The sequence below is a fragment of the Aythya fuligula genome, chromosome 1 (genome assembly GCF_009819795.1).
Source record: "Aythya fuligula isolate bAytFul2 chromosome 1, bAytFul2.pri, whole genome shotgun sequence".
In the NCBI taxonomy this organism is placed as follows: Eukaryota; Metazoa; Chordata; class Aves; order Anseriformes; family Anatidae; genus Aythya; species Aythya fuligula.
This window is the reverse complement of record NC_045559.1, coordinates 48,716,799-48,788,887: the sequence shown is the minus strand read 5'-3', so window position 1 is coordinate 48,788,887 and position 72,089 is coordinate 48,716,799. Positions and strand designations below refer to the sequence as shown.

The following is a 72,089-nucleotide window of genomic DNA, read 5'->3' as shown; positions in this document are numbered from 1 at the left end:
TATAGTTCCTAATTTTTCATGTCTCATACTTTTTTATATTCTTTCGCTTCCAATTGCATTTCACTTTTCTACTGAAACAAATATGCTTATGGCTAAAATTGGCCTTTTTTGGTTGCAAAATCATGGGAGTATTTAAGGACAATCTCTTAAATTCTTTTTAAGTATAGGTATTCCTATTTTTCTTCTAATTTTTTCCTTCCATACAAATTTGTTAATCCTTTTCCTCTTCAGGGACGTTTAGCTCTTCTGAAGTACTGGCTAGAAACATGCTTTTGACCATATTAAATGGTCAACTTTGGCAACCACCAGATTCCAATCCAGTGATTAACTTGTCTTTATTCATCATAAGGAAGTTCAAAATGGATTTACCTCATGTTGTATGCAATACTTTGTGTCTTAGAAATTGTACAGTGTTGAGAAGCTCTACTAATGCTTTATTATGACAACAGTTCAGAAAATAAAATTTCCTATTAGAAAAGATATTTATTTTAAAAGTTTCTTCATCTTGTACCTCATCAAGATTACCTCCATCTGTCTGTAAGATGTGGACTTTCTCTTTTATAAATTGTCTCACATGCTGTATCTCACACTTTAGCTTCTGAGAGACAGCTGATGTAGGTGTCTACATGTATGCTAAGATTGCAAGCATTCTTTATAGTCAATGAGAATCTAGAAAATAGAGTTATGAAGCCTAGGGAGTGACTTAGCTCTCCTTAACACAAACACCATGACAGGATTTAGTTACATAAATTCTAGTATTATTTGAGATACTCTAAGATATCAAGGTCATCTGTATAAGTTATGAGAAATGGCTTAAAGATCTGTTCTATTTTCAAATGGCAACTGATGACAAATCATAGTAATTCATATTACATAATAAAAAAAATACCTGTGTTCAGGCAATTGCCAATTATCAAGGTGCTTCATTTAGCTGGTGATATGAAGACATCTACTGCTGTCAGATATGTCCAAGACTGTCCAGCATATCCACATCTCCACATCACTGACAGTTATGACTTAAGATCATGAATTTTTTTGTTATTTGGAAACAGTGGCAGGAAATCGGGTATGTCTAAGTAATCTAAAATTACTTTAAAAATGTTTGGGGACCTGATACTTCACTTGGAGCTCCAGTCCAGGAGACAGCCAATCTCTTAAAATGAGGTAATATGCCCACTTTGTGGAAATTGTCTGAATGATATTCTCTCCAACAGTTTTCATTGCCAATTTATATTAGCTGAGTGTTCAGAACAATATCTGCATTCAAATATGATAGAAATAGTGTCAGGCAAAATGAGATGTACAAGGTACAAACCTGGAAACAGTAAGGATCTGTTCTGTTGTCCCAAAGGTATCTTTTTTTTTTTAAAAAAAAAAAAAAAAAAAAAAAAGTATAGTTTTTAAAAGGGGTGGAAGGGGTCAAAGGTAAAACAAAAATTTAGAAGACAATCTAATATTTCTATTAAGTCATTACTTGATTCCTCAGTGAGCTGTTTTCTTTTATTTTATTAAAGTCTTTTAAATGGATTTCTTATATAGTTGTATAAGTTAGAAAAGAAAGAAACAGTTTACAGCTTTTGAGATTTGCATCATAGGTTTTCACGGGCTTATTGTGAATTTATAGAAGACTGCTTAAGGTCTAATTTGCTCTTCATCCAACTCAGGAAGGGACAAGCTATACCAACATTTCCTTCATCCCATGTTGACGGAGGAAAATATATCACTTTCTAGGTATAGGTTTCTTCCTCACCTCCCATAGATCTTAGAGCTCTCTCTACTCAGTCTGACATATTTTTCTTTACCTCTTCATGTATTTCAAATTTCAGGAAACACTTCACAATCATTTTGGTATAATTATGCATCTGTATATTTCTATACATGTATGCCTGTTTGCTAAATGGTAAACAGATTTGGCCTCACAAATGGACATAATAGAAATCTCTTTGACTTCCTGGTGGATTCTTTCATGATTTCTTGCATATATAAATATATATTATGGAAAAAATTGAATTACATTTTCAAACACACTTCATGTTTTCAGAATAGCGGTATGTATTTAACCTAGAGGGAGTTTCTTTTTTCTCTCTTCAAAAGCTGGATTGCAATTTCTCTTGCATTTCTTCTCATAATTATGGAAAGTAAAATATTACATTCAAATATTGTAACTCCTCCAAGCTTTCAGTCAGATCAGAACTCCATGTTATTAGCTGTTGGTCAAAGACAAACAAAGACAGATGTAAACTTTGTCGTGAAGGGCTGAAGAAGGCATTACAAATGACTGAGAAAAAAATAATGATAAAGGAAAGCCTTCACAGAGCAAGTAGGTAACAAATTTGTCAATTGGCCAATGTAAAATATGAATAGAACCCCATTTAATATTATTGACTATGAGCATGACACATTTCCCATTTACTCTCTACTTACAATAGTAAATCAGATAGTTCCTCTGGCATTGACAAATAATTTATTACAGTAAATTTATTAATTTATTTAATTTTATAATTTATCTAGCCTGAATTGAACAACTCATAGCCATGGTCTGAGACTTACTACTCTCAGCATGTTAAAAGGAAGCCATATAGTTTTGTGGAGTGAGATAGCCTTAGAACAGAGACCAGGCTAAGCTATAGTAGCTAGTAGTTTCCAGAGCTGGGAAATGGAATGATTTCACTTAATAGTAAAGACACATCTTTAAACTCTGAGCTATAATCTGGTCTTTAAATATAAAAATTAACATTTGGATCCTAAAGTCTGTTGACATTAGCCAAGCCACAATTTGACTTTTATCAAATTATTATTTCATTATTTTCATCATTTGCTCAAAATGTCTATGTGTTTTCACACGTGTGTGTGCATATGTCACTCTTGCTTTACACTGAAATTCTGAAGACACGTGGATTATTTGAAAAAAAAAAAAAAAAAAAAAAAAGGAATAAATTCTACAGAAATAAGATCTGATTCCAAGTCTCAAGTCTTAACAGAGTAATGATTTTTAAATGGAAAAGCTGGTTTCACAGAGGATTGTAGACACAGACTTATAGACAGCAGTACTAATAAGACACACTATAATTTAGGTTATATTCATATCACATATATTACTTCAGTAATGGCTAGCCAGTTGTGGTATAGCAAAATCCATTGCTTCTATTCCAGTATCCTGAAAACAGAACGAGATCTTGTTACAATAATCATACATATTCATAATAGTTTTTTCTGGTAAACAAAAGTGTTCTACATGTGTTAAAGTGGTTAAATCTTTGCAATTGCTATGGAATTTTGATCACAACTGTAATGGAATAACCCTGAGAGTAGCCAGTAGCATAAAAGAGTATAAACACGGCAATATATTAGAAAGTCCCACACCATATTTAAAATAATACTTGATAAGTTCTTCCTCCATTTTTGTTTTGTTTTGTTTTTTATCCCACTGAGGTTTAGTTTGCCCTCTTTCTGTGTCTTAGTAAAGAAGTTTCTTGAAGCATGCAAGTGATGAAGAATGACTAAGACTAGTATTGAGCACAAGTGTGTGAGACTGCATCATGTCCTATATATCCACGCCCATCAGAGAAGACTTGTGTTGTCTCAAATTGTTAACTTTCCTAGGGAACTCAGAGAAGGAGCATTCTTTACAGCCAATGAGGAATAGATGGTAGGTAATGGCCTGTGACATTCTGACTCAGGACATGGTGATGTAAAAAAGGTGTTTGCTTTACCAATAACAGTAAAAGCTCCTTGAAAGCTCCCAATAATGTTTTGTCTCACATACACATCCCAAAACATTTTCAGAAAAGTATGTGCTTTTCTGAGTCTTGGAAAACAGGGTTTGGGCTACTAATTCTCTCAGGTGATGTTGAAAGCTTGAATCTCTGCCTATGTGCCTCTAAGCCAAATAAAGATTATCTTGTCTATGTCTTAACTTCCTGCTAAACTTGGAGCTAAGAATGTCCTTAGAGAAGATCTCATTGATTTCCCATATTTCAAGACTGCAAAACACGCTGTTGGGAGTGACTGGGGGCTTTCCCAGGGTCTTATATGCCAACATATATGGTTGGTCACAGATGCCAAGTGTCTAGGCCCTCAGCACACCAGCTGGCTCTGATAACGCTGACAATCCCAATTCACATTCTCTGGCCATGTTGTCTCTATCTATTGACCCAGCAGCTGTATTTAAACTCAATCTCAAAACCCAGCTGTGGACATGCTTTAGATGGTTATCTACCTTGCCAGTCATCATATTGACTTGACATTTGAGTGTAATCATGGATATGCCTCCTATTTGCAGATCTGTCTCTGGACAGTTGTCCTGCCCTCTTTACAGTCACTGAAACACTTTTCTTGATCAGGTACAATGGGACTGCGTACCTTGCTGATGAGGATGTTGTCCTGCCTTGTGCGACCACTGGCTCCCAGCTTACCTTCCCCTGCACAGCTGCCATCTCTTGTTGCTCTTCAACAGTTATCTCAGGTAAAGCACAAAGAGCTGAGTTGAAAAAGCTTCTGGATGAATTGGTAGAAGATGTCTAGGTAGGTGGAGGCCCTGGAGGGAACTGGCCAAAACAATTAGACTCTTGTGGTATACTCACTGCCCTGGTACCACATAGGTTTGTGTACTACTGCACATGCTCTCATACCAGACCAAAAGTTTTCTCTAGCTGAAAGGCGAGAAAGTATGGGAGGTTGTGGTGGTTTTACCATGCTGGGCAGCTAAACACCACAACCGCTTTCTCACTCCCCCTCTTTAGATGAGGAGGGGGAGAAGTGAAGCAAAGAACAACTCACAGGTTGAGATAAGGATAATTTAATTAAAGGAAACAATAATAATAATTAAAGAAAGGTTATTATGAACTAAACAATTTAACTAAAGGAGAATAAAAAGGGAAAGGGGAAAAAGGAGGGGGAAAGGGAAAATAAAAAAAAAAAAAAAAAAAAAAGGAGGAAAACAAACAAATAAAACAAATGAAGGGTATGTGGAAGTGCAGAGGAAAGAAATTACTCTCTACTTCCCACAAATGAGCAACGATTGACCACGTCTTTGAAGCAGGGCCTCAATGCATGTAGCCAGTGTTCGGGAGGAGAACCAACGTTTTCACAATGAGCGCCCACCCCTCCCCTCTTCTTCCTGTTTCCCCCTTTTATTGCTGAGTGTGACATCACATGGTATGGAATATCCCTTTGGTTGGTTTAGGTCAGCTACCCTGGTGATGTTTCTCTTCTCACTTTTTGCCCAGCCCCTAATAGGGTTAGAGAGAGGCCCAATGCTGTGCCAGCACTGCTCAGCAGCAGACACAACACTGGTGTGCTAACACTGCTGTTCCAACTACAAGTGCAGAGGACAGCACTGTATGGGCTGCTGCCGGGAAAGTTAACATCCCAGCCAGACCCAGTACAGAGGTTTCTTCATTTTTTTTTTTTCCTCTGTAGGGCAGGGCTTTGGTAAGGTGGCATGTGTCTTCTCCTTTTTCTGTTCTTTCTCTCAGCTCTGTAGAGTAGCCAAAGTCATTGAGCAGTTCCCTGTTTTTTTATAGTGTTCGCACATTCCCACTGCCCAAAATGTAGGGAATGCAACAATCCTATGAGTCAGAAATCTGCCAGTGAAATTAAAAGGAAATATTACCATTTCACAGTAATTAGTCCTGTGGCTGCTGTGAGGAGCCTACCTACTTAAGTTTTTCTAAAACATAATCCAATTATCTGTATTTGTTGTACAGAAATTCATACAACCTTTTGTATCTCTCTCTACCTAATGCATGCAGTGGTTCCAACAATATATTAAAATGACATGACTTCAAGAGCTTGGTGCTGGAAACATGTAATGCAGGGTAGAAGAAAAACAAAGCAAACAAACAATAAAACAACAACATCAAAAACACATTAGTTTTTGTTGTTTTTTTATATATATATATAATTTTGGTGATGGCAATATGAAATATTAAATTGCCTGAGGTTTATGATCTCTCAATCACTCTTGATTAGTCAACACTTCAGTGATGCTGTTTTGTCTCAAGAGTTCATTGTAACATATCCACTTTCTCCTTCCACATTAAAATGATGTGTATGAACAAACCTCTAAAAGATTATTCTCAGAAGTGGATAAGCCTTATGAAGAAATTCAGTTGTCTAGTTTTTCTAACAAAGCCAAACTTTTTTTTTTTTTTTTCTGGCATTTTAGAATTTGGTTTATTCTTTGAAATCTTTTGATTACTGCAAAGATCCAATACCTTTAAATCAAAAGATGAAAGGATTCATCAGCAGAATACTGTACAATTAGTTTAATTGGCTCTGAGTTTTCCCATTGAGAGGGTCAACAGGTTATTCCTAACATGTATTTAGCTCTTTCAAAAAGTTGGTGTGTGAAGAGTCACTAGCCTAATTCATCTTAATTAAAGTCTTCAGCTGGAAACAATAATACAATAATGAAGTTTGCAAAAAATATTAGTCAAATCATTAAAGCTTTTTCATTAAAATATAATTACATTAAATTATAATAATCAACATTTTATAATTATTGACTTAAAATATAGTTATTTAATTTATTATAATTATCATAATTATAATATAATATTATATTATGTTATTATTTATATTATATAATATTGTATATATATGTATTACTATAATATATTATTATAAATATAAGGAGAATCTCCATCTGGAGATTCACTGGATGCAGGGGGGGGACATGACTAATAAACAAAAGCCTAAGGAAAAGGCTGAGGTTCTTAATGCTTTCTTTACATCAGTCTTTAATACTCAGACTAGTTATTTATCCTCAGGATCCTCAGCCTCCCAACCTGTAAGACTGAGGTGGGGAGTAGAAGAAACCCCCACAGTTCAGGTGGAAACAGTTAAAGATCTGCTGCTCCACCTGGACTGTCACAAGTCCATGGGGCCGGATGGGATCTGCCTGAGGGTGTAAGGGACTTGGTGGATGTGATTGCTAGGCTGCTTTCCATCATCTATCAGCAGTCATTGTCATCCAGAGAGATCCCGGATGACTGGAGACTTGCTAATGTGACACCCATTTATAAGAAGGGTTGTAAGGAGGACCTGAGGAACTACAGACCTGTCAGGCTGACCTCGGTGCCAGGTAAGGTGATGGAACAGGTCATCTTGAATGCAATCACACAGCATATGTTGGATGACTGGGGGATCAGGCCCAGTCAGCATGGGTTCATGAAAGGCAAGTCCTGCCTGACCAACTTCATCTCCTTCTGTGACTGGGTAACCCATCTGGTGGATGAGAGAAAGGTTGTTGATGTAATCTGCCTAGAATTCAACAAGGCCTTTTACATGGTGTCCCACAGTATTCTCCTGGAGAAGCTGGCAGCCCATGGCTTGGACAGGTACACTCTTTGCTGGGTTAAAAACAGGCTGTGTGGCCAGGACCAGAGAGTGGTGAATGGAGCAAAATCCAGGTGGTGACTGGTCACCAGTGGTCTCCAGAGGTCAGTGTTGGGGCCCATCCTCTTTAATATCTTTATTGATGATTTGAATGAGGGAATTGAGTGCACCTTCAGTAAATTTGCAAATGACACCAACTGGGGGGAGGAGGGGCAGTGTTGATCTGCCGAGAGGGTAGGAAGGCCCTGCAGAAGGACCTGGACAGTTTAGATTGATGGGCAGAGGCCAATGGGATGAGGTTCAACATGGCTAAGTGCCGGGTCTTGTACTTTGGCCACAACAACCCCACGCAACATTACAGGCTTAGAGCAGAGTGGCTGGAAAGCTGTGCAGAAGAAAAGGATCTGGGGGTGTTGGCTGACACTCGCCTGAACATGAGCTGGCAGTGTGCCCAGGTGGTGAAGAAGGCCAATGGCATCCTGGTTAGTATCAGGAATAGTGCAGCAGGACCAGGGAGGTGATTGTCCCCCTGTACTCAGCTCTGGTGAGGCTGTGCCTTGAGTGCTGTGTTCAGTTTTGGGCCCCTCACTACAAGAAGGACATCAAGGCCTTGGAGCATATCCAGAGAAGGGCTACAAAGCTGGTGAAGGGTCTGGAACACAAGTCTTATGAGAAGCCACTGAGAGAATGGTGTTTTTTTAGTCTGGAGAAGAGGAGGCTCAGGGGAGACCTTATTGCTCTCTACACGTACCTGAAAGGAAGTTGTGGGGAGCTGGTGGTCAGCCTCTTCTTGCAGATAACTATTGATAGGAGAAGAGAAAATGGTCTCAAGTTGAACCAGGGGAGGTTCAGGTTGGAAATTAGGAGAAATTTCCTCTCAAAAAGACTAGTTAAGCATGGGAATGGGTTGCTTAGGGAGACGGTGGAGTCACTGTTCCTGGGAGTGTTGAAAGAAAGGTTGGATGTGGTGCTTAGGGGCACAGTTTAGTGGGTGACTTTGGTGGTAGGGGAGGAGTTGGACCAGATGATCTTGGAGGTCATTTCCATTCTTAATGATTCTATGATTATATTTATTTGAGTATTGTAACTGAAAATGAATAATAGGTTCAAGTATGGTACACCTTATATGATACACTTTAATACTATTGAATCGATAACAAAAAAAGAGCGTGGAAAAATACTGAACATTTTCTTGCTTCAATGTTGAATATGAAAATATAAAGTTTTCTGAATTGTAGCCATTTATGCAGAGAAAGCCATATATCTTCTCTTGTCCATTTTGCCAAATGCTAGAAGCAACAAAACACACTAATTCCAAAATATATTTGTGGATATAAGGACAACATCTTATCATGTATCAGAAATTACAATTTGCAAGTCCTTTCATCCAAGATTGGGCCAAATACACTACTTGGGACAAACCTTTGTGTCAGATTATTCTGAAGTGTTCTGGAGGTCATTTAGGTAGTTTTTTGTTTGTTTGATATTTTAAAAGCAGCTAAGGCCGTGCATGGCTTCCTTCCTTCCTTCCTTCCTTCCTTCCTTCCTTCCTTCCTGTTCTTTCTTCTCCTTTTTTCCTATAAACGTGAATTCCCATCTGTAGCTTTCTGGTCTTCTAACTGAAAACATTGGAAATGTTTTCATGTCAGTAAATATTTGTAGACTCAAGGCCCACATTGCTTGCTATTTCCCAAAAACTTCTTCACTGTGTTGCTTGCTGTTGTCCTACATGTGGATACAGAAACATGGCATCATTGCTTTTCTTTATACTGTAGATATTCTGATTTTGTGATTAGTTCCCTTTATTTCTTAATCTTATTTTTCAATATTCTGTTATAATCCAAAATAGTATGTCTATATATATATATGTAAAAAATATGATTAAAACAATAGCAGTTTACATAGTTTTGTCCAATTCCATTCTTTGTTCCAGAGATTTAAATAAGTTCCAGTTTAAGGAGGCAGTAACAGAGCATTAACGTTCTTTTTTTATGCTGGTTTAAGACACCCACGTAGAGGCAATCCGCAGAATTTTAAGTGCCACAATGTATACACCAAGTAAGGGAAATTCCTGACAAAACAGCTTTGAAGGAAATCATACCACATCTTCCAAGTATCTGAAAAAGGAAAGTGTGGTGTTTAACAGGCAGGGTCATCAGCCTTCTGTAGTGCCTGTGTCCAGACTGATCATCAGGCTCTTAGGGTACGTTAACAGTGCTTAACAACCAGAGCAGGAAGCTGGGCAGGAGACTAAAGGCTCCTTATGTCACCTTAAATGTATCCATTGGTGAGTCTGGCTGTTAGAGTGTTTGTGTTGAGTTTAATTCAAACACTTAAGCAGTTTCCATGCCTTTTCAGGGAGCGCACAGAAACTTTATTCTAATTCAACTGGAACTGCTGGAGCATTAGGATCTGCTGCCTCTGCACAACAAGGGTGATATTTTATTTTAAAATTTATCAACTACTTTTAGTTTTTCTATTACGTTTTGACAATGATATACTTAGTATTCGATATACAGTCCGTGTTTTTCCTTTCACAATGTTTCCTGAAGTTGTCACAAGTACATTCCCCAATTATTTTTCTCATTATTGAATAAATTACTTCTAAGTAAAACAATACCAACTACAACACGTTGGTGTTTAAAATTTGTGAAGAAAAAAAAAAATAAGCAAACAACAACAAAACACCAACACTTTGAAATAGTTTGATGATGATGGTGGAAAGTAAGATTCCTTTTTAAAAAAATACACAGGGATGTAAGCCAAGCCCTGCAGCAAAACTGATTTCAGAGCAATGCATACTTTAAGAGAGGATGAGAAAAAATACATCCACAAGCAAAACAAAAAGAATATTTGACTGTGGACTTGCAGAAAAGTTATTGCTTCCACAGCTAAACACTCTGATTTGCATGCTCTCCCCCTGCTCCCCAACAACAAATGTACCAAAGAAAACATCAGCAAAACAAAACAAGCAAACAAATAAAACCATCACCAAGAACAGCAAAACTCAGCAGTGAATTTTCATAAATCCTCAAGAATCTCTTTCCTCCTGGTTTCCACAATTCATGAACACCAACTTTGTTACTGTGCCTCAGTGACGCTAGGTGGCACTTCAGAGTAGTGCTAGGGTCAGAAAGACTTTTGTAATCTTTTCTGGGTATTATGCGTATGAAATTAAAGATGAATAAAAGTAATGCTAGACTCAAACAGAAATTTATTAAATAGGCTTTTTGGTTATTTTTCATATAAGACTAAGAAATAACCAATGCTATATTTATTAAAAAAAAAAAAAAAAAAAAAAAAAAAAAAGGATTTTAACAGATTTATTCACTGTTTTAGGTCAAAAAATCTATTGCCAGATACTGTATTTAGAGGATTTGAGAAGCAAACCAGGGAGGGAACTGAAGAAAAACTATAGGCCTGGAAATCAGAGCAATGTGGTCTGTGAAGTATTTGATTTGATACTAAGGATTTAAAAGTTAATCCTTTCCTGGAAATTAAATTAGATTTAATGTCATCAGTAATCAAGTATGTGGTCACTGTCCATAACCAGGTGGATGTTAGAAGAGACAAATCAGCTTTCTTGTGTCCTATAAACCAAGCATTTATGAAGGGTTTAATTTGGATGTTTTCTTGTTAAGTTTTGAAAAATAAAATTCTTTACTATTATTTGGTTTTGCTAACATAAAAATGTATATATATCTTTGGAAAATCTTAAACTTTTGGGATATCATTAATTATAATGATAATAATAAAAAAGGGGGGAGGGTGACAAAGGGAAGGTTTCTTCAAAAGCAAAATAAGAACTTCAAACATTATTATCAAGATAAAGTAAGGCATTAAAAAGGTTGCTTCTTTAAGAATGTCTTTGTTTACATCTTAGTTAGTCAATTCAGTGAGAAATTAGAAAGAGATTTTTTTTTTTTTTCAGTTAAAAACCTCCTGCAAGGATTTTAATGAACATTCTAATAAGATTAATGAATGAGGGAAAAAATTATTCATTTAAATACCATAAAACAGTAGAAAATAATGTCCATAATTGAAAAGTCCTTTGAATGGGAGGAGTTGAAATTGAAACTATTTTGCAGGTTTGTTCCTAAGTGCTGTAACAAATTATAGGCATCATTAATTAAAGATGACAAAAATGCATTGTTGTCTAATTTGATTACTCTGTCTTCTTCATTGTAAAAATACAGTTATGACAAAATATGTCTTAAAAAGCAAAAACAGGCAAGGTGCTGTTTTGTGTGTGTGTGTGTGTATTTTTTTATTATTTTGTATTCAGTGGAAGCAATAAAAAGTTGTACTTTTTTAAAAGTTGCTGTATTTTTTAATGCTGTTAAATCCTTACATCATTCTTGTAGCTGACCATCTGTCACGACACCTTCTCATATCTCTTGTTTTCACCAGCTTGAATTTTCAGATTATTAGGATATGTTTTTTGGATAGGCTTCCTAGAAGAATCTATCTAAAATCTGAGAGGTGGTCATCTGTTTTGCCTGTAGTGATCCTTCTGTGGTCCAGGGTTGCAGGAGGGGCTAGGATACCTCAGCACATCCCCAGAAAACAAGCATTTTATTCCTTTATGAGAACATTATGAGAGTAATTCCATGGTTGATGTGGTTGATTACTATCTTCATTATTTATGAAGGGACCAGAGATGGACTGTTTAGACTAAAGTTTTTCTATTTTATATGTCATTTTTTTCTACCTGACACTTTATACCCTATTGTAAGCCTTCCCCTCCCCTCCCCTCATTTGTTCTGTATTTAAAAAAAAAAAAAAAAAAAAAAACAAGTTTTAAAAGTATTGGGCTTCCCACTTCTTTGAAGTCTTTGCAGATGTTGCATGTAGTTTGGACCCAGTATAGGATAGTTATATCTGTCAGTTAGATATCGCAGAGTTGGCTGCGTTATGTCTGGAAAATGAAGAGCGTGTTTGCATTCAGAATTGATCACCTACAATGATCTTGCTGGAGTCTCATGCTACAGGAATTACTTATTGTCTTTTATTATGGAGGACTGGGAATAACAAAAATCCTATTATATTTCCAGTCCTTTATTGATGGCAGAGAATGAACTATACAAGGAATACCTAGTGCTTAAGAACAGAAGGCAAGTTTGGTGAGTTGGTATTGTATAGCTATTACACAGGCAGAGGAGGACCAATTTCAGATATTTTCCTTTGGACTTAAAGTCGCTTCTAGTTTGAAAGAAAACCTCTGTAGAGGTTTTTAAAACTATGGAGAGAAAAAGGGTAAGTTGTATATACGTTCACATGAAGCTTTATGTAATAGGTTATTTGTATTATTTTTAAATACATTTCTTCTTGTAAGTTGTATCTGTTAATTTGAATCATGTGCATATTAACTGTGAAATTCAAGCTAAAAAAGGCCTATATCCTTTATTGAAATGCCAATGTTTAGCTGTCTACATAAAGTCTCTTTTCAGTAACATCTAAGAACCAAACATACAACTAAGAACCAAAGAGTAAAACCAACCCCCCTCCCCCCCACCCAAAAAAAAAAAATCTGCTGATTTTCTGGAGGGTTTTCCCTCCAGTTTTATAGATAACACTCAGAAAATGTGAAACCCAGAAGAAAATCAGATGCAAATGTTGGAACTCATTAGTTTCCTCTTTAAAACAAAGGTGCTAACATGCTGACACATAGTTTCAGAGAATAAAAAAATAAAATAAAAAAAAAAAGAGAGAGAGAAGAAAAGAGCTTTCACATAACCTGTTCTTACTATAGCTATCACTACATCAAAGAGGTTTATTTTTCTGGACTTAATCATAATTAAAGTTATGATACATTATGTCATGCTGTCAAAACAAAAAAAAAAATAAAGACAAACACTTTGGAGTTTGCCTGTATTACATTATTCTTTAATATAAATGACATATATGTTTTACAAATTAGAGAGATTGACTTTGGAGAATTAAGAGGCTGCAGAAGATTCTTTTAAGGTGATATTTTGATTGAGTATATGTTTAGCTTTGTAGATTGACAGTAGAAATGTGCAGCCTACCTTTGATGTGTTTGCTACCCATTACAATGTTTTGAAGAATCTCAATTTGCACAGCTTCAAATCATTCTCAGAAGATACTTCTACAAATGGTGTCCCAGCAAAGTCCAGATAGGCCTTGCAATTTTTATTTTATTTTTATTCTTATTATTTTTGCTATTCTTCTGTTTTTGCTCATAATTTAAATTCCACAAATTCATCAGATAGGGAGCCTGCATATCTCTGCTCAACAGTTAAAAACAGTGTTGAAGAACCCAAATCAGTAAACAATGATGACAAATGTACAATGTAGAACAAGTTAACAGGGAATTGTTACTATTTTTGTTTTAGATATATACATGGATTTATACCAATGGACAAACCCTAATACCTTTGTCTGCAAAGCAACCTCACTGAAGTCAGTGAAACTACTCTTGTGACTAAGTTAAGAGAGATTATCCCTAAGGAAATGTAGTAATTGAGCTCCAGACATAGGTTATAGGTTTTGTACCGCAGACCACTTATTTTGTTCACTAGGATTATGTTAGACTAATCCTGAATAGCAATGCTCTAAAAGAATGTCAAACTTAAAAAAACTATGTGTACAATTTGAATTTATTTTTATTTTTTTCCAAAATAATGACATTAGCAACAATTTTATTTGCCTTTGCTAAATAGATACATTCAGAATTAGCTTAGTATTATAGTGATATTTTAAAACCTCCAGGGCTTGAAATAAATTTAAAGGAGGTAACTCTCACCTTCTCAAGTCTCAAAATGACTTGAGAGTCCTTTTTTCCTCTATTTGTCTTGTGTGGCTATAAAAATATGCTCAATCACTATCTTTTTTTTTTCTTTTTTATATATCATAACTTGACAAATATTTACTCCGAATCTCATATACAGTGGAATCTGAAGAACTGTAGCATTCAGCAAACCAAAAATTACCACAGAAAGCATGCTGGAAAAGAAGGCTGAAATAAGTCAGTTTAAAGCACAGTCAGTAATTCTTTTTTGATGGCATGTTTTATCTTGTAGATCTGCAATGATTAATTTATTTTACATCAATGGATCATCTCCACTTTGAAGTAAACTTTCTGGTATTTGGCAATAATTGTTAGCAACAATTTTTTGAACAGGCCTATTACCTAAATAGGTACTTTAGCTGAAATACAACTGAACCCCATCTTTAGAAATCTATTTGTAATTTCCAATCTGTATTGCAGAGCGTTCATGGATACACCGGAAAGCAGAGGGCTGGATTTCCCAGTATTGCACAGGGTTGCTGAAGAGACTCACACCGGAATACGTTGCCTTTTTGGTGTTGTATCCAAGAGGGCAAAAGTCGTTGATACCAACGGAAGCAATTTTGTTGTTATGAAGATAGACCACCTGAAAAGTATTGAAATGCAGAAGTGAGAAATAAAGCTTCTGTGGCAAATAACATAAATCATTTAATGTCAAATACTTGGTTAGCATTGTGCAATACTATACAGACTGACAAAACACCCACTTTTCCAAACAAACATTTGATTCTTCTTACTTTTTGAAATACCTAGATTATACCAAATTAGAAATAATTTCTAGAGAAAAAACAGAAATCCTGCAAGGGAGTCCAGTAGTAATACTATCATTTGATTACACTGTAACTGAAAGGGAAGTCAAATGTTATATTATTAATATAGTGCTGTGGTTCAGAAGCATGTGCTGTATATAAAAAATGTATTTGGTGTTGATTGGTTTCTCTCCAACTTTCTCTCATGACTCCAAAATTAATTGCTAATAATAATTAAAAGAGCGGATGGTTAATTTGCTCCATAGAAACTATTTCTGATGAGTTTTCCCAAGGTAAACTCAGGCAGCAATTTCCATTTGGGAGTCTTCATTCTTGCGGAGTTTTCTTTACTGTAAAACCTCAGTTTAAGTGAAGACAGATTTCAGCTGGTTCTTGCAGATCAGTTACACAGAGCTTAAGAATATTACTGGTTTGAAATATATATTTCTTATCTTTGCCTTCCCAAAGGCATGGTTTTGTAGGGTACCAAAGGGATGGTTCTTGGGAAAAAATAAAAAATGACACTGAGTCAAATCAAACAAAACAAACAAACAAAAACAATGGAAGAAATGTTCTCAGTAAGCAGGTTTTCTGAGCAAAGAAGAAATAAGAATACACGAATAATTCCGTATTTGTTTTTTACCCTTAGAGATACAAATTAATGCCTACAGGTCTACACACCTCCATAGCTACACCCACACAAAAACCAGAATGAGTACCCCCGTATTTTGCAATTTTTCTATAACAATTCAATGGTTTACAAAACTTGAATCAAGTTACCTCTTGCACAAATACTTTTCTGTTCAAAACTGAATAACCATATATACATATCACACAGAGTCTTCCAAATATTGCTCTCTGAGGCAGTATAATAAACCATACCTGTATATATTTGTGTTCACCCAGCCCACTAGGTACTCTGACAAGTTCATTGTTATTCAGATGAAGCTCTCTCAGATGAGGTACGTTGTTAAGAGAGCCGTTTTCAACTGAAGAAATACTGTTGAAGCTGAGACCCAATCTGCAGAAAATAAATAAAAATACAAATAAAAAATGATGTCAAACTTGCCCACTTTATCATATTTCTTCGAGTGTTTACATCTATATACTACTGCAGTAGGAATGACCAGGCTAATTATGCATGAAGTTTAGACTCACCAAAAGAACTAGTTTAGAAAAGTACATTTAAATGTCTGACATCTGATAAGATCTATCATAATTATCACTAGTTCATTCAACCTTTGTCCATGGTACTGCATACTTTCATAACTTATATTACTGATGCCATTGTATGGCATCTTTCTGTGGCATCAGTAATATACATAGTAATGTATAACCCCATAACCATTGGCCTTTCTTTAAAAGCTGAATAAAAGTTTCTTGCAGGACTTTAGGAGCACTGGCTTTAACTTTCTTGTCAAAATACATAACCCATGGTGACCAGAACTGTTAATTTTAAATCTTCACCACATCCCAAAATACGCATGAGTTAAGAGCCATGTGGCAAACTGGAAACTGGAGCTGAGTCATATGTGATGATCTGCTCATCAGGACACAGAAGTGGGACATTACACATTTTCCTCATGTTCCAAACCAGACCTTTAAACACTGAATCATCCCTCCCAATTTATACTTCATGTTCTTGGTTTATTAACACAATTTATGTCCAGTTTGGAAAACCTAGTTCTATCTGCACGTCTCTGTGTTAACACAATTTAAATTTGCAATCATCAGACTGTGTATTTATTGATTTGTGTTTTTTTTTTCAAGACACTCATAAGTTACAATGTTCTGTGTTGCAGTAAGGAATTCAGTGGTAATTCTGCAGTTGTTGTCAGTAAGCGTGCTGTCCTTTGAGAAAATTACCTCTGTAAAAGCTAGATATACATCATCTAGTTTGGGTTATTTATTTATTATTTTTATTTAGGCAATCCTTTTATAATTTTGAGAAAAAAGTATGTGGCCTACTAATAGCTGAAACAATTAAATAATTTAATATAGGTGATCAGAATCCCTATGATAAAATAATTTGCTATGGACGAATTTAAAGAAAGTCTGATTCACAGCAATCTACCGTAATTCTTTGTAGCTTGTGCCTGTTTCAGAAGGCAGAATCTGGATCTAGTACAAAATCACAGAACTAAAAATTCTTTCTTGATATTTATAGCAGAGATGTTTCTAGAAATAGGAATGTACAAGAACAGAAACACATTTCAGAAATTTTCTTTTAGGGATAAACAGTCAAAGAAAGATCTTGCTAGCTAATGTTATGCATAAACAGTAATAATTTTAAATATTTAAATATTTTAAATATTTAAATATTTTTTATTATTTAAATATTGAAAAGTTATCATATTATTAAAAGACAAAGGAAAGCTTAATGAGATCTCCCATTCACATCAATGAGGATTTCATTTACTCGGAGATCAATTCACAGCACCCTTTATTTTTACTAGATTTTGGTAGGGAAAATTTTTTATTAATCTAATTTTAAAGTTATTAGAACAAAATTCCTGTAGAGAAGAGTAGCTTAAGTTTTAATAAAACTTGGGAGATTTGTTTCTACAGAGCAGTTTGCAATTTGGCCTGGAGATCCACAGAATTACAAAGGCTTTCGGGAGCAGATATAAAGAGTAAAAAAAAGAAAAACAAACAAACAAAAACAGAAAAAAAAAAAAAAAAAAAACAAAGACAAAATTTAGGCAGAAGACTATAAGTTCTTAGTGAACACGTATCTGAATTCTCACTTTATATGCAGGTCTATAAGCAGATGTCTCATAACTAGGGAGAACAGCATGAGAAAAGCAGGACTGACTCTCATATTTGTCTGTTGAAGAAAAAGTAACCCATTTAGAGATATTAAATATGGAAAAGATCCAGCTCTGGATTAGCTCATGCAGGGAAAAGCTTTTGAGGAAGAGTAAAACTGGAGGAGTCTATACTAAATATAGACTCCTATTATTATAAATAAATAAATAAATCTAACTCATAAGCAGTGAAATTACGTGTAATTTCATCTCATCTAAATGTGAATGAACTATCAGTCACTTGGGGCTTTGTTTACAAATGAAATAAGACAAGATTCCTATGTAAAGCACAGGTTGACTAAGAGTAAATAATTAATAGGAAATAATATGATCTTCATTCCTCCTCTCCCCCTACCATTTTTTACCCACATGGTAAAAATGGGAGGACATTGGAAAGTGACTCTTGCTTACTACATTGACAAATTTTATTTCCTTTAATGAATTGTTAACATAGTGTTTCAGCTCATTTAATTACAGCATTCCACATCAACAAAGCCACATCTAAAAATGGAAGAAATTCTCAGATCTTTTTCATATTCTTTTTTCTCCAACAGTCAACTTTTTGTTATATGCACTTTAAGAAACTGCATTATTCAAAGCTTGAAATGTATGCAGCTAGATCTTTTCAGTAGATTTAATAGGATCTAGATTTTAATAACAATATTTGTATAATGTGTGTACTCCCCTGTGGAGCTCCTTCCTCAATGAAACCAGGAAAGTCTTTGTTCAGTCTACATTCTTGAGATATATATATATATATATACATATATATATATATGTATATATTCCACTCCAGCATTATATGAAAACTTTTGAAAGACATAAGAGTATTTTTACAAGGAAAACAAACAAACAAAAGGAGAATTATTGGCGGTCTGTTAGAATGCAAGAATTCAAGAGAAAATAAATGGTAGATCTACACCAAGTTCATGCATGGAATAGTTTATGATTTAAAACACACACACGCATGAAAAATAAAATAAAATAAAAATGTTTCTCATAGGCTGACTGTATTTTAGGGCAACTATTAGACTCTTGAGCACTGTTGATACAATCCAGGAGAGTGGTCTCACGCATGTTTCTGAAGTCTTAAACACATAAATAAAAATAATTTTTGGGTAACTTATTTTTGTTGAACTGGAAGAAGAATCATATTTTCCTTTAGATTTATCCCCAATGCTGTTCTGTAGCTCTCTCTTTGCTCCCTTCTTTCTACATGTCTGCTGTGTTATGTCCAATGCCCTCCTTTTTCACCAGGTCTGTATTTTGCCTTACTTTACAGCTTTGCAAAAGATTTCTGACAATGCTTAGATTTCTTGCTTGACTGCAGGCCAGAGAACAATTTAAAAACTGGTGCCAACTCAGAACAGCTCCACATTTCCACACCACAATCAGCAGAGTATCTTGTTTCTCAGTACAGCACAACCACAATGGCAGCAGCACAGGGACAGATATTTTTAGCAGTCCATTAGCACTTCTACATGCTGCTTTATGTCTAAGGAAGGAATTCCAACAATATTACCCATGATTTCCAAAGATTAATGTCAAAAAGCAGAAAAACTGCATCATCTGAAGGACAGCACACCTCCCCACAGTAAAATAAATTACCGTCTACCTAAGAAATTAAGATGGTTTGTTAAGGTGGTTTGTTTATTTATTTATTCAAAGTTAATCATTTGTCTGATGGATTGGATCCAATAATTTGAGTAATAGTCTTGTAGATCAAGTACACCTCCATTTTCATAGAAGTGTTTTAAAGTATCATGGTATTAAAAGACCATGTATTACAGGCTCATTTTCATATTTTAGCACGTTATTTAATGTGAACGAATTCACAAATAATTCAGTATGTCTACAACTGTTCTTCAGGAATTCTCCTTATACTTTTCAACAACTAGAGAAATTTATTCAACAACAGATTCACATATTGCCAAGGTATAATCACCACGAAATATGGTGAACCTTTTTCATTTGCATTGTATGTTTTTTGTTTTGTTTTGTTTTATCATATTATTGGATTCATTACAAACTTGTCTTTTTTGAGAAACAGAGGAAACATTGGCAAAAGGTCTGTTAATTCTCCTGTAGTTTTTCCTCAGTTTCCAGAAGAATTTGCATAAGCTATGTCCCACATAAACTGCCTAAATTACCAATGGAAATACAATGAAGGAAGTATGACATAACAAACAACTTTAATTGCTTTCTTTATTTTTATTTTGTCGTTGTTGTTGTTTGGTTTTTTTTGTTTGTTTTTAAATCAAAGAAATAGTTGTCCCTGGCATACATCATTCATAACTGAAAATAATTGTGAAGTGTAGTTAGAAAAAGTGTTTTGATCTGTTATTTCAGTGCACAAGTCCTTAGGAGATTTTTGTGCTAAGCTATTTACTGCTCCAGTGATAATAATGCTGATGAAGCCCATAATTATGTTTTCTAAATGTATCTGTGATGGTTATAATTTCAACTAACATTTATATGTAAAAAGACAAAATGAATTATTACTTAGCCAAGTTGGTGAGTCCAGACAGGCCTTCAGCATCAATTTTGCTGATTTTGTTGCCATCAAGATGAAGTTCAGTAAGGGATGGAGGAAGTCCTGAGATAGGGAACATCATAAAATTACTTTTGATAAAACTGGATTTTATTTATCTATTCATTTTAATGGACTTGTTTTATGCTGAGGCTCCTTTTACAGTTACAAAAATGATTTTTAGCAGACTTGGCAAGAACAATGAATAGAACAAAGCACTTTCACAATCAGGGGATCTGGATGCTGCTAGTAACAATTTATTTGGCATGAAATAAGTCCAAGCTCCTAAGGTCATCAAAGTGCATTTAATTCTTAAGAAGCAGTTAAACAAAGTTTTTCATAGATATGAATTCTAGCCTTTCTGATTATATAAATAAGGCATATACAATAGTGTAAGAGAGTCTTCATTTTAGCCAGACTATGCATGTATAAAAATATATAAACACTTCGTGCCTAGATATTTAATAAATAATAACAGCAGAAAATGAGATTACATAGATGAGGAAAAGCAATGTTAATGTTATTTTTAGTGGGGTACATATTAGTGTGCAAATTTTGTTTTTCAGGGAAAAAAAAAAAATGCTACCACATATTTTAACTATCGGAGTTTCCCCAAAGGAAGGGCCAAAACAGGAAATGTGGCAAGAAAGAAACAACTAGTATTAACTTTCAAAAAAGTAGAGCTACTTCAAAACATTCTGCTGGCTGAAGAATGAATAAATTGAATATAATGTCCTCTGTATTGGAACCAACCTTCCTTCCTTCCTTCCTTCCTTCCTTCCTTCCTTCCTTCCTTCCTTCCTTCCTTCCTTCCTTCCCTCCCTCCCTCCTTCCTTCCTTCCTTCCTTCCTTCTTTCCCTCCCTCCCTCCTTCTTTCCCTCCCTCCCTCCCTCCCTCCCTCCCTCCTTCCTTCCTTCCTTCCTTCCTTCCTTCCTTCCTTCCTAATTTACAATGAAATGCTTTTAAAAATTGAAAACGTTTCTGTTTTACATTTGTTTCTGTTTTGTATGTCTTTTGGCTTCAGCTCCACAGACTCATGGAAGGATGATTTTATGCTTGTAGAGCTTCAGTTAATTCTGGGGGGGTTTACATCTGTATAATGTTGATCAGGTTTACAAACCAAAGTTGGAGGGTGAAAACATTCTTCCACTTTATTTTAAGCATGAGACAAGGAAAACAAAAGAAAATAAAATGGCTTACTTTTGACAGTATACCTCTTGTGGAGCTTCTCATAAGGGTAAAACAATATTTTTTTTTCAAGCAAATAAAAGCCAACTGACCAAAAAATGAGCTGTTTTATATTTTATTTTATTTTATTAATTTTATTTTATAGCAGTCAAGTAGTGTATACTCTAAAGACTTCCATAATTTATTGATGTTAAAGTTTCATGAGCTGACTAAAAGTCACCATCTTACACCTATGTAGATCTCTCAAATATTCACTGAAGTCCTTACCTTTTGGGATGCTAGTAATGTTGGTGTCTGCGATACGGATATAGGAAAGCCTCTTCATCCCCTGAAAAGCTCCATTTTCAATGCCAGAGCTCTTGAGTGGATTTGTGCCTAGTTCTGCCAATAAAAGATGTTATTGAGCTGTGCTTCAGTTTATGTATCAACGTCCATTAAACTTCAGATCTCTAATAGATCAAAGCTAATTTGGAGGTACAATTCATTACTTTTCTTGGCTTTCTATATGTATATAGATTTTATGTATAAAATTACTGAGTGAACTAAGAACAACATCTTAATACACTGTGTTGATTTTGTTACAATTTATTATGCTCTTACCTAAGACAATCACTTGATTCAGTCCATTAAAGACTGCTTTCCTCAACTTGGAGATCTCATTTTCGTGAGCCCGTATCTCTTGAAGAGACTTTGGCATGTTTTCTGGAAGTTCCTTCAGGTTATTTTTGGACAGGTAAAGTCTTTCCAGTTTCTTCAGCGGAGCAAAAGCTGCTGGGCTTATTTTGCTGATTTTGTTGTTAACAAGGATTAATGCCTGTGGAATAATAATGAAGGAGATCTTACATGGTTACTGGAAAATTATCTTAAGAATGAAATATTAAAAACAAATACTTATTGTTTTCTGGTGTCTTTTGATCATTTTTTAGCCAGTCTAGTGAACTGAAGAAAATACAATGCAGTACTAAAATAAATAGATTAAGGACTACTGGAACAGTAAAAGATAAACAAGGCTTAAAAATAACTACAAAAGGTACTTCATTGCTGAGGTATATGCATCTTCTGTTAACACCCAGAAGAATCATAATTTATATCCACATTCATATAAAATTAAAATGTTCTATTTGTCTTAACACCTCACCCACCCCCCACCCCCTCCCTCACCCCTCCAGGCAGATAAGTGGGGAAGCAGTGTTGTTTTTTTCTTCTGTGTAGGAATCTAATTTATTTTCCCCCTAACTGTGATATATAGACTCTGGGTAACTGTAAGAAAATTAGATCCCTGTACAGTCAGGGAAGGGAGGCCTCCATGAAAACTCTGTTAACTGTAATAGGTGGTCTCCATTTTAAAATAGGTGATCTCCATTTTTTGAAATTTTACTTTACCGCTGACTTATATTGATTAATCAACTATGACATAAAAGAGGCAAAGTCCCATTACTGCCAGAAATGTAATTAAGGCTAATGGAAAAGATTTCAGGTATAACAAATATGAGAATGAATCTTATAACATCTGTTTACTATCTACTTATAAGACGTACAGCTTTACATATTTGTGCAGTGAATTAGGTATAATGGACTATATAGATATGGATAGCATTATCTGTTTACACTTATTACTGGAAAAAAACTATAGAGCATTTTTGTTAACTAACTCCATCATGCCATTTTTCAGAAACAGAAGACAATAGTTGTTCATACACTCCCCCAAAATGATATTGCATATATTATAGTTAACATTCAGTGTATCTTAATACTTTTTTAATGTTTTCAGAATTAAACTTTTATTGGTATCTGTGTCAGCACCTACCTATCAAGAAAATTGAAAGAGGGGTAAGAAAATAGTATAAAATTGTATTTGATGCTTGTTTCTCCCCTAATGGACTTCTCTTGCAGTTCATCCTGAGCAAAGCAAGCTGTGTGTTCTGTACATGGTTTCTCTGAGTATGCATAGAGTTGAGCAGATCTGTTTTTAATTTTGAATGTTAGCTAGCAATGCCACATTTTCAAGAGGAGGTAGAAAAGGTCATTCACAGTTCAGCAGAGTATTTCACTAACAATAAACCTCTCCCAAAATAAATAGATTGGTCAGAGGAAGCTACAGCCACAGCTCTCTTGTATTTCAGACTGTTATTAGAACTTCCATAAGAACACATCAATTTTGGTTTCCTAAGAGAAAATTGTAAGAATTTGGAGACGGATGTAGCTTCTCCCCTTAGTGTACTAAAACTAACTGCAGGTATTAGGACACAGGAAACATATAGTTATTGTGAAGAGTACAACTTGAATTATACAGATTAATCTCTCTCGTTGTTCTTATTATAATAATGGAATAAATGAATGAGCTACTGCTAAATACATTCTTTTGCTGTTGTTGTTGATTTTACCATAGTTTTATTTTCCATAAATATTTAAACCAATATTCAATGAGTTTAGGCTTGTGAGCACTTGTAATTTTTATCCTATATCCTGCTTTGTAATGTTTATTTATTTCAGCTAAATATTTCCTTAACTTATTATTATTATTATTTCTTATCTGTTTTAACGTGTTTTCTTTTTAGATAAAAATCCTTTTGGTTTGATTATCACAGCTGATGTTCTGATACAAAATACTTCTCACTGGAAACAGGCGGGTATATATTCAGATAGGCACTGTAATGTAAATATTCTGTTCAGAGAATAGCTAAAGCTCTTCCAAGAACAACTGTTAGTCCTGACCAAAACCAGAAACTGTCCATGTATTTAGGATTATTCTGTTCTGCTTTGCCAATGCTTTCCTGAATATGATCATGTTATCTTGCAGAAACACACAAAACATTTTTTTATTCAAACATTCAGAAAACCTATCTCATTTAGAAAAGATGATATTTCTCAAAGGTATACTTAAAAATACTTTCACTGTGGTAACATATCTATGGTGATATAAGCTGGAAAAGTATTGGAAAAGTATCACAAGCCTGTAGTTTTCAATTTCTTTGTACCAGAACATCAGTTCTCTCTTGCATCATGCTGCCTAAGACCCTGTTCCTCCTATTTTAAACCTACATTATTTTTCACACCACTGTGCTGATTTAAAGAAAAAACAAGCCCACACATCAGAATTTGCAAGAGAAGTTTTACTGTCTCCCGGAGCAACAGCAAATGATAACACACCAGCAGAGCACCTGGCCAGCCATACCCATGGGTTTCTTTCCTACTTCACAATAACTCTATTATATGCAAGGCTTAAAGAAAGAAGTTATTAGCTTTGGAGTGCTGCTGTTTATTTTCCTCAGAATGTGTCCCGTATGGTTTGCATGTAACAAAAGTTAAAACAAAACACAATAAAATTAAATGAAAAACTCAGGGGAATTTAGAGGTCAGTGAAAACAGGAACTAGAGAAGAAAATCTGAGGGAAAACATCTGCAGGCAATGTTATTGAGGAAGGGATGTTAGACAAAAATAAAAAAAAAAAAAAAAATGCACATGGACTAAGTTTCCTGAATATAGCCCAGATGGCATGGTGGGACGTTATTATATTCATTTTGCTATAGGACAGCTCCATATACTAATTTTGTGCAGGGCAAGCAATTCTCAGAGGTTAAAATGAGAGTCAATCTGAAAGTGCTGAAAGTGCTTGAACCGTAGCTAGCACTTGCAATGCTGCTAGTATGGAATAATTTGGCAAACCTAAGAAATGGAAATGTGACAGCTTAGGGTAATACTGAAATGGAGTCACAGGAACTGATTATTATTATTTTTTTAATCTATCTTCTTCCATGCTTCCTTTTCTTGGTGGAAGGAATAAAGATGATTCTTTTAAAAATAAATAAATAAAGGGGGGGGGGGGGGGGGGGAGGGGAGGGATGACACCAGCTCACACTCTTATCCTATGGATAGGAAAACGCATATATAGCATGATATGTATAGCATAGCTTTTGCAGCTCTTATTCAGCTCTTACAGTATAAATATTGACTTTGTTATATTTATTACTATATATTGCAATGTAGTAATACCTATAGACTAGTTCATCATGATCTGCAATTTACACAGTGCTCAGAGAAGTAAAAAAGCTTTGTTCCAAAGATACTTTAATTTTTACTGAACTACCTCAGCAGTAACTATTGTAGCAACAATAACAACTACAACAAAATTGAAAAAAAATAGTAAATAAAAAAAAAAAATAAAAAAAAAGGAAAAAAAGACTGCATGAATGCTGCGCAATTAAAGTCCATGGGAGTCTGGCCATTTATCTCCCTTTGGTCTGGTTTCTGCCTCAAATATTTATTCCCTAAACAAAAAGGAGAGCTCACAGTTCATGAAGATTTTGGAACACTTGCTAGCATGCTCTTGTCAAAATATACCCTGACAAACTGCAGAGTGTGCATGTGGCAGTCATGTAGGAACTAGCATGGCATTGTTCTTCTTGGTGTTATCAAAATCTGCAATTTTTGCTCTGGCTGGGGGTGGGAAGAGGGATACTGTATCTTTTGGTACAACTTTATTATGTGAGAATCTCAGGGAACTGTTCTGTGGCTTTTGCATCCTTACATCTGTCCTTCTTGGTTTAGAACAGTTTGAAGTGAAAGCCTTGCCAAAAGCTAAAATGAACTGTAAAACAATCAGCAAATTATTATCAAGCATAATTCATGCTGATACATCTGTTTTGCCAGCTGGAGATGGTACTCTTACCTAACATCAAATCTTTAATGATGCATGTGGCCTTCAGGGTTTAAACTGAAAACTCAATCTGCTGACCCAATGGAATTTTTTTAATTTCCTGGGTTATGTACTATATTATTACCTGTTATTTTATTATAGTGCTGCTATGTACAGTAATGCCTTAAGAATTGTAAGCTGAGGAATCAGGTGTCCAAATAAAAATAATATTTATTTTTTTTCCTTATGGTTTCAGTTATTAAGACATATTCATATCCTGGACATATAGTCAAGTTTTGCCAAATTATTAGGAATGAATGTGCACATGTAGGGGAAACAAAAATAAGCAAACAAAAAACAACCAACCAACCAAACCAAACCAAATCAAACAGACTAAAATAAAATACAACAACCCCAAAAGAACTTTACTTCCTTCTCTAATTATGTTTTACCAGAAGATAGAATTTTACAAAATAAGCATTTATTTTTAAAGTCATTTTAACAATAGTAAAGACCGGTAAACTTGAAATAGCCAAGAGGCCCTGAATGCAAGAAGGTCTCTGAATTGAATTCCAGATGTTTTAGCTTCTGAATGGCCCAAGATATAGAGAGTTAAGACAGAAAAAGGCTAAAGGTAATAAATAAATAAATAAATAAATAAATAAATAAATAAATAAATAAATAAATAAATAATGGTGCAAGGATTCTTTTTATGTTGTGTCTTAAGATAGGTTTTAGTAAAGTGGATCCAGTAGACATAACTAAGAAAGGCAAGGAAAAATGGATGACATAGGAAGGAGATGGAAGAAATGGATGGAAGAAGGAGATGGCATTGAAACAAGCCTGCCACTTGAGGAAAGAAGGCTGTGGAAAACAGTTTGATCGCATCCACAGAAGCTTGTTGAGTAATCTCAGCAAGCTGAGGAGCCTGGTGTAGATCTAGTTTGCACTGAGTTTGAGCCATCACTAGTAAGTGTTGTGTAACATGACTTGCACAGATGACCAGAGAACTGCTGGCTCTACATTTTACTGCTCCAATAAAAATAATCCTTATGCTCTGGCATTCTAGAGCCACTTGCCCTTTCTTCAAGGGCACAACACTGCCCTTGTCAACTGGGGCAAATATTTATGTCATTTATTTTATCATAAATTACTTGTTTATTTTACTGCTTTATTCTATTTTTTTCCTTTAGTTTAACATTCTGAATCTCTCTAAAATTTTGAGGATGTCAAACTATTTTCTCCTGCTATTTTGCTCACACAAAAAGTTCTTTGTCTTCTGCAGATTAAAAAAAAAATAAAAAATAATGCTTTACATGCATGTTATGTGTTGCATATTGCTGCTTTAGTGGAAAATCTCATAGTGTGTTAAGCATAATGTAAAGGAGGAAATAGGATCTCTCTAAGGGAGTGTTGCATTTCAGAAAGATCAACACCTTTTTATAAATATATATATATATATTATTATTATTATTATTATTATTATTATTTTCCTCAGAATAATTGTCAGACACCTACAGATTATCCAAGCTGGAAAGAGAAGTGTCTCCCTCTCAGTTCTATTAAAAATATCTGCTATAGATGATAGTGGGAATCAAGTTCACAGGAAGAACCTGGGCAGACATTTCCATCTTTTTTACAGTAAGCTTGTGGCTACTGATTCTTCATTCTGTGATTCGTAGATCAGTAAGTTCACTTAACTTCTCATTTGATTATGATTGGGAAATAGGTACTAAAGCTGTAATGAAACATTAGAAAACTGTGTTTCATTAATATTTTTTGATCTATTAGGAGTTTTTTTCTGTGTTTCTGGAAGATGTTCTTAGGCTTTTCCTCAGTTAATCTAGATGGTTGTCCTTCCATAGGGAGTCTTCTTTTGGTTAAAAACAGAGCAAAGCAAAACAAAACAACAACAACAAATAATAATGAGGATATGAAACATTTTGTCCACTTTTTTTTTTTTTTTTTACTAGATATTGTTACAAATATTGTTTCAGTTTATTTGCCCACACACTTAATATGATAAATGCTTATTTTTTGTATGGTTATAACTTTAAGTCCCAACCTGAAATCTTTATTTATAAAAAAGATTTGTGCAAATCTTTTCTTTAAGTATAAATACAAATAGGTTGAACTCTGTTGCACATGCAACTGTGGCTTTGCATATCTCTAACATCTTAAGCAACATTCTATTTGATTTCAGGCCAATAGTGCATTCGTCTCCTTCTGCTGTACTAACACTATAGCATTGAAAAATTCCTGCTGGGAAAGTATACAGTCACTATTTTGTTGTTTGTGTTGTTCTTATAGTGATCCAATACATTATCTCTTACCTCTTTTTCCAAGTGCCAGGTATCTTACTGGTTTGTTCTAGCTTTGCCACATAACATGTTCTGTTATGTGCTGTTTTTGTAAACTTTTCTTTCAATGTGCACAAAAGCTTACTCACATAGTATTTTGGATTCTTTAATATGTCTATGGGGTCAAAGTATTGTATTTTATTCAGAAGGCTTAGTTTGGCTGGAAAATTCTGACAGTTGTAAAAAAAAAAAAAAAAAAAAAGATATCTTCTGCCTTTTTACAATAGCATCATCTCTGTAACTGTTTTGCCACAAGTCTAAATAAGCAAACCTTTTACACAGTATCAGACAATTTTCTTAAACTGTAAAACCCTGTCCTTAGCTCTAAAATGGTCTGTCTTCTATTTTTCACTTTTCTCCTGAGTCCTCTGAGTAAAAGTATATTTCATGTTTCATTTTTTAATAGTATGAAGTCTCATTCAGTTTTTGTAGTACAACTCTAATAGTTTAGTCACATTTTCATAGATTAATTGAAAGCTACAAAAATATCAGGTACATCACAACTATTGACTAATGATTTCTGGTTATCTTCCTTTGCAGGCATTTATTGCTTGCAGTTAAATATTCCCTTATTGCATACTTTTGTACCTGTTTGCCATATTCAATAGCTGCAAATTTTAACTGCTCTTTGAATTTTTAAAAAATTTTATTATTGACACAGAATATCTTTGTAGGTGTTAAGTCCTCTTGTTCTTCCATTTATGAACATAATCAGATAATTTTGTATTGAAAGAAAAGCCACAGACAAGGTATAGGTAGATCCTTTCTGCTAACTTCAGCTTTTAGTACAAATTGAACTTCAGGTTCAAACTAACTTGTTCATGAAAAACTTTTTAAAAAACTATTAGTCCTATGGTGAGTGATGTCTGCAGGATTATTTATTTATTTATTTATTTATTTATTTATTTTTTATTTCCAATACCAGTATGAGTTGGGATTTAGGGAATTGTTCCCTACTACAAGTAGTCACTTTATGCAAAAGACTGACTACAGTTTCTGACTATTTCAGATTTTGGATCAAAAATAGCTATAATATATGTAAATCTTTCTGCTTTAGTAGAGCTTAAGAAGATTTCATAATTTAGGAGTCTAGAAAATTTTTAACATTACACTGTCAAACACAAGCCATGTGTATTTGGGAATACGATTTTTAAAAGTATATATATGTGATATATGTACATTTACATCACACACATATCCTTAAAACAAAAAATGACAATGGACCTCTATCAACAGTAAACTTTCTCAAATTTATTTATTATATTGATTAAAAGCAATATTCGCCTTTCACTATGGCTCTGAATAATATAAGGGAGGAAAATGGGAATTATTCCCAGATCTTACACCAGGAGAATGATGCCTGCCTAGAATAAAGATGGTGCCCACTTACATAAATGTACTCTATGGGTAAATTATTATGTTGTGGAGGAGACAAGAGGATTCTTTTTCTGTCTTTAGTATATCCAAGAAAACCACATTGGTTTGAAGGTCATTTGTTGAAATTTACATTACTATTGTAAAAATTTCCACTGGTGCCTAAATATGCCCTAGTTAGTTTGGGGATTAAGATGAAGAAATGACTGCCCTGAAGTTACCTATTTAATTCAGTATTAAATTATATCTGTTGTAATTAGGAAAAGAACATCCATAGAATTACTCAATGAATTATTATTTGCAAGTGCTCAACTCACAGCACAAGGTATAATAAAAACCAGAGCTAAGTGACAAGTAGGCAGAAGTTATTGGTGCCAGTACTTTTCATCCTCAATACTATGTTCTGATTCATTTAATGCAGTGACATGAGGAAGGATTTCAAAATAAGTCAGGTGAAATAGGGTATAGAAACATCTGTTTCTCTTTGCTGACTCTATAGGCTACACAACTAGATCAGATGTAGATATCTATACAGTAGTTGCTAAAATTATGTGATGAACCTCATTGTGATTTGCTCATGCAGCTCCCTCCATTTTGGACAGACTGTCATTGCATCCCTAGTAATTGCTCAAATCTTTTCTTTCTGATGTTGAATTAAAACAAAAATTTAACAGAGCATTTGGAAGAAATTAAAGAGATAAATGCTTATAGGACTTTTTCTCCAAGTAGAAAGGGATAAATGTAACTTCTTGGTTGAAAAAGTACTTGCTTGGGTGATGGCATCAGAAATATGAACAGTTGAAGTGGGAGTTGGCTTCTTGGTAGCAAATGGGAACAATAGAATTGAAAGAGGTTGTGAAGTGCCAAGAAAGTGAAGTCAAGTGATTCATAACGCTTATAATCAAAAAGGATCAAATGAAACTATGCACAGAACAAAGAGACTTGGTGACAGGCTAGAAAAATAATTTCTGCTGCAGCATTTTGAAATATATCTGAGTTAGGGTATTACTTTCCAAGGCAGAAAAGTATTATTATTATTAATTATTATTATTATTTCTTAAGTCTGGAAAGAAAGATATTTTGACACAATTAAAACAGGTCTATGAGGTATGAAATTTTAAGATGTTGATAATAAGCAAAGAAATAAAAGAGGAGGAGCTTTGATAGAAGAACACAAATTTGGAAGCAGAGGAAGGTTTCTGATGGAAACTTGGAAAATAGGAGAACCAGAAAAAAAAATGGGTATATAGAAAAGAGGGGAGGAAAATATTTTTAGCAAAGAGAAAGAAGTCAGTAGTGTTGGAAGAGACTGGAAGGTAAAGAAGGATGAGGATGGAATTTTGGTAAGAGAAGATATTTGGCAAAAACATAATTTTATTGTAGTGAAGTGGGCAGGAGGTTGGTTTGAAAGGGGAGTTGAGATAAAATTATTAAAGAAAGCTGAATATAATGAAGAATATATACAGCACTAAATATTTATATTCATAAACAGAATATATACAGCACTCCTTGAGCTCCAAGGTGGAACAGGAAGGCATACAGTAATGAATGACTGAGGCAGCAAGATTGGGAACGATTTTCTTTTTTACTAGAAATAACCAAACCACCGTGCCAAAGGGAGTGAAAACATAAGTAAATAGGTGAGAAAAGTTACAGTGGGGATCAAGAGACTGAAAGGGAGGCAGCTACAAAGAGATTAAATCAGACGAGGAACTTCCATGACAGGAGAAGAAAGTTTACAAGAGAGGAATAGGAAAGAAAATTAATAGGCAGGGCTGGTGGAGGAAGATCACAGAGCATTTCATCAGTTTTCCTTTTCTTTTTTTTTTTTTATTTTTTTTTTTTTATTTTTCCCAAGTAATAGTTCAGCTATACACTTACATGAAGATTCTTCAAGTTTTTGAAATCTCCTTCTTTAATTTCAGTTATTTTGTTGTTCTGTAAGTCCAGCAGAGTTGTATCAGGGGGAAGGTCTTTTGGCACTCTTTCCAGTCCTAGGAACAGTGAAAAGAATAAACAATCGACTTTGAAAGAAACTTCAAATAGGGGTCAGTACTTTCCTTAGTATTTACCTTTCAGTAAACATTTCTAGAACTCATTTCCTGAAGTATGTTATGAAGACTTATTTGACAACATTTCTGTCTCCAAAGTGTCAAAGAGAGTTTTATTTTGCTATGTCAAATTAAAATGTATTTATTCACATTTCCATTCTTCCTTTTTCCAAGTTACAGAAAAGACTGAGTTTGTCAAAATTATTTCTAACACATTTAACTCTGATGAATTGTGTGAATAAAAATTGCTTTCAGAAGGAGGTATGGCATTTATTAATTTCACTGTGTGCTAAATTTTTTGGACAGAGAGCATTTCCTGCTATTTAAATCAATAAACTTTTCTTCAAAGAAGTACGATGGCTAATTATATTCATTTCCAGAAAAATATTATTTACTTGACAATAACTGAATAACTTGCAGTGAAGTCCACCTTAAAGAAAAAAAAAAAAAAAAAAAAAAAAAAAAAAAAAAAAAGACACAAAATCCCCACTTTTCTTTCAGTTGAAACTATGTGAAACTATGTCCAAGTTTTCTGGAGAACAAATCTCTTGGTTTCACTACAACTGCCAAAAGAACATCAGACAGTTTAAATTAAAGACTCTCTTTGGGACTATTTTCTGAATAGCTGATATGTAAGTCCAATGAAGTCATGGAAATGAAATTATTTAGTGTTAAATAACACTCACTTTACCCAGCTTTGCTTTCGTACTGTGACTTGGAATAGAGCAAATCTTTTATAGTCATTCTGATTTACCACAAAATTAAAATGTTCTTTCCTAACTAGTCTTCTTTTTTTACAGAATACAAAATTCTAAATGAATGGCTAGTAGGAATAATTTATAGCCATTAATAAAGTCTCAATATGGTCATCTAACAGACGTGGTTTTTTTTAGGAAGAATGGGCTTTTTAACAATAAAGGCTTAAATATTTCTGAAGGTATACTCAAACTCTCTTAAAAAGATCTATCCGTAAGTATCACCAGTGTCTCCCCAACAAATCCTGGAATTGAGACTTCTTAAGTTATCTTAATATGGGTGTAGCAGACCTAAACTTTTGAAAAGTGCTTCTTTTACACTTAGCTTTAACTGATGATAGTACTCTGTGTAGAACACATTCTGTTGTCCTGACATTGTAAGAAGTTGGTTTCTGAATTTAAAAACATCCTAGCCACTCTTCCAAATTTATCTCCCTCCCCCAAGTTCTCAAACATTAGCTTTTATGCTAATATAAATTTATTAAAACAGAGTACGATATAGGTTAACCTTGCTAATCTTTAATCCCATCAGAATCCAAAAGTTTTAAAATGCAGAATCTTCCAGCTCCAGATGAATAAGTAAAAGGATGTACTGTACATAAAATGACAAGAGTATATCTCATATCTCATCCTATTTACTTTACTGATTTTCAGAGCATGAATAGATAGTACAGATTAAGGTTCTTCATATTACTAAAATATTTTTTTTTTCTCATTTAGGCATGAAGTTCATTTTCACTAAAGGCAGTTGCAAAACCCTAATTATTTTCAGAAATGTGGGACTAGAGCTCCACATAAACAAAAAAAAAATAATAATACCATATAATTTGCATGTTGTGTTTGGAAAATTTCTGTACTCTGCAGACAGCAGTGATGTCAGCAACTAAAAATTCTCTCCCCAAAGCAGTTTTTTTAAGATCATAATTTTGTTATGAGAAGTTTTCAGTCTAGCAAATTTTAATGGTATTTTTCACATATAAATGCAAAAATTGATTGAATTATTTGGATACAAATTAATATTACTATGTTGTGCTTGTCAGTGCTTGCATTTATATTAAAAAGACTAGTATTAGTAATTTAAGTGCTTGTGACAGAAACCAGTGTACATGAGAGCTATATAGCTGTAGGTTACAGAATGCCCTTGAAACATGCTTTGTAAGAATACTTGGATTGCCATTGAAGGGATAATTTGCTAGAGACTAAACTTCAAATTAAATTTCCAGCTGTACTCTTCAAGCTTCACACGTCAGATTATACAAGCTCAAGCATTTTCTGTGAATGAGGTAGAACTGATAATTTCACAGAGTAATGAAGTGGTGGTTCATATTATAGTAAGACAACTATAATCAGATAACCCTTTGTGAACAGCGATTTATAAAAGATTATTGTACTAAAATCTAGGAGGTACAATGCAATTACTAGCTCTGCATACAAGGAATAAAACTGTCATCCCTAAAAATATTGAACTTGTTTTATTACCTACCTCATGTATATTCTGTTATGTGTTTCCTGAAGCCATTTCTAAAAATGGTTTAGTAAACAGCTGAATTGAAACCATGGTATATGATTTTTCCTTGGCTTGTCTGAGTTTTGAACATATGGAGAGCAAAGTATCATGCATTGTGTATAGGAGTACAGGATACACCTCACGTGCCATAGAGATGTTACATTAATATTAAGCAGTACAGTACACCCACCAACTGACAGCTATATCAAATAGAGCTCTCCAGTGACACAACAGTTTGTAAATGGGTGGATCTGGACACTGTCTTATAAAATTATCAACTAATAATTCAGGATTAAACTGTGTTTAACTTGTGGACTGGACCCAAGTGTTTCACCACTTGTCCGACCTACATCGATTTGCACTACAACAGCACTTCTACTTGTATTCTACATCTATCCTGGACCTGCAAGCTCATGAAGCCAGTCTCTTCTCTGGAGTTTTGTTGCCTGAGGAGCAATCCTTCAAGTCTTTCTAGTCATAACAGGTCAGTACATAAGCAGTGCACATGAATGGGGGAGTCTAACATGACAGCGTGACAGAATTTGAAATGAATCTAGAAAACTGCAATCCCACTAGAAGCTAAAATGGCTCTTGAATCTTAAATTAGAATTTCCAATACCCAGGATGATTCTTGGATTCTTCTGGCTGGAAGACAGAAGAATTTAGAGGGGAATTGTGGGCTATACATATTACTTATTTCCCACGACTTAATGCCCATATACTTCTGAAAACCTGTTGTAGTGTGACTCTATGTCCACTTACTAATGCCTTTCTGCGAAATTATATAATGTCAACTGACAGAGGAGCTGGTACAGGAAAATACCAATTGAGTCACTTCTTAATCGTTTTTAAAACATTTTACACAACTATTTCAGCTTTCTTTTCTTTTCTTTTTTTTTTTTTTTTTTTTTTTTAAATATATATACATTTAAGCTTGTGAATATAAAAAAGAAAGCTATATGGCAATTTTTCATAGCAGTCTGACTTTTTATGTGAATACTCAGTGATACAGAGTTTGGTATTCAGTTCTCTGGAAATATTTCAGGCCTCTGGTTTCCAAGATTAACATAAAACCGACTAAAGATTTTGATATTTCTGCCTTTCTATCTGTTAATTTGAAAGTGCATATTGTTTTATTAATTTTGATTGAATAAAATGAGATCAGTTATTATTTAAGTTGTTAAATGCATTAAAAAAAAATCATGAATGAGCAGAAAAGGTATAGCCCCACCCTTACAAAATGCTTGCTTACACTGAAATTAAAAGCCTAAATATTCTGGAAACATAATTTTTATCTTTAGTCAGAAAATTATTGCCATTTGCACTAAAATAGTTCTCAAGAGAAATTGTGTCTTCCTTACAGAAGCTAAACAAGTATCCATTCCTGCAATATGTGCCAGATCATTCTCTGCAGATTACAACAAATGGAAATCTTCTTCTATCCTACATCATCAACCCCTAGCACTTAGCAATTCCCACCAGCACACATGTATGTGTGTAAACATGCATGGATATGACAATACATAAAGAGTAGAATATACCAGAGAACATTAATAAAAAACAAGTAAATGAGCTTGAAACACTTCCCCTTGTTGCTCAGGATCAACTGTACTTTTATTTTCCCAGCAGAAGGCTTCCTATTCTTAACTTATTCTTACACTAGTAAATACATCACAGATTTATGGAATAACTAATATAACAATATGATCAAATGTATTAGAGGGATGCCTAGCAAAGCTGGATCATCAATGGTTTTCTTTCACATAGACAACAAGAACCCACACTCACTTTTGGAAGTACTGTGAAGGAAAGGCTCATCTAGAGTCAATTAGAAGATGTTCAGTAGAGAGAGGTTACCAGGACCAGGAATCTCTCCATAGCAGGAGGATGGAGATGAAGGTAACATTTCAGAAATCAGGCTTGTCTCAGTGGGATCCTACCTATGTGATGTGTAGTATTGTCTCATTATTTCTTAAATAAATTAGATTAACACAATTGCAATGTCTGGCTACTTATCTGTGATTACCTCTCCATTTGGAAAGGACTGATGGGTCTGGAGGTTTCATGAGACCAGAAACTAAGCACAAATGAGCCAAACTAATAATACAGTGAGGCTGGTATAATTCAGCCCTTATTGAATCCCTGAGAGAGCAGCAATCTGTGGCTAGTCATCTCCTGTGTAGTAACAGACCAGCCCAACTCACACATGCTGCCATTTAGCCAGCCAAACAGGTGTAGGAGATGTAGCAAGGATTTGGGAATATTGTGAGGACTAAAGAGGATTAGGGATTTTGATATACAAAGCAAGCTTCATTACTTTTGCAGCTCAGGGAATTACCTGATCAGCTGCGGGAGCTGTGATCAAGTGGCTGTTGAATTGTTTAACCCCCAAAATGTGAAGGGTGGAATTTGAAACCTCCCCACTATGAAGGGGCTTCAGTTCACTGCTCCAGTTTCTCAGAACTGAGAATCTGAAATGTGGCATGAAGCCACATTTCTGCTGAAGCCATACAATTATGCAGAAAAGGAATGCAAGATTTATGGGGCTAGTGTGAGAGATGAAGCAAAAAGGAGTCTGAGTCTGTAGTCCAGAGATGAGGACACTTCCCTGGGAACTGTATCCTTGCAATGCTGAGACCACATAGTCAAAATAAGAAATATGTGACTGGTGCCAATTGCAAACAACTTAAAGCAGCAGAGCCTGGTTTATTAAATAAATAAATATATACATACATACATATACATATATATATTTTCCCACCTCCTATCCAGTTTACAACAGACAGGAATGGGGCTTTTTCCCCTGAATAAACATTCCCTTTCCCAGCTTAGGAGAAAGGGTCAAAAGGCAGAGGGAGATCTGACTGCTGTAGCTCAGATACATGTGTTATTGCATTGCAACACTCACGATTATTATCATAGGGGCCATAAAATGGGGCTCTTTTCAAGTCTCCTTTAGTTTCCACTAACAGCTGCTGCCAGCTGAAGAATTTGGACTGAGTTACATGTAATTCCCAGACGTGGTCATCAGCGGCTGCTCTCCCGGTGGGGGCAGTCTCTCCAGCAGCTGTCTGTTCTTCCTCTGCTATGTGTTCTTCCCTGCTCAAAGCCCAGCTCTGCCTCATCTCAACAGTGGGCTGTGTGGATTCTGGGATGAATGGGGTGAATGGCAAACTCATGGGTTCAGGAGACTTAGTCAGGGAAAATACAGGACTCAAGGACAGCTTTCTGGAAGGATGGCAGGGAACTTAGCATAGTGTTGAATGCTTTGGAATAGAAGAGTTCACTGAAACTTTCCCAGTCCGTGTTCTTCAGTATTTACTGGAATTTGTTCTCTATTGTGTGGGATTTGAAAATAGGAGTGGTTTCACAATTTGCATCCTGCCAACCACAAAAGTAAGAAACAATTTTTTTTCTTTAGAGGAGTATCCACAACCTCCTTCTCCCTCCCACTTTCAAATGAAAAGTCTGTTCTTTACCTTTCCTTTTCTTATTATGAAATCATCAGTACTAATGGGAACATTAGAAGAATTGGAGAATTATTTTTTCTCAGGTGATTATTCTTAAAGATTTAAGAAACAACAACAACAACAAAAAGAGCAACACAGTTTCCACTGGAATCCATGAAACTCTTAAAATGCAACCATGACAACCATTTTTCAGATATTCTTCCTGCTCTTCAGTCTATAAGATGTTCCATTAAGATCTTTTTGGGACTTTTAATAATTTTCTTCACATATTATTATTTTTGTATACCTCTGACCCTTTCCATTGGAAAGAATGAGAAAATAAACTCCATTCCCTGCTGAGATGGCCTTTCACAAAAGTAGACCAACTGGTATACTATTACACTGTTTATTTGTTTGTTTATCTTCCCAAATTTTACAACATTGTTTTCCAGAACAGAGTGAGGAACACAGGAAAAAAAAAAAAAAATAAAATAAAGACACATTATGATCAACTGTGCAATTCCATTATGATAGTGTTAAGAATTGTAAAAACCCAAGGAAGAGTTTTAAAATGAATGCATAACTTATCTGCTCACTTCCATTTCCACTCACTCCTTGTAGTGACCACATATTTCAAAATATAACAAATATTGTAAACTACAGATTTTATGAATTATTTTTCTGTGATAGTCACATTTCCGATACAAATAGATTCAGCCTCCTGTCTCAAAATAATAATAATAATAATAATACCAATGAGTAATGATACATTCTTAAATCTTATAATCAAGCAAATACCATTTCTGTGTTCTTTCTGACTGACTTAATGTCAACGGTCTGGAAGATACATACCTTATCAAGAAGGACAGAATTCTTTTAGAAAGGAAGAAAAATATTTTTGAAACAATCATTAGTCTTCAGGGATGAAGACATTATGTAAAAAATCAAATATCGTGAGATTTCTGAGGTAACTGCTAGAATTGCCAACATTACAATTCCCACTGTCATGGTTACTGACATAAAACATTCTATCAGAGAACAGCAACAGTCCTGTGTGATTCATGCAATCTGCCAGCATGGTATGCGTCATGGCTTTAATCAATGTGGATGCAATGCAGATGTACTATGTATGACTATTCGTGCATTGAGGTGAAACATATATTTCTTATGAATATTCACAGTATTCAGAAGACAGTATTTCAATGTCTGGGGAAATTTCTAACATTAAATTATGAATGAACCTTTGGATATTTGATATTTGCCTGGTTCACAGTTTAAGCAGCAGGCAATAGATACAAGTCCACCACTCTAAATCTTTACTTTGTGATTTACCAGAATTAGCACTAACTCAAAGGGGTAGCCATAAAGAGTGGTTTGGTGGGATCTCCTGTACTTTCCAGTAAACTTACACTTTCCTGTTCTCACCACATAGTCATTGCACAGCTCTAGTTTTATTATGATCTGAGGGCAGAGGTTTGTTCCTGGTATTTTAGGGACATGAGCATTTTTCATAAATATTTTAGGATTGCTTTCAACTTCCTTTCATGCAAAGAAAGGAAGAGAGCCACTGTGAATATATCTGAACACAGTGAGTAACATTTAAATAAATGTTAAGATAATTTCATGAAAGAATTAGAAAGTCTGCAGAGCTGTTATCTCCCTCTTTCTAACAGATTATTTTAGCCCCTGACCCTGAAAGCTGCAAGATTTTCATTAGATTCCTATCTTAAGTTCCTTTCTCATTTTTCCTCACCTGTATCTGAAACTTACTATAGATCTCCTTTTTTAAACATTTCTTTCATGGCTTCCCTTGAAAAAGTGAGATTTTCCCTTTTGTGTTCATACCCTCCTTCTTAAATCTTTCCTATTTTATCTATCTTCCTGTTTTTCTAAAGTTACCATGAAATCAGATGGGCTTCGAGTTTTCACTTCTTTTATATTATTTCATATTTATTACATTATTTTTCATATTAAAATAAAAACTGCCAACATCCTCTCCTTAACAGATTTTTGTAGCACTCTAAATAGTTACCAGGAAATGAACACCAGGCTAGTATGGGATATCTTCCTAGGTGTCTTCTCACCTAAGAGCATGCACAGAGTACACACATTATCTTTAAATGTTGATTTTCACTTTTTTTATTCTTTATAGAATGCCTGAGAAGTCTACCATAAGATTGCATGTATAGCAAATGTAACCCTGTTGACAATGTTGTACAGACCTGTTCAAACCATCAATCCCATGAGCTGAAAACTACTACACAAAAAACAAACAAACAAACAAACAAAAACCCTACAACAACAAAAAAAGCCACCCAGAAAACAAGCCATCCAACCAAACACATACAAAACAAAAGAACAAAACCCACAACACCTCCCCCATGCACACACATTTGTGGGCATGGGCCTTGGTTTTAAAGCTCCCTGTGTGACTGTGTTCACTGTTTCCATCACTTTCCTTGCTGAGATGCCAAGGAGAAATTTCTGCTCTACCTATTTTCTTTTCCTAGTGTTTTCCTTTCCTTTTCTAGACAAAAATGCTCTGCATGAATGAACTTTTAAACATAATACAACAGAATTCTAGCATTATCTATTACTGTTAGTCAGGACAAGTATGTAAAACAGGAGAAGTAAGTTTCAAAAGAATGTACAATGCCTTGTAAAGCACATATTATTTGACCTGAACTTTATGAACAGACGAAAATATATTCAGAAAAAAATATATTTTTTTCCCCTGTAACCATATGGTAGATCCAGGACATGGATAAAGTGAAACATAGACCAGTGAATCCAAAGTTGATAAAGAAAGGTTAGATATTATACTCTCAAACCTGGGTTAGAAAGATGTTTTAAAGATACACTTAAAAATATAAACTTTTTTAAATACCATGGAAAACTGAACCATGTAAAAGTATTTTTCTTGAGTGGCTGGAGGCTGGTATTGGTAGTTTCTTGCTATTATCATTGGTGGCTTCAGGTAGGACTCAAATTCCTAGGCCACATCCCTACTGGTTGAGGGTTCTCTTTGAACTCTGGGAAGGAGCCTTTGGACTCCCTAGCTCTTTCTAACACTTGGCAAGGAGTTTTTAGCAGGCGAATAGCACAGGATTTGTGTCTTGAAAATATCAATAGTTTCTAAACAATTATATCTGTTACCAAATACTACAACATTTAAAGATGTTGAGAATTTAATACAAATATATAAATGTCCATAACATCAGTAGATGTCAGTAGTGATCATTTAGTATGATTGAAGTGCTTCAGTTACCTGCTATGTTCTGTAATGACTTAACAGTTGACTCTTTTTTTTTTTTTTTTTTTTTTTTTTTTTTTTTTTAGCTATCTATTAGTTACTTATTTGTACTGTGGGATATTTTAGAAATGAAACCTTGTTCTATCATGAACCAGAAAACAGTCACTTCTTGTACCACCTGCATTTGGCACTCAAGATTTTCATTCCTGCCACTACATGTATGCTTTCTTAAATTGTATTTTCTAGTGTAAAACAAGTGAATAAATCTAGAAACAAAACAAAAACAACAAACAAACACACACAGGTGGTAACAGTTACCTTGGAGCAGGCAACAAATAAAGAGAGGATGTATTTGGAATGAACTAATTTTCACCGAGAATCACATCTATCAATGGGAACTGGAACATCAAGAGTTCAGGTAGTAAAACTAGTGGTTTATAACAAGGCTTGTCTTTTGTTCTTACAGTGGAGAAAGCTAATATTTCATAAGTATAGATCAGTCTACATCTAGCCAATATTTTTCTTCTTAACAACTTTTCAAGAGTGTTTTCTAATTATTTTCTTCTTAATTATTTTCTTCTTAATTATTTTTTTTTTATTCTTCTTAAAATTATTTTCTTCTTAAACCTTATCGCTCTTTTTAGGTACCTCAAGGGAGGCTGTAGCGAGGTGGGGGTTGGCCTGTTCTCCCACGTGCCTGGTGACAGGACGAGGGGGAATGGGTTTAAGTGAGCCAGGGGAGTTTTAGGTTAGATGTTAGGAAGAACTTCTTCACTGAAAGGGTTGTGAGGCACTGGAACAGGCTGCCCAGGGAAGTGGTGGAGTCACCATCCCTGGAAGTCTTCAAAAGACATTTAGATGTAGAGCTTAGGGATATGGTTTAGTGGAGGGCTGTTAGCGTTAGGTTGGAGGTTGGACTCGATGACCTTGAGGTCTCTTCCAACCTAGGAAATTCTGTGATTCTGTGATTCTGTGATTAATTTAATAATTGTTTCAAGATTTACTGAGCATAGGACTTTCTTTCATGGTTTCTTTAACTTCCAAGATAGACCCAAAATAGTATGCAAACTGAATAGATAGTAAAATTTTTATAATCATGGTAAATTTATTGAAAAACAACGTTGCTATCCTCATTTGGCTTTTTCATCCTTTAATTTTATCACACATAGCTTAATAACTTAACCTAAAAGCTCAACAAGTAAAATGTAAGTTAACAAAAACATTTATTTTAAAATTATATTTATTAATATCTGGTCATTTAAGATAATGGTCATTCCTGTTTTTTGTTGTTGGTGGTTGTTTGTTTCTTTTTTTTTCTAATTGCACTTTTAGAAACGTATCAGATTTTGAACTAAACATTTAGCTATAAAAACTATGGTTTAGAGAGGATAGTAATGGTAGAGATTTAAAAGCTGAAGTACTCAGCAGTTTCTGCTTTTCCATCTATTTTCTTGGACTCATAAAATGACTGAGACTGATCACCAATAATGTAAGTATTATTTTTCTTTAAGAATATTTTATGTTGACAATGGAAATTCAAATCAAGGTATGTCCCAAAGGAGCTAATTTCCCTTAAAAGGAGAGAACAGGTTCCCAATCACAGATATGATCAGAAAGTGGATGTTTAGTTATTTTTGGAAGATTTTATACAAGGTAAATTGTCTTTTGTCAGCAAATAAATTAGATGTTTTCATGTTAGCATTATCCAGGTGTTGAAGGGCTATTAGTTAACATAACTTAGACGTTTTATACACACAGATAAACTGTCTCATGTTACTGGATCCCTGGAATAATGTTTTACACATCTGTGAGCTTTTCACCTGCTGATCTCAAAGTATTTTTCAAATACACACTCTAGCATCCATGCTGAGCTTCCATACATGCTTCTTTACAGCTGGAGAAACCCTGCAATTCTGAGCTGTGAGCAAAGCTCCAATTTAAGATGTAATACAGCTTGAACTTTAATTACTGACATTCATCTCTCCTGCACTTTTTGGAGACGGAAAAGCCCCCATGGATGCTCATGGCAAGATGGCTGAAGGAACCTTCACCTTCTGTGAAGTCTCTAAGGAAGGCGATTTCACCGCATACCACAGAACACAAACACTACTCAATGCATAACAGGCTGCTAGACTCGCCTGAAGGTAAAATAAAGTTCTATCCACCACCACTAAACGTACTTAGGGAGCATTCTGCATCTGCCACAGGGCTAAATAATTACGTTCTTTCTCTTGTCTACCAGGGTACTCTGAGAGGAACCTTTCCTTGAGACTCCCTTTGGGAGGCTGAGACTTTAAATTGAACTGTCAAATCTTCCTAGGGCTTTCACAGAGCATGTTTGCCTGGGCAGCTGACTTCATGTCTTTCCTATATTTGATATTTTGATACATGAAGAGCTGCCTCTGACCAGCTATATCAGCCACTCTGTAGTGCATGCTAATAAGGAAGACTACTATCTTTACAGAAAGCACAGCTATATTGTAGTAATGCCTATATTGAAGCATGATCAAAAAGTGAACCTATGGTTCTCTTTTGGCAACAGGAGCAAAATTCAGAAAAGGTAGAGCTTTCATGAAAATGCTACAGTGGTCTTCTTTGATGAGATCCTTGAGCCTGTTGCACAAAGGCAATAAATCTCATATGAGGTAGGCACACTGGGTCTTGTTCTTGATACGTCAGTAACTGCACCTCTGAGAGAATCTTCTTTGGGGTGGTGAGAAGACAGTATTCTCTTCCTGCTAGTTCAGCTTTTGGCTCAGAGGCAAAATAAATTAATTTGAAGGTACATGTTTAGGAAGATGTGACTAAAGCTTTAAAAGTAAAGAATGCAAAATTCAGCTGACACTAGTGTAACTAGACCACCAAGCATTTTTTTTCACTGTTTTTATAAAATTTAGATTTTTTTTTAAATATATATATTCTCATCGAGTACTCTTGAGATATGGAAACTAGCCCCTCCCTCCCCCCACCCAAAAAAAAAAAAAGGGGGGGGGGGGGGCAAACCTCATCTCCAGACCCTCCTGAATGTTATAGTTCTCCTGTTGTGTTTTCTTTTCCACATAAGTCTGTATCAGGTAGTAGGCTCCTCCTTACACAGCAAGAGTTTACAAATTGTAAATGCCCCTTCAGGCACAAAATGAAGCATGCAGAGTAAGAGAAATCTCCATATGTAGCCCAAGTTAGGTCCCCCAGCTTCCTTGCTATCGCCTGCTCCCTGCACCCAGCTGAAAGGAGGCTTCCTTCCATGCCACAGAAAGAGAGTGGAAGACAGGATCTAGATTACAGCTTTCCTTTGTGGACAAAGATTTAATTTATTAAGTTCTTAATATATCCTTGGGAGGAGCCTTGTTATTGCCTGAAGCTTTTCTTCAATTAGTGCTCATGGGACTACATGAATCAATTTGATAATTCTGGGGCAGGGAGGTAGCTAATTAGATTGGGTAGGAAACGCCTGGAACTGCAAGGGAAAGGCACATCAGGAGCAGTGGTCTGCAGAGAGTTACAACACTCATTGCTGGTGTTACAGCTCCAGCATACACCTTGTCTCCCTGATCACTGTGCCCTGTGCCCTTCATCTGACAGCCAAGGAGCATGCTTGGTAAACTTGGCAGAACTGCTCCCAAAGAAATTTTGAGCTCTTAGAGTCAGCTTCTGGCTTTCCTCAAGTCTTTGGTTAAATCTGTCCTCAATGGAGTCTGAGTCGCACAGAAACAGACTTAAAGCAGGAGGAGTGTAGAACAGAGGCACACTGAGTTGTCCTGTCCCCACTCTCTGAGGTGTCCATTGGACCAGTGTCCTGGTGAGCTTCCCATCTGGGCCAGGCCCAGAAGTGGCTGTCATAGCTACACGTGACAGGGATAGACAAAACTTCGTGCCAAGGCTGAATAATGCTGAATGGTTATAACTTCCCTGAGCTCTGCCAGGGAAATATTACTTATTTTGCTGGACTGCATTTCTGAACTCAGGGAGATCTCACTTCCTTTATGCCCAGAGACTGGATGTTATCAGCCCAGCTGCTTCAAAAGCACTGGCTTTCTCATTTCCAGTATCTTCACTTAAACCAAGCTGAAAATGTATTTCTTATCATCCTTCTCAAAATTCTCTGGAAAACATAGACCTGGGGCTTTAATCATTCTACTTCTGAGACTCCTTGACATTATGGGACTTTATTAACCCAGAAGCAATTGCAGGCAGTGGATTGTAGTGAACCTCCTTGGAAACCACATGAATGTGAAGGGGAACTGAATGAATGTGGGAGCAAATATAGCAACAATGGGTTCCTGTGTGTGTATCTCTACTTTTTAACTGAGTGAAAAGTTCCTTACATTCTGCAGAATTGAAACAGACTGGGGAAAAGTTCCTAAAATAACTTAAATTCCAACAGCATTATCCAGTGTAACAACGATAAAACCTGAGGTCTTCATAGTATGCAGGGCAACCTCCTCCCCACTCCATGTTTGCTACTATCTGGTGTCTAAAGAGTGAAAAAGAAAAATCTTGCAACAGAGCCAATACTGTGAAAGTTTTATGAATGCATGGGTAGGTTAGTCTGTGCTCATTTGTGCAACTTGGCTTGCATTGTTCACTGGATCCTTGCCAAACATATCTGTTGCATAATTATGTGGCTTGCTTTTTTTTTTTTTTTTTTTTTTTTTTAATTTCTAGGGATGTAACTAATGTTTTCCCCTCATTTCTGTACTTATACAACACCCACCACAGTGAGACCCAAGCCTTTTTTGTTAGAGTTGTGGAATGACCTATAGTAATTATAAAAGGTAATGTTATAACATAGGAAAATAGAAACACCAGAAATACATTCAAACATCTGAGAGAAGACTCAAAAAAAAAAAAAAAAGTCTATAAAATTATGTCAAGATATGTGTCTATCCACTGAATAAACTGTCTAATTTCCTTGTGAGGAAATACAAAAACAAACAGGAAAAAAATACTCTTTTTTTTTTTTTTCACTGACTGAATAAAGCTGCATAAACCAAAAGCAGTTACACTGAAGTCAACTTCATTACTTGTGATTTCTGCATGGTAAAGTCAGAACGCAGTGACGGCAGGCATGGCTTCATATCCTGCTGGTCTGACGATATAGACAAACCCTTGTACTTGTGGGAGTATGGGGATTTTGTAAGAAAAGTTCTCATGGTTTCAGCTTGAACAGTGTCTAGGACAGATATTTAATTAGGAACTCCAATATGTGTTCATTGTTTTGGAGTGTTTCCAAGTTATTTCCTCCAAAGATCTGGTTCTATGGTTGATTGTTCCATGATTCAGTGTTGGTTATTCCATGCTCATGTAATCCTATGGAAATAGGATGATTTTTATGTTGAGGTATTTGTCAGTATGATTAAGGGTGTTGGAGTCTGGACTGTGCAATTTAAGACTTTTTAAAATGTTTCCATACCCACATCTAACCTCATTGAATTTATTTAATACGGTTTTGAAGGAATAGCCTTGAAAAGTGATTTTCCCTGAAACAGAAAACTGTAGTGTTTCAAAGAACAAATGAAATGTGCATACATAAAATATACATAAAAGATCAAACATATTTTGTGGTCATGACTGGACCCTTTGGACACACTCCAGGGCTTACCTAGGTCAGAGCACTGCACCACGCGGAGATGGCACTGGCAGCGGAAGGGGCACACTGGCCCAAATCCAGATATGACAGGATCATCTGTTGGAGCCATATCAGCTGACCCCTCATCTTCCAGCATAAAGTCAAAGAGGCCCATCTGGTGGAATGGCTTGGCCAAGCATACTGGCAGTAGTAGGATGAAGAGGAGAGCCAGCCTCATGGCTTAGTTCATCGACTCCAGGCAGAACCTAGGATCCAAAGCAGGGAATTTAAAACAGAAGTAGCAATTTTTCCATAGCTGCACAGTTCCTGCTGAAGGAGGTCCAATACATCCACCAGTTGCATAACTGTTCCTTTCAATAAATGAAATCTAAATTTGAAAATAGGACAGTTATGCGATAGGAGTCCGGTAACTACTTGCCAATAGCCTTTTTTTTTTTTTTTTTCAGAGAGATTTAAAGGCAACTCTAAACACATCTGCTTGCACATTTAGAGTAATATTTATTAGGAACAGGCAGCATTGTCAACTTTGTTATGCAAAACAGTCAACACAATAAGCCATATTTTCCATGTGTCTGTTTTCTGCCAACATAACAGTCTATTTGATTTCATTAGCGTTTGTTTCATAGCAATGGTTTTGTTCCCTGGGGATGAACCTCAGGTTCCCAAACTCACTGTAATGCAGTCATGTGTCGAGAAACCTTTTTTTGTTGTTGTTGTTTTTAAAGTGCCAGCATGCTGTGTGTTTTAGATTATAGTAAAGCTGACTGAGAAAAAGTAAGATCTAGTGATGGGGTGGAGAGAGAGGGGGTAAGATCTTTAGCTATTTAAGTAAGCTATACTTCATTCTCAGTTAAACCAACACAATAAAATGGAATACAATGTTGTGTTATATTAGATATTCTTGGCTTTCTTTCCAGACTTTTGGAGATCAGCTAATCTTCTGAAAATTACTTTCTTTTATTTTTTACTTTACATAAGGAAGCTTATATTTTGTAACTTTTCATAAGTCTAAAAACAACACAAATACACACAAAAAGAAAATTGCCTTCAAGTCATCAAATGGTAGAAAGGCAAACTTGTATTTTATTTAGGAAACTTAACATATTCCTGAGTACAGATACTGATCTATGTAAGGAAAGCAAAAATATTCAATGGCTTCAAGTCAATAACTAGCATCACGAAATTTTGCTGCTGAAATGCCTTGTCCTGTATGCTAGTTTGGATTTATATTATCTAGAAGTTATCCAACAGTTAGGGGTGGTGTGCTATGTCATTTCCTGGCTCCATATTGACTAATGAAGACTGGAAAAAAAACAAAAAAGTGAGGGAGGAAAGGAGAATTAATGTCTCCCTCTCTCTATTGACATAAGGAACCTACAAGGTAGGACTAGATGACAAACATGGACAGCTGATATAGGTGAGCATTGCATACTGAGGCCTCTCTAGAATACCACATCAGGTACTCTAACAGAAATAGTCAGTATGAATCAATAAATAAATATATATAAAAATCACAGGCCTGGAATAGATACAATCTGTATTGTGCCTGAGTTCAATTTTCTTTACAATTTTTACTACAGATGCCAAAATGCAGGTCCTGCTGAAAGCTAGTGAGTTCATTCTTAAGAGGATGATAAGGTTACCTTATCAACTATGATAATATTTTAAAATCAGTTTACAGTTCTGTCATCTACCTGACAGGAAAACAAGTATCTAACATCTTCAGATGTCCAAAGACTTCAAGTGAGTTTCATGCGGAGAAAAACACTGTTTCTGTTATCTCTATAAGAAACATAGTTGGTTTCTTAGTTAGATCTGAAAGTATTTTCTATTCCTGGAGTAGACCATCATATTACCCACTATATGCACTGAGGAACTTGGCAGACCCTAACATCAGCTAGAGAGTCAAAGCCTTTTAGCCCATCTTGGTAGCAAAGCCCCATGCCATACAAACTCTTGTCATGTAGCTGGGACAGGCCTAGGTGGAGCATCCACCTCCACTCCCTCCTACTCTGGCCCCTGATGACTTCAGGGCGGTGTCCCATGCCCAGCCTATACCCCTATAGTGCAGTATTGATGGGCAAGCAAGGATGTCACAGCAATGTCATGTTACCACATTGTGGTAAGTTATGGTTTAACTTAATGCAAGATTTGGCATACTTATTATTATATACAGATGATTATAGAATAACAATGCAACTTATTAATAGTTTGAAATGGGAACGCAAACCTGCTAAATCATCACTATTCATTTTAATAAGCTGCTTTGTGCAAATTATCAATTTAATGCTACCTGAGTACAGAGTATTTTTCAAAATGCTTATTAACATCAACAGACATTGGGAAAGCTGTTCACCATCCCTGGCATGGCACTGTCAGTCAGTAATTAAAAAAAAAAAAAAAGTTGTCTCAGCTCTTTCTTACATATTATTATATTTTTAAAAAACTGTTACTCTTTCCCCCCAGTGTCACTGCCTAAGCACCATCCTCCCCCAACCCCCACCCCTTTCCCAAGAATGCACAATCAGGATCTTACCCTGGAGTTAAATTACTAACACCCTCCCCTCACAAGGAGGAGGAGGAGGAGAAGGGGGGGGGGAGGGAGAAAAAAAAAAAAAAAAAAAAAAAAGGCACTCTGGAAGTCTCTTCACACTTTAGTACTTGATCATATTAATACTGATGAACTTCTCTTATCTCAGTGAAAGCCTGTAGCAGGCCTTTTCCTTTGGTCCCTGTTTTGCCAAAACTATAAGAAATTCAGAAAGAATTGTGTATAAAGGAGGACTGTATGGCAACAAAGGATATCAAGGATATAATCTGATTCCAGCAGAGAAAATAGCAAACACAATTACATATTAATCAAGAAATAAAAATAGGTATGTGTATGCATATATTTATTTATGTATTTTCCTACTGCAGGCACACGTCTGTTCATATTGTTTGCGCATGTAAATGAACATAAACAGATACAAAATATATACAACAATGTACTAGTAATAAACGTTTACATTTCACATAAAAAAAATAAGGAAGGAAAATAAACTGAATTCTTAAAGGTCTGTGACACAATATTTATGTCTGCAGGACAGAACTGTTTAAATTTGCTTTAATTATGTGTTTACAATGAGTAAGACTTTTCCACAAACAGAGGAAACTATAGCATAGACTTGGCCACATTTCAGTTCAAAATAGCACTTGAAATATGCTTCATCAGTTCACGTCACCACAGTATTGGTGGTCTTCTTGTCAATTTGCCTTAATATTACCTTTTAAATATTAATTCACCCACCATCATACATCTCTCAAAATGCCACAAATGGCAAGTTAAACAATACATGCAATTTCAAAGAAATCTCCTTCATTATGTGTTTTAATGTATCTATTTATTTATTTATTAAGTAAAGTCTAGATGTGGGAAAAAAAATGTTGGGAGTCTAAAAGAGACTAAAATTCTTTTAACAGGAATTTCAACTCCAAGAATTTTCTTTTATACTATTTCATTCACAGGCAGCTTCTTTAAATATTAAGTCCTTCATTTGTAAACTGTAATATAACACTTTCTAACATTACAGAGACATACGCCGATCCTGTTTAACTATCTACTACACATCTTTTTCTCTCAAATCAAAAATTACACACATTAAAGTTTGGAATATAAATGAAGAAATCTGAATAAAAAATGTATATCTCAGAGTGCCGTTTAAACAAGAAATACAAGAACTCAACACTTTTTTTTACACTCGCTACATCACAGATTCTAAACACTGAATTGCAAACAGAGAATATACTGCTGAAAAAGTTTACAGTACGGAAAAATAAAGGACTATAGTAGTGCTTATACAAATCAAAACAAGAGACAGAACAGTCAAATAAACAGTAGGAAATGTGCACAGTCCTTAAGAATGCATTTTCATGTTTTCAAGAAACAAAAGTGCTGGATACAACATTTAACATTGCTAAACATTTAGTAGGATTTTTCCTTGCTTCTGTTAAAATTCAACTACTTGCCGTAGACTTGCCTGAAGTTTTATTAGTGCAACATAGTTCAGCAGAATTACTGAAAACCATACCTTTTAATCCAGGGATTTGCAACAGGAGCTCTCAAAGCTGAGATGTAATTAAACTAAATATTCAACCCAGGCAAAAGGCTTTGCAGGTGTGGAAAGGAGGAGGGGGTAAGTTCAGCTCAGTGACTGTCACTTGGTGGAAAACCCTCCTGCTTCTATTCCATAGCACAGTTAAAAAATAAGGTTTCTCTCAATGAACACAATCCAGGCTGACACCCACATTAGATCATATGGTAATGATATGTCTCCTGTATTGTAGCCAGAAACTTTATCAGCTCTTTTGCTTTCTTTTCCTCTTTCTTTTTTTTTCCCCTTTTGCTTTATTCCTTTTTCATCTGTTTAGATTCCCGAACCGCCTGAACACTGTAAGACAGATGTGTAGCTGTAAATCATCTCACTTATTTTATTTCAGTCTCTAAAACATATATTTAGTGAAGTTTTCTTGGTTTTAACTTTTTTCTTTTTTTTTTTTTTTTTTTTTTTTTTTCCTGACTCATGGCTGAGAAAGTTTGGCTGTTCCTCTTGTTTATAATACTTGTAATTCAAGGAAAGGATATAAAATTAATCCCAGAGCTAGCCAAAGTGGAGATTAATATCAGAAAAAAAGGGTAGCTTTAGGTAAAACTATTTATACAGATATCAACCTGCCTCTGCTTATGCAGAGTGTAATAGTGTAATATACTACTATTATCCTGTATAATAATAGGCTTTTACGTATTTCTTCATTCTACAGCATGTTTTTGATATATATGAAAATCATGTTTTCATTAGTTGAATTATTGAAGCATTTGTGGTTAAAACTGTTTTATATGAACTTATATAAACTTTGAAACTTTGCTTTTTTTTTTTTTTTTTTTTTTTTTTTTTTTTTTTTTTTAAACCAGGGCAGCAAAGCAAAGGGGAAATTAGATTCTTTTTTTTTTTTTTTTTTTGTAATATAGCGTAGCTGTTTTTTTTTAAACATGAATGAAGCAATCTTTTACTCATTGTTCAGATTTATATTTTAATTAAGTAATCTCTCTTTTGATGCAAATTTCAATAGAATCTAAAATGCAATTTCTCTGTTCCTGCACAATTAAAAAAATCTAGAAACCAGAAAGGACAATAAATACAACAATTATTATTTAGTTAGTTATCCAAACACATTGTGAACATGTGTAGCTTCCTTGTGCTGTTAACTGTCCTGTCTAAATACTGGAGGCTTATGTCTCTGTGTTTTGACTTGTATCCTTTTATTTCTACCCCTAGGCTAGGACCAGGTGCAAATCTGAAATTAAAGCTTGTAAAATGTGAAAGTATGTTTAAAATAAGTCTGATTTTTTAGAAACACAATAAAATCTTGAAATTTTAGCTATTCTTTTAATTTGATTTTAAGATGAGCCAAGAAAACAGCTCTTAAAATTTTTCTTTGGTGGAAGAAAACATGGTGGAATAATTGACTGTTAGTTTTGGTCAGTGTAGCACAAAGATGTAATCAGCGATCTTATATTACAGCTTCTTTATATACTTCATTCTAAAAGTAAGGATCATTTATTCCTTCCCAGTCCTCAAGCCTTCCTCTGCCTTCTTTCTCTGCCTCACCAATGGATTCAATACTGCTAATGATTTTTGTTGCAACTTTTTTTTCTACATATGATTAGTAGTGTTCCAAGCTTTCATGCTTACAACAAAGCCTTATCTATGTCCAGAAGTATCTCCATGAGGCTTGCTGAAATCTTGGCTGCATCTTAGTAATGTCAGTTATTTGAACCTTGGTCACCAGCTGCAGATGGTTGTTTAAAAAGACATTTCAAAGCAAGACTTTGATGAGGAACAGGTCAGGATAAACTTGTTGTCAATTTGCTTCATAAAATCCATTCATATTTCCCAGTGAAACTGTAATATATTTGTTCTGATATCTGTTATAGGGTTGAAAGGTGTTACAAATTAATAACTTAGTCATCTCTTTGAAGGCATGGGAGAAGATGGAGAGCCACCTCTCTTTCTTTTCTGTCTTTGGCAGGAGGGATAGTTGAACAAAAATATTAAGATCAAGGTGAGAACAGGTGGAGCACATCTTCTTCAACTGGGGGATTTTCTTTCTTTTTCTGTAATGAAGTCCATCCCAAGAACCTCAGAAGGGTACAGATGTCACATCCTTTAGGAACTATGAAAAACCCTAATTCTGACTGTTGATACCCAGAGGTAGAGCAGGTATGTTTTATGTGTCCAACCCATCCTGAAATGCAAAGTGGAGAACCTGGGGGACTGAGGAACTGAGATGGTGGGGACTTAAAAGACCAAATATCAGCACAGTATCCTATCAAGTGTTAATGCACACTATTTTCTAGGTATTTTGTGTGCTTATAAGGGGATGTGGGATCCTTTCTGACACAATTAGTTAATTCCCTTTCTTTGCATTCTGCTACATCATTCAGAAAAAAATATATATATATGACATTGAAACAAAGAAGCACAATAAATAACATATTGATTTAATATTGTTTTGTAAAGGAACACGACTATATACAGGGCGTAGCACCTATAAACTCTCCTTTTCAGTTTGACCTATTTTGACAACAGCTTAGTCAATATTAAAAAAAAAAAAAAAAAAAAAAAAAAAAAAAAAAAAAAACAATTAGAAAAATTGGTTTCTATAAGATCTTATTCTGAATTAACCAACCTACATGCTGTTCCAAATACCTATTTCCAGAAAGTTACAGGCATCTGCATATCAATGATATTTACATAACAGTATTTTTATTAAATTTTGATGGATAGCATCTGCTTTGTTTGCTCATGGCTTATTTTGTGGACCTTTCATAGGTCAGTGACAGGAGAGCAAGCCAGACTGTCTGCTGTTGATGACTATGCCCAGGTTCAGTGGAAGTCTCTGCAGGAAGGGGATGAGCAGCTGCCCAGCAAGGAGCAGAAGTACCCTGGGGGAAGAGCTCCTGGAGTGTGGGGCTGGCCTGGAAGAAAGATATGTCCTGCAAGTATCAGGAGCTGTCAGTACAAGTTGTACACCTCCTCAGAAGAAGAGGGAGCTGACACAATCAGCTCTCAAAGGAGTGGAAAGAAAAACTGATTTTAGGGAGCCTGGGAAAGAAGAGTAGCATTTATTGCAATCCAGAAAGTTACTGGAATGAAAGCAAAGAAAGAGGACAGGATCTGCCCTTCAGGGACATGGTAGTTCAGAGATTCAGGTTCTTCCTCATTCTGAGTTTCCTCTCCTGAAAAAGGTATTTTCCTTGGGCTTCCTTCTAATAGACACAAGCTTTGATGATCAGCACCTGGTTAGAGTTGTTGTGGTTGCTGTTGTAAGGAAAAGGGGCAGGCAAATCTGCTTCAAAGTCCTCATGAAACAGCTAGTCAAGTGCCTGTCCCCAGCAGGGGATGGGATGAAACAGGATCTCTTGTTTGACTGCCTCTTAGGGGCTCTTGCCACCTCTCCTGTGTCTCATGCCTGGGCTTTACTAGCTCCCTAGTATATCATCCAGTGTTCTCTCTAATGTCCTGCTGGCTGTCTCTTCTCTTTTCTGTTCAGTGCATAATTTCTTCCAAGTACCATAGAAAGATGTTCTTTACCATAGCAGTGTAGTTCTTCTACTAAAAATGCAAGTAAATATTGACTCAAGTTAAATAAACATTGATCCAGGTAAATATTGACCAAGGCACAGCCTAAGAAAGCAGTTAGAGAGACAGAACTGCCATTTCTGCGTATTTTGAATATCAATTTTCCTTCAGTGTTCTCTGACCTCATAAATGATACTTATGTACTTCTTGATATTTCTACAGATCAAAAAGACCAAAATATCAGACTTTGGTCAAGTACTACCCCGGTACAAAAAAAGACAGGGGGCTCCTGGAAAGAGTCCGGCGTAGGGCCACAAAGATGATACGGGGCCTAGAGCATCTCCTCTATGAGGAAAGGCTGAGGGACCTGGGTCTGTTCAGCCTTGAGAAAAGAAGACTGCAAGGGGATCTTATTAATGTTTATAAATACCTGAAGTGTGGGAGACAGAGGGATTTGGCCAACCTCTCTTCAGTGGTTTGCGGGGACAGGGCAAGGGGCAATGGCCAAAAAATGGATCACAGGAAGTTCCACACCAACATGCAAAAAAACTTCTTCATGGTGAGGGTGATGGAGCACTGGAACAGGCTGCCCAGGGAGGCTGTGGAGGTACCTCCTTCTCTGGAGGTATTGAAGACCTGTCTGGATGCCTACCTGTGGACCTTCTTTAGGGAACCTGCTTTGGCAGGGAGGTTGGACCAGATGATCTCTTGAGGTCCCTTCCAACCCCTACAATTTTGTGATTCTGTGATACTATCAGTAACATTATTTTTTCTGTACCTGTGAAAATACCTCCTGTACAACTGTTTGAACAAAAAGCAATTAAACTTCAAAAGAGAGATCTCTCTTTTTGGAGGAAGTCTCTTCTGTCAGTCTGTTTTCTCTCCCTTTCCCACTCACAAGATCATGTACTGTGTAAACCACCTCTCTGTCATCTCTCTGGTCTTCTTAACGGAGACTATGGGATTTGCATCTCACTTAATGAAACAAACTCAAATTGTCTGCAATTGAAGTATTCAACATGTGACCATGTCCTTTACCTCAGTCTCTTTTCTATGGAAATGGTAATCTGTTCCTGTTTTTCCTGACACCGTTTTTCCTTTTCTCTGGTCTTTCTATTCTCTCTTGAATCAAATTGTTCTGTTTAAGTACATCCAGAAAATGCAGCAGCTAACTCATACCAATATAGCTTTACTACTTACTGTGATTTCCAATGTTCTTTAATCCTTTAATCCTTGAGGACAAAGCCTGTCCTAACTCTTCCTCAAAATTCCGTGGTGTAGATGCACATTTTGTGATCACTCTTAACCTGTTTTCCTCAAAAATACAGTGAACATATAAAATCAGATTTGTACCTGTAGTCCCAGATGCTATCCATTCTAGTAGCAAGAAATGAGAGGAAAGTAAAAGTGATGGCACCAAAGACCCTAGAATCTCTAATTAGTGTGACTAATTAATAATATAGAAAACATATGCAAAACCTTTTCTTATCATACACACCAACATGCTTTTGTAATGGTATTGAGGTACCCCATTTACTTCTTTTCAGTGATAGACAACATCACATTTTTTCCTGCCTGACTTCTGTGTGAGTGCTAAGTCTTCTGCCCTGCAGAAAATCCCTCACATGAAGAAAATAAAGTGCAAGTGTATCCCCCTCACCAAAGGGCCCAGGAAGATACAACTCCCTATGGGAATAAACCTGTAGGAGTGAAGGCCACAAATGACTAGAGAAGAGAGATAACTAGCTTAGGTAAGAGAAGAAAAAAATTATAGTGAACTGTTTGATCAGACTTTGGCTTTTCTTTTTATTTTTCAGTATCCTGAGTTGAAGTCCAGAATTTTCAAGGTTCTAATGAAAAATCCAAACCTTTATTCTCATTTCAATGGATCATGCTCTGGACAGCTTTCATCATCCCAGCTGGATTACACAATGCCCTAGAAAAGGATGACAATAATTCATGCAATTGTTGGAACTATATGCCTTGCGTGTCCTTTGTTAGTCAGGGGTTATGAACCAGCATTCAAAATGAGACACATCCTGTGCAGCTCTGAACAGCCTATTCCCAGATTATGAAAAACATATGAATGGCCAGGTCATCCTTGTTTTCCAATTTAGTCATCACAGAGAGCAAACTGTTTCAGAGGAAGCTAGTGACTGTATTACTGAGGAAAGTCCTGAAACAAGGAGTGTAATAACAAAAGGAGGACATTTATAGTAGCATTCGTGTTTGTGTCTCTCTATATTAAAATGATATATTTTTTTTAATGTTGGCAATCTGCTGAGGAAGTAATTTATAACTTCAACTAAACATATAAAATAATGACTTTGAAGATATAAGCAATGACATCATAAGTTACTGTTTTTGTTTGGATTGTATTACCACACTACAGATAACTGTTAAGAATCTCAAGGTGGATGGTGATGAGTTAGTTATGAAGGAGCCAACCCTGTCTAAACAGAGTATGCCACATGGGGTTCTAATGAAAAGGATGTGTACTTGATAATTATTGAAGCTTTCAAGTAATTGACTGCATCTGAGAATATTTGAAAATATAATAAGGAAAAATAATGACATGGGAGCAGAGTTCAAATAACACAGTTGATATCTAGCATTCAAGGGGAAGAAGTGATTGTGAGAATATTCAATGTTTTACTCAAATTTTATCTGGTTTTAAGACACAGAAAGTAAGAATACAAGTATCCTCAAGAAAAGCAAAATGGAAATTGATACTAAAGGAAAATTTTAATTGTAGCATGTCTCAGAATTTAATAATTAGAAGTCATTAAAAACTTCTAAATCTTTTTTTTAATAATCAATGCAGAATTAGATTTCTTCCAATTCCAAGATCACTTGAAATTAAGATCATCAAGAATTAAATAATTCATTTTTAAATCCAGAGAGTTATACAATATGTATAGCATAGTGTATATAGTAAATAGGTATACTACAGGTAATAGTCTTCAAAATATCCATTGCATTTCATTAAGTATTTGAAGAATCAGTCTATTTATCTTGCCGTTAACTAGTGCCTTGAACACATGAATGGATTGACCAAGTATGTTTTTTGTTTGTTTGGCAGATTTTAAGCAGGTTCTACTTTTATTCTTATAAATAAACCCTTGTTTATATAAATAAGCTCTAACTATATACAAAAAAGATTACTCAGAGCAATTGCACTGATATTCCTCAACAGCAATTTTCCACAGTGAAGCTGGAAAAAAAAAAAAAAAAAAGTAATAGGAGTAATAGGGAAACATTGTTTTTTGTTGTTGTTTTGGCTTGGTTTGTTGTTGTTTCTTTTCTTGTTTATGAATATGCTTGGTTCGTATTTATTTAGCTTGCTGTTTATTATTATTACTATTATTATTATTATTATTACTATTATTATTATTGTTGTTATTAGGTCTGCATGTGTAATAGATGAATTTATTAACATGATGTGATAGACCCTTAGTGGACATGAATCATAATTGTACGATTGCACATCTTGTGATTTACCCCCTTTCAAAATAAGGCCACTGAATCTTTTGACTCATCTTGATCTCTCGTAATATACCGGGAACCCTGTCCCTTAGAGATCTAGGTTTGGAAAAGTGACAAACAGTTTTCCTCAATACATCTAATAGTTTTGATTTTCAGAGATACATTCAAAGAGCAGTTTTTGAAAACCAAGTATTTTATAAGGCACTGGAAAGAAGAAAAAAAAAAAAAAAAAAAAAAAAAACAGGACCCAGAGAAAAACAAAACAAAACAAAGAAACAAACTACAACAACAACAAAACCCCAGGCACCTAAACTAACTTATCACCTTTGAAAACCACAGTGTATTGAATTAGTTTGGATCTACCAACTACATTAAAGATGGAGTTGTTTTGCCTTACATGTAAAAATGAAACAGGATGTTTCAAAATAAATGTGTCACATTTTTATAACAAGATGGAAAGCTTACATCTGAAGAAGCCACACATATCTGTAAGCAAAAATCTGTTCAGAGCCTGCCCTTCATTTATAAAACCAAAACCACTGTAAGTTGGATCTTGAGACTTGGACAGGTTGGAACAGTTGTCTTGTCTTGTTGTTAAAGGTCTTCCACCAAAGGTCTTCTTGTGCATCCTGTCTATCCTCCAAATTGTTTGAATCACCTCTGTAGGAGGACGTACTTTTCTTTCAGTCACAGGTAGAAAATTCAGCTCTCTGAGGAGGAGTTCACACTGTATGCAACCCATTCACAGCCTGCAATGCAGTTACAGCCATTTTTCTGTCAGTTTAAAATGACATATTTGGCAAAAAAAATGATATGGAATGGAGTCACAAAAATAAATAACTTTTTGGTTTTAAATTGTAGGATATAAGATAGAAAAAATAGACTTTATAAGTACATTCAAGTAAATTTTAATATTTAGAGGATTTTGTAGGATCTTTCAAGGACCACAAATGCTTTAAATTTGTGGCTTTATTATTTTTTAGTTTATACAGTTATGGCTATAGCTTATATTGTACTTCATCCTAAAGGATAGTTATTGTTTAGCCTGAAGTGCCTAGTTAATATTCATAATCAAGTGTACTTCAAGTCAATCAAGTCAAGTGCACTTCCAAAATGAAAAATTGTGTGGTTTACAAAGAGTCCATTTTACAAATTTACTTCTCATTCCAGGTAGCAAAGTCATTGCATTCTCTTAGCTCTGACTTAATAAACCTCTGGATTATAGCATCCATGTGGGCCAAATTCCAATTTATGGTTAAAATTACATTAATATAGATTTATTTTCTTCTGTGGCCCTTGGAATACTAAACATGAAGTTACCTGAAGCCTCTAGGATTAACTATAGCCTTCCTTATAAGCTTTACCAAGACCTGAAGGAGCGAGCACTGCATCAAGCTGAGAGGCTTGAGGGTCTGATCTGTCTGACTATATTCAACTATAATGATAAGAAGTGCTGCTCTGTTTGTAGATATGTATTTCATCCCTTGCCACCACTTTACTTATACTCGTTTCTCAAGTGTTTACTGACTCTTCTCCACAAACTTCACATTATATATTTTCTCTTAATTTAATAAAGAGTTATGGTGCTCTACTGAAATTCACCTTCCTTTTCTGTAATTCTCCCCATGACCTCTCAGATTTTCTGTTCATTGAGATAATTTGGTTGTATTTTCTTCAGTAAGCAGCTGCTTTGTATAGTTTCTTTTCCAAATAGTAAATTGAAAATTCCTTATTGTATGTTTCAGATCAAAGGATGAAAAAATCAGCAGAACTAGAAAAGTACAGAATGTATGAAATGTTATTGTCATTTACACTGGAGACAGAAAAATATTTTTTGTAGTTTTTACAAATATTCTTTAAACCTCAAAAGAAAGTTCAGCCTGTCTGAGTTTGTTATTTTTATATGGCTTCTCTTATGAGATTACATCTCAGGATATTTTATTAAAAGAAAAAAAAATAACATGACCTTCTGTTTATAATAAAAGGTTGGGGGTTGTAAAAGATGAAAATTCACATTCTTGTATTTCATGTCTGAATCTTTTAAAAATAATGTCAGATATCTTTCATCAAGGAAAAACAGTATCAAATTACTGCTTTATAATAAAATTTGTACAATATTTATGACAGCTTGAATTTAGTTGCCTTACCAGCCTTAGAATTAATCAACCTATTCTGAAAAAAAAAAAAGGTTGTGAATTTTTCCTTTTAAATATTCTTTTTTTTTTTTTTTCACCAAAAAAAGCATGTATTTGCATATTGTCCAGTGAAGTGCTCAAAGAGACTTAACTTTTTAAATTGTACAATAAAGAAGGGAGTTGCTGTTTTGATACCAAGGAGAGACAAGCCAGTGCTAAGTAGGACTATATGAAATACTGTAGTAGCATTTTGATTCCTGTGACTATAACTCTTGAGTCATGCAGCTCTATACAGCAACTTGTGCAAAAATATGACATAATAAAATATGACTTTTCAAGACATCCAGAGTGCTTTACCTATTTTTTTTCAATCATTTTGTTGTATCAGTCCAATGGGCATACCGGCTTGTATCAGGAAGAATAGTGTAGCAGCAGGACCAGGGAGGTGATCATTTCCCTGTACTCTGCTCTGGTGAGGACACACCTCAAGTGCTGTGTTCGGTTTTGGGCCCCTCAGTACAAGGACATCGAGGCCCTGGAACCTGTCCAGAGAAGGGCTACAAAGCCGGTGAAAGGCCTGGAACACAAGTCCTATGAGTAGTGGCTGAGAGAGCTGGGGTTGTCTAGAAGAGGAGGTTCAGGGGAGATCTACAACTACCTGAAAGGAAGGTGGGGGGAGCTGGGGGTCAGCCTCTTCTCACAGGTGACTAGTGATAGGACTGGAGCGAATGGCCTTAGTGTTTGACATGGGAGATTTAGGTTAGAAATTAAGAGACATTTCCTCTCAGAAAGAGTAGTCAGGCATTGGAACGGGTTGCCCAGGGAAGTGGTGGAGTCGCCTTCCCTGGGAGTGTTCAAGGAAAGGTTGTACTTGGCACTTAGGGACATGGTTTAATGGGTGACATTGGTAGTAGGGTCATGGTTAGACTTTGATTAGGTGGTTAGATCTCGAAGGTCTTTTCCAACCTTAATGATTCTATGATTTTATGAAAGAAATGACTGTTGCTTTACTAATCTCTGACCTATAATCTGACTTTACCCAGACTTTCCAGGCTTATTGTAAGTGTAAATTTTGTAGTTTTTGTTGTTGTGTTGTGTTGTATTGTTAGTTTGTTTGTTTGGATCTACTGTTTACTGAATTTTGGTTTAGCTTTTCTGAAGTCCTGGAGGTAGTTCAAGACTAGTCAATTAATGATTACATAGGACACAGAAAACTGTGCATCGGCTTTTAATTCATCCAGTCTCTTTGCTTTTGGAGAACAGTATACCCAACAGAGACTTTAAATGGACACCAAGATATTCTCTATTACCATGTGTGATGGGTTTGTATCCATATGCATTTTTATTTAGAAGTTTATAAAGGAAATTATTTTGCACCGAATATTCTTTTGCATGTCTTCATAATCACTAGGCTCTTTGAAGCAAAGAAGACCCCAAATCATCAGATAAGAAATCTGATTCTATGACTTGTACATATGTTTTTATGGAAAATTCCAAAAACATTTAACAAGAAACAAAATTGTTTTTGTATAATATTTTAAAACAGACAACACTATCAAATGGAAAAAATAATGGAAAATTATATTGCAGCTATAGAGCTCTGTCCTATGTAAAAGTTCTGTTGAAAGAATCTCATTTATTATTTGGTTCTCTTGGGTTTTGAGAAATTTCTATAAAAGAACATCTATTATATTCCTTTTTAATTCAATAAGATTTTTCCATAAATGTGGCTGTAAGCTGGAGTCCCATCTCTCTTGTATTTAAATGTACATCACCTACTAACTAGTTACATAACATAATAAATATGTGATAGTGTTTACAGGACTGCCAAGTAAAATGTAGTGGTTTCCTTCAGTCTTCATTAATTAAATATATATATGTGTATATATATATGCTATAACAAACTAAGATCATTAATTTGAAATATGTATCATGGGTGAGGACACTGACATGCTTTAGAGTTAATGACACAGCGCCTTTTTTTATTATTCTATCTAAAACAAAACAAAACAAAACAAAACAAAACTGCATGTTAGGTCTATGAGGCAGAAATTCTAACACACTCAGTAGAGGTATGCAACTGCAAGCTTCTGATGAAGTGCAGGATGAAATCTTCATAGCTAATAGCAAAATACACCAAAATACAAAATAACAAAATACACCAAAGACCATCTAGTTCATCTGTCTTCTGTGAGGTGGCATCAAGCAAAATACCTCTGAGAGATGTTGATTACTACTACTTCCCTTGAAGAATTGTAGACTAGGACTTCTTCAGTTTCTTTGGTGTAAATTTTACAGATTATAATTTAATATAAACCTATGTTCAACCTGCTATGACTGAGTTTACAGTAGTCGTTTAAATTGGCTTGATTTAGGTGGTTTTTTTTTTACCCTTAGAGATTTCATTTATAAATATTTACTGGGAAGTGCATATTATTTCAGAGAAATATTGTGTCTTGTTTAATTTGACCCTCCCCCCAACAAATCTTATTTTTTCATATGTGTCTGAAGTCAGAAATTATGGATTAAAATGACAATGGAGTTAAGCCTGTGTTCTTCTCTTCATTAGTACAATAAAAATGTGGACTCAAATTTTATAGCCATATATTTCACACGAACCAGTAAACATCCAGAAATGTTGAACAAAGGAAGACAGTTGTTTTAATCTTTCTGGATTTCAGTGAAGCTTTTGATACTGTCTCTCACAGTATCCTTCTGGACAAAATGACCAGAATACAGTTGGATAAAAGCATAATAAGATGGGTGAACAATTGGCTGATGGGTTGGGCCCAAAAGATTCTTATAAATGGGGTTACATCAGGATGGCAACCTGTCACTAGTGGGGTTCCCCAGAGTTCCATTTTAGGATCAGTCCTCTATAATGCTTTCATAAATGGTTTGGATGAAAGACTTGAAGGTTTTCTGAGCAAGTTCATGGACGATACTAAATTTGATGGAGCTATTGACTCCATCAAGGGTGGTGAGGCCTTGCTCTAGACAGGTTGGATAGTTGGGCAATTACCAATATGAAGTTTAACAAGAACAAGTGCTGGATTCTGCACCTGGGAAAGGGCAACATGTACAAGCTGGGGGACAAGATGCTGGAGAGCAGCCCTGCAGAGGGGGGTGGCTGTTGACCTCAAGCTGAACATGAGCTGGCAGTATGCCCTGGCAGCCAGGAGGGCCGGTCGTATCCTGAAGTGTATCAAGAACAATATTGCTAGCCAGTCAAGGGAAGGGATTGTCCCACTCTACTCTGCACTGGTGCAGCCTCACCTTGAATACAGTGTGCAGTTTTGGGTGCCACAGTATAAGAAAAATATAAAATTGTTAGGGAGTGTCCAAAGGAGGGTTACAAAGATAGTGAAAGGTCTGGATGGGAAGATGTATGAAGAGTGGCTGAAGTCACTTGACTTGTTCAGCCTGGAGAAGAGAAGACTGAGGGGAAACCTCATCACGGTCTACAGCTTTCTTGCAAGGGGAATGAAGGGACAGGCATTGATCTCTTCTCTCTGATGACCAGTGATAGGAACTGTTGTGCCTGAAGCTGCAACAGGGGCAGTTCAGGTGTATCAGGAAAAGGTTCTACACTGAAAGGGTGGTTATACACTGGCACAGGCTCACCAGGGAAGTGGTCACAGCACTGAGGCTGCTGGAGTATAGGAAGCATGTGGACAATGCTCTCAGGAACATGGTCTTATTTTTTGAGTGGTCCTTTGGGGACCCAGGAGTTGGACTCAATGATCCTTGTGAGTCCCTTCCAACTAGGGATATTCTACGATTTTCTGATTCTATGAAATGTTAGTGAGAGAATTTTTAATTTTGAGACACACAATGATGTGATTTGTAGGCATGAAAGTATAGTAAAGCAACTTTAAAACTGCAGATCAACAGGACTGCAGAGTTCCATAGACAAAGCAGAGTTTTTTCTGGCAATGAAGGTAGTGTTTGCAATCCAGATACTTTCTTGCGAAAGACATTCTTGGAGGGTGGATATGAAAAAGGCAAAATAGTTATATTCATTATTTTCTGAACTAAACGCTCCTAAATTAAAGAAATTCCTATATGTAAAAACTGTACCCCTTGAATATCTGAAAAGATTATGCTCTAGCGCATAGTTTTATAAATGAGTGATGACTCAGAAGAAACATTTTTGTGAAAAAAAGTAAAATAAAATACCACTTCAACACCCATATAAGCTTGGCTGTAAATAATTAGAAGTAATTAAATAAATTAAAGAGGAAAACAGGAATAAATCAGGTAGAAAAAGAGGGTAGGAGAGTGCTAGATGGAGAAAGGTTAAAATTCAAGCTATTCCTGCTGCTTGCCAGACTGAATCACTTAAAGTTTTCCTCCCCTCACAAATATTTTACTGACATCTTTTCCCATTTTTCACCAATAAGACCTAAGAAATATGTGCACTTGAACAGTCCCAGAGGGTTATATATCTTTTTACTTTCTCTCATGCTGAAAAGTTTCTTCAATTTCTTTTAGAAAAAGGACTTTGCTAGAAGTCTCTTCTAGTGAACTCTGTGTTCAAGGTTTCCTAATTCAAAGTTGTTTTTATTTATTTATTTAATTTATTTATAAATAAATATGGTAGGTAGAGTGTATTGAACACTGGAATACTATAATTCCTAGCTACACTCATTTCAATTTACTTGTTGCATAGAGGCCACTGAAAGCCTTTCAGCTCTGGAACAAGCAATCTAGCTGCTTATTGGCCACTGCAGGACCTATATATTTCAGCTGGCTTACTCTGGTGCAGTTCCAGTGTTACACAGAGTACAACAAGGGCAGAAGAGTAAAAGCTGTCACAGGCATGTCAGAAAGCTGGTGCAGCTTATCTAGGATAATCCCAGGGAGAAGGCCCATGGGTGTTTGTAAAGCAGTTGCCAGAAGCAACTAATTAATGTGGAAATCTGAATACTAAATATGCATTTTTTATAAGGATTGTTATTCATATATTTATTTGCTTTATTTAACAATTTTTCTTTGCTTTATTTAATGAATAATTTTTCTCTTTGGAGCAAGTTGTTCGATATATATATACATATTTTTTTCCAGATTCATTCATCTTTACACATAATTGAAGAGACTCAAGAGAAAACTTTTTTTTTTTTTTTTTTGCAAGAAGTTCTAAAGTCTTTGTTAAGGAAGTTCTAAACGCTTATTTAAAAGAGGTCAATGAACACTTCCTGGTATGATGCAAAAGGCAAAAGTAAAATAAATATCATTCCATCATTCTCAGTCACATATTTTTAAGGCAGACACAATATAAATAGATTATATGAGAGGCCGTGAGAAAACATTCTGAATTAATAGGCTGAGATATGAAAATTGTTTGAATAATATTATTATAGTGCATTTGCTTGAGAGTACTTGAATTACTCTTCAGATATACCTCTTTTGCCTTATGACAGCTTTTGTTACTCTCCAGATATACATCTTCTGTCTTATGACAGAACACTGAAAAATAAGAATTACTTTCTCCCAAACAGTTCAGAAGAAAAATTTTGTGTGATATTTTGAGTAAGAAATATGCTAATATAGAGGCTTCTTTGATCAACAGTTATTTATCAACAGCCTTTTATCAACAGTTATTACAGTACTTAGAAACACATTTTCCAAAATAAGTGTTAATGTTCAGAAGCAAAAAATTTCCTCCCAAACAATTTTTTTTTTTAATCAAATTCTGCTTGGGCATTTTTAACGTTCCTTTGACAAACTTTTGTTTGACTGGGTGCATAACATTAAAGGACTAAACAAGCTCTTTGATATTACTTCATGAAAGATTTTTTTTTTCCCTTTAACTCCAGTGGATGATGGATATGACCATAAATAAATAGGTTACTTTCATGTATCAACACAGTTGTGTTTGCTCGGTGGAAATTGTGGGAATTCAGCGTTTCTAAAATGAGACCACATATCTGAATACAAGTGTATAATTTTTAATTTGTATTAGAAATTTTAATCTACATTGAAACCACAAATTATTAAAATATTAAGGGAGAAGATACTTCACTTACTGAAAAAAAAAAAAAAAGTTGAAAAAAAAAAGTGTTGGCTCACTTACACTTTAATAAACCTTTCTATCTTACTTCTGTAGAACAGATTTAGATAGACCACTAATTTCACTAACATTGACTTGTCCATAGTGCATAGAAGAAACCCAATGATATGAAACCTTTTAGCATTTCCCAGCTCCACTATCTAATACTTCATCTTTCTGTGGAATGGGATTGGTCTGACATTCTTCAAGTAGGAATATTTGGGAAATAACATGCAATATATATAATATACTGCTTCACATTAATTACTCCACAGTTTTAGTTATTACCTAAATAGATAAATAGATGTAATTACCTAAATAAATAAATTGCAGAATGTTGTACTATCCAGAGTACTACGAATGGCTAGTGAGTTAATGTGCAGCGCATTAGCCTAACAGGATGCACAGGCTTCTTGGCAACGTTCCTCTTTGCTAATAACATAGAATGATAGAATGGTTTGTGTTGGAAGAGACTTTAAAGACCATCTAGTTTGAACCCCCCTGCCGTGGGCAGGAATGCCACCCAACAGAGCAGGTTGCTCAAAGCCCTTTCCAAACTGGCCTTGAACACTTCAAGGGATAGGGCATCCACAACTTTTCTGGGTAACCTCACCACAACACAACAGTGCCTCACCACCCTCTAAGAACTTCTTCATAATATCTAATCTAAATCTACCCTCTTTTACTTTAAAACCACTACTCTTTGTCCTAACACTGCACTCCTTGACAAAGAGCCCCCCTCCAGCTTTCTTGTAGGCCCTCATTAGATACTGGAATGCTGCAATGATGTCTCTCCAGAGCCTTCTCTTCTCCAGGATGAACAACCCCAGCTCTCTCAGCCTGTTTCCATAAGACAGGTGCTCCGGCCCTCTGATCAACCTCATGGTCCTCCTCATTCTAATAATTCCATGTCCTCCTTATGCTGGGGGCCCTAGAGCTGAATGCAATACTCCAGGTGGGATTCTCACAAGAGTAGAGTAGAGAGGCAGAACCACCTCCCTTGACCTGCTGGCCGTGCTTATTTTGATATAGTTATTTTAAAATATACTGATATTTGTTATAATTTCTGGTGAAAAAAAGGGGCTGAGAAATTACTGGAGGCAACATTAAAATACTAATTTGAAACAACCTCTGCATAAGTGGATGTACACAAGTAAATATAAGTGTACATAAGTGAAGTTAAAATAAATACAGAAATTAAAAAGAAGATAATTTATAGCTTGCTTGAGTGCTTGAAAATATTTTGTCCTCATAAGCACATAAATGTAACAACAACTCAGGAATCATTCCAGTTTAAATGATTTTTAACTTACAGTAGGTGTGTGAAATTTCCAACTCACATATTTCCATACAGAAATTACCATAGACAGGTGCCAACCTTTTGCTTAGGAACAGCTTTACATTTTCTAAATATTCTTGCAGATGTTTGAGATTTTGGATATGACTCAAGACAAGAAGTCTCTGGGATCCTACAGAAAACTTATTGCTTGCATTATTCTGGGTTAAAATTATACAGTATAAGATGGTTAAAAATATTAGCAAACTTGCTAACTGTAAATATTAATAACATGCAGGTCATGATATCCACTTTCAGGTTCCTTGTAGATACACCTTGTAGCTACATCTAAAAAATGTGGATGTAATATGGAATTGAAATTGTTAGGAGGGAGTAATTTTCTTCTCCAATAAAAGAAATAGGTTAAAAAAAAAAAAAAAAAGTAGAATGTATTTTTTTCAAATACGTTGTCTGAACTCTTAACTGGGTACTTTTTTGCTCATTAATAAAGAAATCAATGGACCAAACTCTTGAAGTCTGCTTCTTGAGCACAACAGCCAACAGCAAATAGTGAGAAGAGGCCAAGAAGTTATGGGGCCTAAAAAAACAACTCAGAAAACCTTTCTGCTTCAGGCATCAAAAAGTGTCCCAGAACTCCAGGTTATGAAATATATATCTATATCTCTTTATAACTAACTCTTTGGTATTATTTCCTAAACAAATACCATCACTTACCAAATAATCTATCTTTTGTGCAATGATTCCTGGCTCATGCACCTGGCAGGAATGGCAAAGACACCTATTCCCACGTGAAGCCAAAGAAAGAGTGAGTTGTAGCAAGTTCACGCATTAGATGCCCTCACCCAGCCCAGGGCACTTAGGGCCATCTACATTGGAGGTCCTACAGCTCTCCAGGCAGATGCCCTCAGCAACAGTGAGGTGACCTTTCCCAGCAGTTGGATATTTTTCCCACAGTCTACCCTGAAGCTTTCTTACTGCAGCAAAGCCCTTTGTTTCCTCTGCTATCACCACTGAGAAGGGGAAAAGATTGTCAATGCCGTAATCTCAGTAGTTTTGTAGACCTTTAACTATGCAGCTCTTGGTTTTCTAGCCCCCAGTTCTGGCAGTTTCCTAATAGACCATGATTTCTGGTTTTCTAATCATAGACTAACACAGAATCTTAGAATGGTTTAGGTTGGAAGGGAACCTAAAGACCCTGCCAACCCTCCTGCCATGGGCAGGGATGTCACCCACTAGACCAGGTTGCCCAAAGCCCCATCCAACCTGGCCTTAAACACTTCCAGGGATGTAGCATCAACACCTTCTCTTGGCAACCCATTCCAATGCCTCATCACCCTCTAAGTGAAGAATTTCCTCCTAACATCTCATCTAATCTCCTCTCTTTAGAATCATAGAATCATCATAGAATCATAGAATGGCTCAAGTTGGAAGAGACCTTAAAGACCATCTAACTCCAACCCCCTGCCACAGACAGGAATGCCACCCAGTAGATCAGATTGGCTAAGGCCCCATCCAGCCTGGCCTTGAACACAGTGTGGGGCATCCACACTTTCTCTGGGCAACCTGTTCTAGTGCCTTAGTGAGGCACTTCAGTGAAGAATTTCCTCCTAATTTCCTCCTAATGTGTAGTATAAATCTATCCTCTTTTAGTTAAAGACCATTCCCCATTGTCCTATCATTGTCTTCCCAAGTAAAGAGTCCTTCTCCACCTTTTTTATATGACCCCTTTAAGTATTGAAAGGTCACAATAAGGTCTCCCCAAAGCCTTCTCTTCTCCAGGTTGAACATCCCCAGCTCTCTCAACCTTTCTTCATAGGAGAGGTGCTCCAGCACTCTGATGATCTTTGTAGTGTCCTCCTCTGAACTTGCTTTAGCAGGTCTACATCTTTCATGGGCTGGGGGCCCCAAACCTGAATGCAAAATTCCAGGTGTGACTTCACAAGGGCAGAGCAGATGGGGACAATCACCTCCCTCACCCTGCTGGCCAATCCTCTGTTGATGCAACTCAAGATGCAGTTGGCCTTCTGGGATGCAAGCATGCACTGCTGGCTCATAAGCTCCCTTTAAGCACTGAAAAGAGTTGTCTCTGAAGCCTTCTCTTCAGGCTGAACATTCCCAGTTCTCCTAGCCTTTCTTTGTAGGAGAGAGCAAAACAAAACCCTGTTTGAATGTGATAATTAGGGCGCTTTCCCGGGGCTTACTGAAGATTTCCTAAAAAACACCATTGACAAAACATGCTGGCTTCTCTCTATTTTACCCAAGAATTGATGAATTATTCCTTAGGCTATTGTAAGCACCTAAGTGCTGATTTAAAACAAAGGTGCTCTGAGGAAAGAATTGAATTTATATACAGGTCTTTAACATATAGATATTCCAAATTTTATTTTCCCAAGTTTATTTGAAAAATTTAAAATTTCTTTAAAAGAAAAATATGTATTTGGAAAATGATGAAATTGGAAATGGTTCTCCCCCAAAAAGTGAATTTCCTGGCTGTGCAAAGAGCAGACAGAAACTAAGACCTGAAGACTCCTTGGAGTGCTGATGTCTCATACCTATGCATTACACACAGGAATGAACTGGGACGGAGGCACATGAGGCAGGTGCCTGGGGCTGCCTGCCACATGGCTGTGTCTGCAGAAGGTGGATGGTGTGGAAGCTGCTGCATCTGCAGCTGCTACCTTGGGCAACCACTTGCAGCACTGGTTACAGCCATGGGACTAAGCCATGATCTTGCACTCTGGGGTCCCTTCACATGTTCAGAAGAGTGCAAGCTAAAAAACAGAAGATTAGAGCCTAATTCACACTTCCTGGGCAATTAGGAAGTTTCTGTATTCCTTTTTATAAGGTACCAATTGTTTTTTTGCGGCACATTTAGAATGATACCCTGTTTCTTTAGGCCACCCAATGTTATATATGGAGTGGTAATTCGTATCGAGAAGATGGTTGATATTAATAAAGAAGGGGGAGATTTGGGAGTGTGGCCATGGGGGTCGGAAAGCCCTGTGGTTGATGATAACATCAGACTCTTAACGATGAGGCCATCAGGAATGTAAAAGAGTTTAGAGGGAACAAAGAAGGGTGATTCAGGAGACTCCATGCAGTCTCCGGTTTCTTGTTCTCCAACCGTTAAGGCATGGAAGTTTCTGGGTGTTTGCTGTTGCTGTTATATGCAAAGTTGTTGACCAGGATGGGAACAGGTACTTTGATTACCTCATGAAGATAGGTTCGGCCAGACTCAGCAAGCTGCTCAGAGAAGCTCGTACTGAAAGTCACTGGAAGTAGGTGCACCGGAGCTGGAAAGAAGCTCAAGCTGAGAGAAGCGGAGGCGCGCACACAACTGCCCCTCACTGGTAAGCAGTTGCACATTATGGGGAATCATACGTCCTTAGAAACAAAGACTGTCCTGGTAACTTTACAGCTTACTCTCCTTATTAACAATCAGACAGTTTATGATCCTGAAATATGGGACCAAATTGACTCTGCAACTAAAAATGACAAGGTTGTGGCGGGATTGCTCAGCACCTGGCGAGCAATCTCTGAGACCTTAAAGAGCCATGTGGGGCCACAATCACAAACGCGTGGTTTACCAGAGTGAGGGAGCTCAGGGCTCCTTTACTGATCCGACTGCTACGCCATGAGCCCCCCCACCACTACAGCCATTCGAAGGCTTTTGCTGTTACGCCCCCTGGTGACCTGGATGTGCCTTTTGACCCAGGCCTATTGGCCTTGAAAAGGAGATGGGTATGCTTTTCTTCGATCCGGGAAGAACGGGATACTTAAGGCCCGAAGGCCGAGTTTCTTGACAACTTAAAGCAAGACATATTGCTCAAAAGGAACAGAAAATGGAGACTTGTTTGTAGTCAAGAAAAAGAATGGAAAATGGAAACTGTTAAGTCATGGAACTTAAAGGATTGTTTGTTACCGTTTCTGATTGTACACATGTACATGTATAGGCGTATTCGGGTTTAGTATGTAAAGCAATGTTCTGTATATTTAGAATGTTTGATGTTCGTGTGTGCGTGTTATTGGAGCGTAGACTCACCGCACACCCAGCGCTGTTTACTTTCCTTTTATACCTTTTATAAATATTCCTTTTATAAATATTACTAAATTCAGATTGAGTTGAGACTTCATTTATAACACCAAGAACTAAAATCTGAACATGGAAAGCCAAAGAGAAGCCTGCAAACCGTTCAAATGAATTTCATGAAATATGTTATAAGCATAGATAAGTTCTGCTGATATATCTCACACATGCTAAAATGCTTGCTTTAACACCTTTATAACACAACACAATGAAAATGCTATCTATATAAACTTCCTCTGGAAATGTTCTGCTGTTAATCCTACTGAACATCACTTACAAATACACACAAAAGTTAAATGTTTGGGTTTACTAAACGATGCTTGGGTTTGCTAACTAAAGTTATATTAGCATTCTGTATGGTCTGTTAAAACTAATTACAGAACAGACAGGTGAGAAGCTAATAGTAAAGCTGAAAAAATGGGAAATACCAGCAGAAGGGAAATGAAAGGTAATTTTACTCATACCTACTACTGAGAGTCACTAAATACAACTAGCGCTGTGACAGTTGCTTAAATATTTAGTAAAATAATACAATTTAGGTGTAAGGAGTATAAGTGTAAATACAAGTGCAGTCAGGAAATCATAGTTCAACTTGTAAAAAAAAAAAAAAAAAAAAAAAAAAAAGTTTTAAATTAATACCGTAAGTATTGAAATGTGCCGTTGTCCTCCTTCCCAGTGGGGTGTTGTTTTGCACATGCAGATATCAGCAGGGGATTTTGGGTTCTTTATAGATGTAGGGGTCTGCCCCATTTTGTCATTTTTAGGACGAGTGCCATGGGAAGTGATCTATTTCTTCGTTTATGCCAGACACTTTTGATACTGATTAGTGATTCAGAGTTTTCCATCACTAAATTCAAAATTTTATCATTTCACTTTTTCCAATGTATACACAGATGGCTTTCGACTGTTTTGTGTTGCTATGGAAAATGGGACAATTTCATTTTTCAACTATAGGAAAAGAGAAACAAAACTTTAAAGCTATCAAAAATGGTAGAGCATTGAAACTTA

At 35.7% G+C, this 72,089-nt stretch overlaps 1 protein-coding gene across 1 annotated transcript; it reads right to left on the bottom strand.

Moving 5' to 3' along the window:
* Positions 1-13,205: 13,205 nt before the first annotated feature.
* On the bottom strand, positions 13,206-50,675 carry DCN (decorin). Its single transcript, XM_032184024.1, has 8 exons — positions 50,473-50,675; positions 46,415-46,647; positions 31,679-31,791; positions 22,027-22,240; positions 21,694-21,807; positions 20,211-20,304; positions 15,784-15,922; positions 13,206-14,738 (listed from the first exon to the last, which is right to left on the bottom strand). The coding sequence occupies exons 2-8, from the start codon at positions 46,617-46,619 to the stop codon at positions 14,544-14,546; spliced, it is 1,074 nt and encodes a 357-aa protein (XP_032039915.1). The 5' UTR covers positions 46,620-46,647; positions 50,473-50,675; the 3' UTR covers positions 13,206-14,543.
* Between the last annotated feature and the right edge of the window lie 21,414 nt (positions 50,676-72,089).

What these genes read in the sequence shown, in the direction of transcription:
- DCN (XM_032184024.1), bottom strand. Translation starts at nt 46,619, where the DNA reads ATGAGGCTGGCTCTCCTCTTCATCCTACTACTGCCAGTATGCTTGGCC. An exon ending in GAATCAAGTGATTGTCTTAG is followed by an intron (nt 21,808 to 22,026) that starts GTAAGAGCATAA and finishes TTTTATTGGCAG; the next exon opens with AACTAGGCACAAATCCACTC. An exon ending in CATTACTAGCATCCCAAAAG is followed by an intron (nt 20,305 to 21,693) that starts GTAAGGACTTCA and finishes TCCCTATCTCAG; the next exon opens with GACTTCCTCCATCCCTTACT.